We start from the raw sequence: 52571 nt of genomic DNA, 5'->3' as shown, positions 1-52571 counted from the left end.
TCCTAATACAGGATATTTACCATCCCCAAACACACTCGCGTGATAACCTCTATATATCCTTGTTCGGGGCTCTATATTTCCGATTATCCCCATCGGCATGTATTTACAATGCAAGCGATTGGTAAAAAACTAGTTTAGGACACCACAAAAATATGAAGAGCAGTGTACTATGAAATGTAAATATCAGCTCGCGACGGAGCTTGGTTCTGTGAATTGTAAATATCAGCTCGCGACGGAGCTTGGTGCACGTGCACAGCGGCAGAGTACGTATTCCTCGTGCATCAAGCAACGCAGTATAAATACAGAGTACAAAGACGGCCTCTGCTCCATTATTTTAAAGGAATGGAGAGTTACTCAGAAATTTACCTCTACGTATGTCTCTTTTGTACAAAGTTAAAACAATGGCGCACCAATTAGAAGTAAGTAGATTCACAGAAACACACACAGGTCAACACGTGAACAGCGTTCAGTGGACAAGATACAACAGAGCGGTGGATCATCGACCGTGAGTAAGTCTCTCTTAGACTTGCACAAGCCCTGATGCAATAATTATTAGTTCAATCATAATTTCTAGATTATGTAAATAATAAGAACAAGTTGTCCCAATAAGAGACAGTACTGTCCACATATCTAGACTTGACTATTAGGAGGATAGAATGACTACACATCCATGGACTTATATTTCAGTACAGCGAAGGAGCAAGGCTATGCAAGCCTCTCTCTGTGCAGGCACATGGAGCTGGGAGATCACATTAATAGGCTTGGGATATATACCTGCATTAAGTGTAGTAGACGGTGGTGTTTACTGTCGTCGCGGTACTCATTTGACCCTCGCTGACCTGCCAAACCCTGTTAGACGACCTGGGTCATCCTGACCTAGGACTCGTTATGTAAACAGTGTTATCGTTTGATTGGAGGTTATACACTGCCAAGCAAATACAGTTATGTATATTGTAAAAGCTTACACTTATACTTCAAAAGCATGTCGTTACTGTTTGGAAGAATATTACCAAGAGCTGTGGTTTTCTGTAGATTTATTAATTTCAGCATGAGAATACACGATGTTGTAACGTTGATATGTACAAGAGACACACAGGGGAAGGACGCCATGATGTCACCTTGTCCGTGACGTCTCACACTTTTGCCGGAGCCTTCATAGTCACCTGCAACACCAACAACATATTACACACGGGGACGGCCAGGGGTTTGGTGTGGTGGGCGAGGGCTAGTGGGTAAAGCGTTCGCCCGTCACGTCGGACTCCCGTGTTCAGTTCCCCATCTGGGTACACTGTGGTGGATGCTTGTAGTGGTCCCAGCAGAGGTATTACTGGAATACTGACAAAACTCACTCACTGATACTTTAACATTACTTAATTAAGCTCCGGGGTAGAATAGGTCTTCAGCAACCCATGCTTGCCGTAAAAGGTGACTATGCTTGTCGTAAAAGGCGACTAACGGGATCGGTAGGTCAGGCTCGCTGACTTGGTTGATGCATGTCATCGATCTCAATTGCGTGGATCGATGCTCATTATATCAATCACTGGATTGTCTGGTCCAGACTCGATTATTTACAGACCGCCGTCATATAGCTGGAATATTGCTGAGTGCGGCGATAAACAACAAACCAACCAACTTAATTAAGCTCCGGAAATTACATGCATTCATAAGTATTCCATCTTGTTTCCATGGGAACAAAAACAAATCATGAAAAAAATGACCATATGCCCTTTACTAACTGCCAGAAGAAATTTGAGCATTTTTGGAAAAGATTTGGAAACGTGACGGACAGTCGAGTGAGGATTGTGTCCTGGACAAGAAAGGCAAGACCAAAAACACAATTAATATGTGTTGTTTAACCCTAATAGACCCCTGTTGTCATTGAGAAGAAGGTTTAAAAAAATACACTACACTCAAGCCACACATAAGCATGGGCATTGTGTATTTGATAGGCACTGAGAAGTTACAAGAACATAATGACATGCCACTTTTATGGATAAAAACTTATTAATTGTAAATATAGAACGTCAATGAAAGGGAATACTAGTAACCAGTCTTGATTATCCATCTTCCCGGGGAAAGGGCGTTAACTGGCTGTCCCTCCTACTGACCAATCAGAGTCCACCTCTCACATCATTTGCATTTGCCATGTTTATGAACCGAATGCCGATTTCGATCCGCGATTTTGATTGGACTATGTATCGACTCGTAAGTCCAGCCAAATTATACTACTCAAAAGAAGTTAAGGATCACCCGATTCTTCTTATATTGGTAATGTTAATCTGTCATGGCATGAGAGATTAACTATTGTAAAATGAATCAGGTGATCCTTAACTTCTTTTGAGTAGTATAGTTTGGCTGGACTATACTGAAGTGAAACGTCGTTTCAAGCAATACTGAAGTTGTTATCCAAAAGTGGCATGTCATCCTGTAGGACAGCGAAACAGTGGACGGGTGTACCCGTGCTACAACAGGACATTCAGAGTGGAACAAGCGCTATATATATCATGAACTGACTTGTGTGACATGTCTCACCGTTTTCACTTCTGTGTACTCGTTGATGGCACTCTCTCCCCTGAAACATGTAAACAATACTCAGTTTTCAGACAAACATGCTCATATGTCAGTAGTACATGTTGGCTTCAAAGCCGTATATTCACAGCGTCTTATCGTGGTGTCTTGAGCGACTTTGGTAAAACTACGAGCGAGGATATTGTGCTGGCAAACCAAGAACCAGAGTCGAGACGAAACTGGGATTTGAAACCATCGACCAATTGATCATGTCAAGGGGCGCAACTCTTCAAAGCCTCTGCTCTGTTGGTGTCGGACATACATCAAGACTGAACGCCTTCGTATTGTGAGCAACAATGAATTATATAAATATAAGATTAAGTGGAAATGCGCTTGGCGTAATTCCTAAAACATAAGCCATCGAAGATGAAGCAGTCTGTTATGGTAATATTATTATCAGTGATATTACTTCTATAATACGTTTGCTTTGCAGTTGCTATCTCAAGGAGAAGACATATCTTATGGAAGGTTAAATCTCAAAATGTGAAAGACTGCCAAAGAAGGAAGGTATTGGATGGACATTGAAGGTCGACTCAGATGCACATCCGTGTTCAGCAACAGAGCCACACTGAAATATCATTACATGTAATCCGTGTTAATGAATGACCTATTCTCCTTCCTATATGCACGTAATAATGTGTGTGGATGGTATTTTTATGCTTTCTCCCATAAATCTACCCACGTGTATTTGATCCCCTGGGACGCAATATAGATTACCTACGTTATGCGTATACAATAGTGTTTACGATGCGAACTAACAAGAGCAGTCTTCCACCTTTCCGCGAAGCGAGGATAGATACTGTGTGTAAAAAACTTAGCAAAGAAGGGACTGTAAGGTTCAGACTATCTTCCCTAGCAAGGGAGTTAACTGACTGTAAAGTCCAGTTTCTACCCTTGTCGAGCAAGGCTTGAATGTCTGGGCTCGATCGTAGCGCCACCAATGGCTTTTAGGAGGTAAGTCCCTCTGTGTCCCTATTGACCAATAAGATTCCACCTCTCATATAACTTGCTTTTGCTTCAAACGACATGGCGGCGCCCATGGCCAGTCAAGACGATCTTATTGATAATCAAAATCTATTTTGTGATAAAACGGGTCTTCCTGCGCGAAGCGCATCAAATCACATGGGCACCTTGATTAAAAACGGAAAATATCCGTTGATTCCGTGTTTGCGGTACATATGCTTTGCTAAGATGGGGTTAGGCGCGTTGTTGTGACGTGAAGATGGGGTTAGGCGTGTTGTTGTGACGTGGAGATGGGGTTAGGCGTGTTGTTGTGACGTGGAGATGGGGTTAGGCGTGTTGTTGTGTACTTACAGCTCTCTGCCGATGCCCGACTGTTTCACGCCCCCAAACGAAGTCTGTGGTGTCAGCCAGTTGTAGCAGTTTACCCTGGAGGAAACGAGCTGGTGGTTAATTCATGTACCACGCTACTACAGATAGTCCGGATGTATCGAACTACGCTGATCCTACGTTGATTATGCATACTTGCAACCCAGTCGGATATATCGAACTCCTGTGGTCCTCTACAACACTTGATAATGCACATGCACGGATATAACAAACTCAAATGGTATAATAAACCGAATAGTAAATCATAATGTACCTAAACAACTCAAGTCTTGATATGGCGAACCCACTGTTTCTTACATAATAACACAATAAGGTTTATATACCATGTTGTTTTGTTTGTTTGTTTGTTTGTTTGTTTGTTTAACGCCACACTCAGCAATATTCCAGTTATGTGAGGGCGGTCTGTAAATAATCGAGTCTGGATTATCGAGTGATTGATATCACTGATCCACGCAATTGCGATACGATGACGTGCATCATCTAAGTCTGTGACCACCCGATCCCGTTAGTTGCCTCTTACGACAAGCATTGGTTGCTGGAAACCTGTTCTAACCCAGATCTTCACGGGTCTGACGCTTTCATAACGGCTTATTGCACACTTCAACGAGCACCGAAGTTTGGCTATTTAAAGGGCAGCTAGGTTCTGGAAAATGTTATTCGAGTTACTGTCTAGACCTACCCTGAGAGCAGGGCCTGCACGACTGACTCGCTTTGTACAGAGGAGCCACGTACACAAGAATGATTACATAATGACATGTCGTAGTCGTGATTACAGTTGTGTGTGAGTGACTTTAAACGCCGCTTTGAACAATATTCCAGTTATATCACGTCGTGTCAGCCTCATGTGGGAGGAAAGTCCGAAGTGATTCAAGTCTTAGACGTTAACATTTTGGTGAAACCCGTGTCAGCACGGGGAAGAAGCTGACAGACTGATGCCACCCGCCCGCATCCCGAGCTTACTACGACTATTACCCGAGTTTTGTACGATGTTCGTGCGATGTCATTACGACATCATACCGATGTGTTCACGATATCGACTAGTTTCGTACGTGTTGAGTACGAGTCAGTTACGAGCTTAGTACGACCTTAACGCGACCTCTACGAGTTTATCACGATGTCAACACGACTTAACCGCAACCAGTATAGGACCGAATTTTGGCGCGTTTTATTGGTATTCGCAGCATAAACAACACACAGTGCTTATCGCAGCAACATGGCACATCAGTAGCTGACTGTTGATTTCCAGTACAGGCGGTATGTGGTTGGGGTGGTTGCGGCCACCATCTTGGTTGTCCGCAGACGTAAGCCAAGGGAAGAGGAGGACGACGCCGGGGTCAAGTCCAGCGCAAGGTTTGGGTGAGGACTTGGCTTCTCCGAAACCCTGCTGCAGGAGCTTGCACGAGAGGACAGGACAGGGTTCCAGAACTTCCTGTGGATGGACCCGGAGTTGTTCCTGGAGTCGGGTCGAGGTCGGGTCGGTCTAGGGATAGAGAGGCAGGTGACCTTCATCAGGGAACCACACGGACCAGCTCTACGCCTGCCATCTCTCTCCGCTTCCTGGCGACTGGTAACTTCTACAAGACCCTCGAGTACGGGTTCAGCTCTTTGTCCTGTTCGGGGATGAAGGGGGTGCCCGGGAACTTCTTGGGAGTCCGGACGATGGATTGGGGGCTTATTATGCGGGTCTGCCTCCCCATGTTCCCCCTGAGGGTCTGGGGCTGGTCCTCCGCCTGATCCTGGCTCTGTGTGGGTGTTATAGGTGATCTCTCCAAAAGGGGACTGATTGACTGTGGCTGGTCCTCCGCCTGATCCTGGCTCTGTGTGGGTGTTATAGGTGATCTCTCCAAAAGGGGACTGATTGACTGTGGCTGGTCCTCCGCCTGATCCTGGCTCTGTGTGGGTGTTGAAGGTGATCTCTCCAAAATGGGACTGATTGACTGTGGCTGGTCCTCCGCCTGATTCTGGCTCTGTGTGGGTGTTGTAGGTGATTTCTGCAAAAGGGGACTGATTGACTGTGGCTGGTCCTCCGCCTGATCCTGGCTCTGTGTAGGTGTTGTAGGTGATCTCTCCAAAATGGGACTGATTGACTGGGGCTGGTCCTTTGCCTGATCCTGGCTCTGTGTGGGTGTTGTGACGTGACGTGACCTTCACCTTCTTGGGACTCCTCCTCAGTCACTGTCTTGGCTCAGACCCATTTCAGCTTCCTTCGAGTTGGGGTAGTGATATTAAAACATTGAAAACATTGACACTTGCTGCAAACTGATGTTAAAATCTGAAACACGCTGGACTCTTCTGAAACACGCCGGAAACTGATTGCTGGCGAGGGACGCGACCCGAATTTATACTCGTGATGATCTTGCGTCCCCAGCGCGCCCCGCGTGACGCGATGAGCTCGTATTTAACAGGTGATGATCGTTGTAAGCTCGTGGTTCATTGCAGTAATTTCTGGCATTATGATGTATCAATGATTACAAAAGGCATTACAATTATTACAAATAGTATTAAGAAGTGTTAACGATTTAGCCTACCATACTGTTCCGGCCTTGACCCTGCTGGTGAAGAGCATGACCTTGTCGATGTCAGAGGTGAATATGGCGGCAGCAATGCCGTAATCGGAAGAATTGGCTCTCCTGATTACTTCATCCAGAGTTTTGAATTTGATTATGCATTGTACCGGTCCAAATATCTATCAAAACATACAATCAATGATTGTGAAAATAACCACATGATTATCAGCTAAATCAGGGATCTTTCATTGCTCAAGATGGATTGATGTGATCAAAAGGTACTACATGATGTTGGACTAACCGAAATATTTGATAAACCATACATGCGATGCAGAAATTGGCTACACTCAAAGGTCGAACACATACGTAAGGATCAGTTTATTCAAAAGTGGACGGTAAGTGTGGAGTTGAGTCCAAAGGATTTATATTACAAACACTAGAAGCAAACATCAAAGTTTTAAAATTATCTGTTACTCCCTAAAAGCAAGTACATGCCGATATTATAATTTCATACTTCAAATCATTACTTGCCCTTGAGACTGGTCGATAGCAGAATATACCAAGAGAAAAGAATTGACAACTCGGTAGTATATACTGAACCGCAAAAGAAACGTCACCCCAAGTAACATTGCATGAACAGTTGTCATTTAAATATCTGGGTAACTTTTGTCAAAGTTTCTAACATTTAACATTATCTTGTCCGGACAAAATGAAATTTCATGATAAAAAATCAAAGCAGATGACAAACAGATCGACCAAACGCATCACGGCAACGGCCATGGTAACCCGATGCACGTGAGTTCCGTGCAAATTGAAATGCACATGCCTTCCCCTATTTCTTACCCTGTAAAATCAACCCAGATCGGATAATATTCATTCGCTATTGAATTGCTATCACATGCCAAGATTGACAAGAAATCAGCGACACCAAGCCCTTGGATGATTGCAAGCTGGACAAACCGCCCGGCAAGTAGCTAATGCGTTTCAAGTCCACGTAAGGACCACATACATGCCCCAGCAATGGTACCAGACCACCAACACTACAGATGACGGACCACGTAATGAAAGACCAAGGATCACCACCCGACGTCAGGATCGTCAGACTGTGCGACAACATCTTCAAGATCGCTTTGTTACTGCTGCGGAAACTGCTCGACACACCATGGGGACACACCAGCGACACATTAGTGCGGACACTGTGCGTCGACGATTGACGAGCAGACACCTCCACTGTCACAGGCCACACCGAGGACCCATTCTGACACCACATCATCGCCGGGACCGTCTTCAGTGGGCAACACAGCACCAACATTGGCGCCACCAGCAGTGGAGAAGAGTCCCCTTCTCGGACGAGAGCCGTTACTGTATCTCAACAGCAGATGGCAGAGAGAGAGTCTGGCGATGCCGCATGGAACGTTATTCGGATGCTTGTGTCGTTGAGAGAGACTCGTGGGGTGGTCCGAGCATCATGGTGTGGGGCGGAGTTGGTCTTGCACAGAGGGTCGGCCCTGTGGTCTTCCAGAACATCAGGCAATGGTGTGACAGCAGTTCGGTACGTTGATCAAGTCTTGAGACCATACGCCATACCTCATTTGGCACGTCGTCGCAACCACGAGTTTCAGCATGATAACGCCCGTGCCCACACTTCGAGAGCGACAAGAGACTTCCTACAGCAGAATGGCATCAGAACCATGGAGTGGCCTGCCCTCAGTCCCGATTTAAATCCCATTGAGCACCTGTGGGACGAGATTCAAAGACGGCTGAATGACGTCAGACCAAGGCCGACAACTGCAGCTGAACTGCGTCAGGCGTTCCTCAGAGTGTGGGCTCAAGTGCCTATGGCCTTCATCAACTGCCTCATCTATTCCACGGTAGTCATCAATGCACATTGGGGACACACGAGAAACTGACTTGTGATACCATTTTCTCAGAGACTAGTGTTGTGTTTCACTTTAAGAAATTTGACACATTAATTACAACCTTGAAGATCAGTTTTGCCAAGTTTCATCTTTTTAATATGTCTCAAAGTATGTTTACAGTGTTTGGACAAGTAAGGTTTCTCATATATCTATCCACGGTGACGTTTCTTTTGCGGTTCAGTATATAAGTTTCGCTATCACGGCGCCAATACGGAACTCCGCATATTTAAAAAAATACTTCTTGTGGCCAAATACTTTAAAATTATGTAGTACTGTATCACCCAAAAGGCTTAAAGATATAAGAAACTTGTCAAGATTTATTGTATGTCAATTTAAGTTAAGAAGTGAGAGAGTGGGTTTGGTTTTACGCCGTTTTTAGCAATATTCCAGCAATATCACGGCGGGGGACACCAGTTAGGTAAAGAAAGAACCGCTGACCTTGTCAATCGTCATGCTGATATTTTTGTATTTTCATAAATATAGTCACCGCCAAGAGAAACGCGAATACTTTACATGTTGATTAATATATGAAGACTTACTCATATTCAAGAGATATTAGTTTGTTCGATGCACAAACAAACATACTGTTATGTTGTGTGAACCGACGCTCATGGAACACACACGTGAAGTCATAGATCCATGACACGAGATGCATTTGTCTTGTGCAGGATTAGCGTTTAAAGACACTCTGTGGTAACACTTGAATGATTGTTAGATTTGCCATTAACTGGTACACATTGGAAACATCTCTTCTTAACGTACATACGAGTACTTCTCTGTATGTTTATGGTACGCGTTTCTTTTTTTTGGTGAGTATATATCTGTAAATGTTCATGCTCACCGGCGGTGGTTTCTTGAGAATAAAGTAAAATTGATTACACACCTCTTCCCTGCCAATGCGCATGTCCTCTGTGACGTCAGAGAAGACGGTAGGTTTGATGAAGTAGCCGATGTCCCCGTGCCGCTGCCCTCCACACCGAAGCGTGGCGCCGTCCTCCACGCCGGACTCTATCATAGCCAAAATCTTCTTAAACTGGGCGTGGTCCAACTGTGACAATAGTGAGTGAGTATGGTATTACGCCGCTTTTAGCAATATCACGTTGGGTTTTTAACGTGTATAAATAACATTACTTACAATGCAAGAGAAATGCCAATCTTTGGTGTTCAATGCATGTACGAATAATATCATTCTCATCTATTGATATTTGAAAAGTTATGGTGCAGATGAGGTCTTCATGTATTTAGAGCAATCTCTGCCAGTGTTACAAGTGTACACAGCAAACGTCTTGTTTAGGCCGACTGACGTAGTTTGACGTCGTCATGAGGCGTATTGTGATCAAGAGAAAGTCACGTAAATTTCTTATTCTGTTTTAACATACTGGACTTCGCTTCTTCGGTTGGTGGGGATGGTGACATAGATGGGGCTGATATAGATGGAAATGGTGACATAGATGGGAAAGGTGACATAGATGGGGATGGCGACATAGATGGGGAGGGTGATATAGATGGGGATGGTGACATAGATGGGGATGGTGACATAGATGGAAATGGTGACAGATGGAAATGGTGACAGATGGGGATGGTGGCATAGATGGGGATGGCGACATAGATGGGGATGGTGACATAGATGGGGATGGTGACATAGATGGGGATGGTGACATAGATGGGGCTGATAGAGATGGAAATGGTGACATAGATGGGGATGGTGGCATAGATGGGGATGGTGACATAGATGGGGATGGTGGCATAGATGGGGATGGTGGCATAGATGGGGATGGTGACATAGATGGGGATGGTGACATAGATGGGGATAGTGACATAGATGGGGATGGTGGCATAGATGGGGATGGTGGCATAGATGGGGATGGTGACATAGATGGGGATGGTGGCATAGATGGGGATGGTGACATAGATGGGGATGGTGGCATAGATGGGGATGGTGACATAGATGGTGACATAGATGGGGATGGTGACATAGATGGGGATGGTGACATAGATGGGGATGGTGGCATAGATGGGGATGGTGACATAGATAGTGACGGTGACATAGATGGGGATGGTGACATACATGGGGATGGTGACATAGATGGGGATGTGACATTGATGGTGATGGTGACAGATGGGGATGGTGACATAGATGGGGATGGTGACAGATGGAGATGGTGACAGATGGTGACATAGATGAGGATGGTGACGGTGACATAGATTGGGATCGTGACATTGATGGACCTGTGGTCAAGATTCTGTGGTCGTGTCTTTGAGGTCTCCACCTCTCCCCCGCCTACCTGTGGTCCAGATTCTGTGGCCGCGTCCATCGGGTCTCCGACTATCCTTAAGTTGGCTCTATCCACACTCCGCTGCACGAACGTGTCATAGATGTCCTCGTGTACGTACGTCCTTGACCCTGCCATGCAACACTGGCCGGCGTTGAAGAACAACGCGTGATGGCATTTCTCAATGGAGTAGTCCACTGTTGAAACAGAAGTGACAACACTGCTTAACTTTCTGTTCCTGACCAAGTTCCAATCAAATACGGTTGGTTGGGGATTCTAGCTGGTCATATCTGAACATGTGTCTACTCAATATCTGAATATTTTATGGGTATTCTAGCTTAACACCTGACAACACATAATCCCAATGTTCTAGCTAAACACGTGTCTATTCACTATCCTAGTCTTGTGACTAAACATCCCGATTCCCGACATGGGCACAATGTGTGAAGCCCATTTCTGGAGTTCCCCCGCCGTGATATTGCTGGAACATTGCTAAACGCGGCGTAAAACCATACTCACTCACTCACTCACTCACTTAACATCTGTCTACTCACTATCCGCGTCTTCAAACACTACTATTGGGCTCTTGCCTCCAAGCTCCAGATTCAGGCGCTTCAGGTTCGAGTCGGCAGCCATCTTCATCACTTGACGGCCAATCTGATCGTGTAAAAGTCTTCATTTTGCTCTTATGCGACGGCTACACATATCTACATCACCAACAAGCACAGGGAGGGTCAATGATCAATCTGACCGAGTTAAAGCTAACTAAAGTTGACTTTATTATTAAAATGGCGTAATCTTTTTACGTGTTATTAGTGTTTGTGACTGATTAATAATTGAGATGGTACAAATAATGATTAATTTTTTTTTAAACTGTATTCAGCTGACGAATATATACTACTCAAAATTTGATAAGGATCACTAGGTGATATGTGTGTAAGTTACCACAAACATAACAAAAGACATGACTCTGACTCAGAAACGTGTTTAATCATGTTATGAATGAAAATTCATGAACGGCATGAACTTGTATCAATATGGAATGTTTGAAATCTGCAAACACCAAAAGGCATTTCATTAAAAAATGTTAACAGCAAACAAGAGAAAGAATTACACAGTTATGAGGGATAGTCCATCATTACACTTAGTCGATGAAGTGTCAATATCGAGTATGACCTCCCCTTGCATCAATGACGGCCTGACAACGTCGAGATATGCTGTCAATAAGCACCCGGATGTTCCCAATGGGAAGGTTGTTCCACTCTTCCACGAGGGCATGTCCGAGCTCTGCCAAAGTCGTGGGTTGTGCTCTACGGCGTGAAAGGGCAACCTGCAGCATGTTCCAGACATGCTCAATCGGGTTCAAGTCCGGCGGGCGCGCTGGCCAATCCATGCGGACAATTGTCTCCTGCTCAAGGTACTGCTCAACCACCCTGGCGCGATGAGGACGGGCGTTATCATCCATCAGGATGAACAAAGGGCCAACAGCACCAGCGTAGGGTCTGACGTACACATCGAGGATCTCATCCCGGTACCTCACCCCCGTCATTGTTCCTCTCTCCAGGACATGAAGATCTGTCCTTCCATCCCTGTTGATTCCACCCCAGACCATGATGGAACCACCACCATAACTGTCATGTTCACTGATGTTGGCATCATGGAAACGTTCACGTTGTCGTCGCCACACCCGCTGCCTCCTGTCTGTAAAGTCCAAACAATACCTGGGCTCATCGGTTAACAGAACTGGAACCCAATCGTTCCGTGTCCAAGTGACATGATCTTCAGCCCATTCCAATCGCTCCCGCCGGTGTCGAACAGTCAGGGAGATTCGGACACATGCCCTTCTCGAGTAGAGACCTGCATTGTGAAGACGATTCCGTATCGTCTGAGTGGACACATTCACCCCCGAGACGTTCAGGAGGTCGTTACGTAGGCTGGTTGCTGTCCAGAATGGATGACGTCGTGCCTGAAGAGCCACAAAATGATCTTGGCGTTGGGTTGTCGACCTCTGACGACCACCCCCATGTTGGTGTGCTGCTGTACCAAAATTTTGCTGTCGGAACCAGGCCCCGCTTACAACGCTCTGGCTGACGTTTAGTGCATTGGCAACGTCACGTTGTGAATAGCCAGCATTAAGCATTCCAATACATCTGCCCAGTTGTTCTGTCGTCAGGCGACGCCTTACACGTTGAGGGGGCATTGTGTAGATAAACGTAGTGTAAACACTCAATTGAGTTTAAAGTTTCAGAATGAATCAGACACCGTTGCCTGATTGGAAATCGTGCAGTGGTAGAAAAGGCATGAACTGTGATGTGAAACGCATTTCCCATGGCATGAAATGCACGTGCACGTGTGTTGGAGACGTTTTTGATTTTACTTGAACACAATATTGCCAGTTATGCAGTTATTTTGCTTTTTTATTAAGAAAAATATCTACGATCCTTATCAAATTTTGAGTAGTATATATTCGTAGATATATATATATATATGGGACTTCGTATAGAGGTTAGATATTCAGCTTCAAACCCATATATTTGTTTTCTTTAAAACTATGAACCTGAATTAAAGTTAACGAAAATCAATTTGCAACAATGATTTTTTTGTGAAAAGCAATTTCTCTTTTTTCAACAGTTTGATGTATAATTATTTATTTCAAGAATGACATTTATTGTCGGGGTCAATTTCCTTTTGGAATGGTCGGCCCTGATGACAATTCGCTCTCACGATCTCGGTGTATCTAGGGCCTATCGGGGTCAGTCTCGACAGAACGGGTTTGAAGCGTCGTGGTTGTTACTGGGCAGTGTGTGCTCCATCTTCTCACCTCAACAGACCCCGTGAAGCACACCTTGTCGACGTCGGGGTGGGAGGCGATGGCAGCGCCCGCGGTGGGGCCCAACCCAGGAACGACGTTGACGACGCCAGGCGGGAACCCGGCCTAGAGGGCAAAGGTCAAACCTTTGTATGGAATTTAATCAATCAAACGTCCATGGATTTTGTTAACTGATGTATACAAAGGGGCGGTATTTCTTGTCGGCCCTCGGTGTGTATTATTTCATGCGACTCGTGAGTAAGTGTTTATCAAATTATTAATAGGAAACGTGTACCGTTAAAGGGTCCTTGTTATATACTACTCAAAAGAAGTTAAAGAAAACCTGATGTTTTGATATCACCGAAGCTAATATGTCTTGGCTAGTGGGTATTGCAACACACATACTTCCATTTGTGCGTGTATATTTATCCAACGTTTACAGCGATCAACTTGTTTTACAAATCGTTTATATGATGAAATAAGGTACTTTGTACCATTGGTAAGGGGAGTTCCGTCTTCCCAGTCGAGACAGGTTTCCTGTCGGTCAGCTATAGAACTTACTTGGCTCCCAGTTCACTAAACACACAATGGATGTACACAAGATTGAACAGTTTCCGGTACGTCTTCCACCACGACATGTCGGCCCCGAGTTTCACAATATCTGTGTAGGTTGCACTGGAAGCTCTTATTTGGTGGTGTATGCAACGTTCGTCACACTGAAGTCAATTAATGCAGTGACCTACTGTCTTATAGCGGAAACAATGCAGTGTCCTACTGTCAAATAACGGGAACAATGCACTGCCCTTCTTCATATAACGGGAACAATGCAGTGTCCTACTGTTGTATAACGGTAACGATGCAGTGTCCTACCGTCTTATAATGGGAACAATACAGTGTCCTACTGCTGTATAACGGTAACGATGCAGTGCCCTACCGTCTTATAACGGGAACAATGCAGTGTCCTACTGTTGTATAACGGTAACGTTGCAGTGCCCTACTGTCTTATAACGGGAACAATGCAGTGTCCTACTGTCAAATAACGGTAACGATGCACTGCCCTACTGTCTTATAACGGGAACAATGCAGTGTCCTACTGTTGTATAACGGTAACGATGCAGTGTCAAACTGTCTTACAATGGGAACAATGCAGTGTCCTACTGTCAAATAACGGAAACAATGCACTGTCCTACTTCATATAACGGGAAAAATGCAGTGTTCTACTGTCTTATAACGGAAACAATGATGTGTCCTACTGTCTTATCACGGGAAAACTGAAGTGCCCTACTGTCTTATCACGGGAAAACTGAAGTGCCCTACTGTCTTATCATGGGAAAACTGAAGTGCCCTACTGTCTTATCACGGGAAAACTGAAGTGCCCTACTGTCTTATAGCGGGAACAATGCAGTGTCCAACTGTCTTATAATAGGAACAATACACTGTCCTACTGTGATATAAAGGGAACAATGCTGTGCCCTACTGTCAAATATCGGGAATAGTGCAGTATCCTACTGTTGTATAACGGTAACAATACAGTGCCTTACTGTCTTCTCACGGGAAAACTATAGTGCCCTTCTGTCATATAACGGGAACTATGCAGTGTCCTTCTGTGGTATAACGGGAACAATGCAGTGCCCTCCTGTCTTATAACGGGAACAATGCAGTGTCCTACTGTCCTATAATACCCTTTACCTCCTTGATGAGGTCTGCTATGTAGAGCGCTGACAGGGGCGTCTGTTCCGCTGGCTTCAGCACCACCGTGTTCCCACACGCCAGCGCGGGGGCGATCTTGTATATCATCATCGGTATAGGGAAGTTCCACTGAAAACACGTCACTTCTAATTAAACTGAAACATTCTTTCAAGTCAATTATCAATTTATCTGCATTTGATGATATAATGTTTCATTGTCTTCGTGACCATCACGTTCCCATCTGTTACTACATATGTTGTCTACAAGTAAGGAGCAATAGTAATGAGTTATAGTGTTATAACTCGAAATCATATAACTCATATATGTATGACTGAGTATCAAACAATGAAACGTAAAGTTAAAACAATTAGTCAAACAATAACAGTGTACAAGTATATACTGTTTTGACGTTATGACTTCTACAGCTATGCACAATATTTCATTTACCAATGTATACACAGTCCACGGTATTTATTGTCTTCATGCCATTTAGTCCGTCCTCAGTAATATATACAGATAATTTACCGGTATGATTTGTCCAACGACTCCAATAGGTTCATGCCGTGTGTAACAGAAGTATTCCCCATCTGAAAGATGCAGATTACACACATTGTGATTAAACACCATACACGTATGGGCCCAATTTCACAAAGCGATCTTGGTGCTAAGCCTGTCGTAAGTTTATGTTAAAGTGCGGGGTGGTCGTTGGACTAACATCTAGTCTCTGAAATTAACATATTTTACGGATAAAAAAACAGCTGTTAAATTATAGTTATAAAATAAATTTATAATAAAAATGAGCCGAGAAACTTTCTTCATTTGCCTGACACTACAGTAATCTAGACTTGCCAACTATAATAGACTTGCATGGGTTATATTAGATATATTTGTTTCGGGGTCTGTATGAGAGACTGATGTGATGGTCTCTGTGCTAAGATCGCTTTGTGAAGCGGACCCAGGATTATGACATTGCAAGTTTAGCCATGCGGAAGATAAATGAAGGTGTGTGTGTGTGTGTGTGGGGGGGGGGGGGGGGGGGGGGGTCAGCGTGTCATAGGTAATGGCGAATCATTGTTTATATTTTTACTGCGACATGAATACAACAATATATTTTGTGAACCAAAGACAGAAGCACCCTGGATCATATATCAGGGCCCATATACACGTATTAACCTTTACAGCATGACAGCGGAATGCAAACACTTCATGTTAAATGCACATTAAATGCACATGGGTGCATACTTAAGCAATAAGCCACTCGTCAATTATTCTTTAGATAAGATATCAACAATATGTACAGCCTCTTTAAGGGTGTTCATAAAATATACAAGCTTTAAAAGTATTTACTCAAATTTTAATAATGATGCCTCCATGAATAGAATCCGACCTCGGAAATGTCGGACAAGTTCATTTTACGAACAGGTGGGTTAAGGTTGGTATTTCACGCACAATCGCACAATCCTCACGTCAATTATCTGTATCTTTTCTCCTCATACCGATTGTCACATCTCTCCCACTTTTGGATGCGCTTGTACGGCCACTGCGTTTATCAGGGTAGCCCAGCTCCATCTATGGGGAGCAACTTACTGGACACTTCCCACTCAAAAAAACGCCGTCCAATATATGACGTCAGCAAGTTGCGAGAGCATATTGGAATCTTCAGAAATGACGTCATGATAGAACGATGTTTCATCGTGACATAAACAACGCTTCGCTCGTCATTGTTCTTTGCGATTTATAGCGTATCTTATATATATTTGTGAATAGATGTATTGTTGCAACACTGATGTGCATTTTACAGTATATCTACTCTGGTAGCAGAACCCAACGGTCTCAAACAGACAAGGTATTGTCTGCCTGTCTGCATGTCCTGTTGGAAGGGGAACAAGAGGTCCTACCTATCGGTATCGTCTTCCCAGTAATCTTGTCTGCAAACCCTGCAAAATACCGTAGTACCCGCACACTGCTCAAGACGTCGACGTAGAAGGCGTCACGGTATGGCTTGCCACAGGTAATGACCTCCAAGCTCTGACACGGGTATCAAACAATAAAAACAATAAGTCAAACAATGAAACCGTTAATACAATAAGTCAAACAATGAAAACGTTAATACAATAAGTCAAACAATGAAACCGTTAATACAATAAGTCAAACAATGAAAACGTTAATACAATAAGTCAAACAATGAAAACGTTAATACAATAAGTCAAACAATGAAAACGTTAATACAATAAGTCAAACAATGAAAACGTTAATACAATTAATCCAACAATTACTGTGTACAGTTACGTTTTTGACGTCATGACTTTTACAGCAATACACAAATCTTTCTTTCTCCGTGAATGTGACACTTCATAATATAACTGAGAAAAATGTTCAAAGCGGCGTTAATTGATGAGACTTCACGAGATTCCGATTGACCCGATTTCGCAATCGGTTGCGTTAAACCAAACTCGCTCTTGATACTAAAACAGTCAATGGTTCATTTCAAGTAAAAGAACTTTAATATTGATCCTTGAAGATCCGGGATAGAAAAGGTCTTCAGCAACCCATGCTTGCCGTAAAAGGCGACTATGCTTGTCGTAAGAGGCGACTAACGGGATCATGTGGTCAGGCTTGCTGACTTGGTTGATTCATGTCATCGTGCCCCAATAGCGTGGATCGATGTTCATGATATTAATCACTGGATTGTCTGGTCCAGACTCGATTATTTACAGACCGCCGTCATATAGCTGGAATATTGCTGAGTGCGGCGTTTAACAACAAACAAACATAGTACTCTTTTCAAGTTACGACAGTTTATCATCATTTTCTTTTCTTACGGCAATATAGGCAGTGTCCCGCTCCATAAGTTCAGCTAGTTTATCAAGAAGACGCCCCCTCTTGCTGGCGTCCATGCTCTGCCAGGGGGAGTCGAAGTCCAACGCCCTTGCAGCTGCAGCGACGGCTTTGTCAACATCGGCCTATCAAACATCGACTGGTACATGTATCATAATTTCAAACGCACATCGAAAAAAAACCTTAGTTGCAATAACGACCATGTCAACAGTGGCTTATGGAATATCGACAAGGATTATGTGTGCATATGTCGTGATTAATTTACAGACTGCGGTTACGTCCCGGGTATTAAGTCGTATTTTGAAGAAATGTGATATATACGTGCTCAGTTGGGCACCAATGTAGTGGCCACAACATTTCCGAGTTTCGCGATGAGGGATTCGAACCTCTAAAGACGTATATAAAAATATGTACACCCGTAGAACCATGAATGTTCTGATCTGAGGTCGGATGCCTTCTCCACGTGACCAAACTGGCTACCTTAAGGTAAGGATGTCGTCTGTGGGATGACTCCACGTCGTCATACACATGTTCAACGCTTATAAATAAGAGACACAGAAAAAGAAGATCACCTTGTCTCCCGCCTGGATGTCGGCGATCTTTACCTCCGTGGCCGGGTTAGTGACCGAGAACACCTTGCCGCTTGTAGAGTTGACAAATTCATTGTTGATGAATATCTGGAAAGAACAGATATAACAGGTGGCATCCATCACTTTCCTCCACGTTGTCGATCCTTATTGTGAAGTCTTTGTATACTTATTTCACATCACAGCAGATATTGTGTATGCTTAATAATGTAGCATAAAGTAGTAATAACTGAAGCTAAATACGGTGGAGGCACTCACGTGGAGTGATGGCAGTCTTGAAAACGTGAATCGGGTCTAATTTGCACATGTTGTAAATTTTACGACTGCTTCCGACAATACCAGTTTATTTGAGTGAGTGAAAGCGTAAAATAGGTTTAACGTGGAACAGGGTGTGGTTCTGTGACGATAACACAGCACGGGTATATTGCTGACAAATCAAGTCAAACCTCGCGAATGCGGGCTTCGCGCATATGATAGATTCAAATTAATGCTGGCCCGACTGGTTGCCGACTCTTGGAACCAAAGACCAGTGGGCCACGCGGGTTCTGAGACCTGGGGCTTGATCACTGAGACTAGAGCAGTGGGCCACGCGGGTCCTGAGACCTGGGGCTGGATCACTGAGACTAGACCAGTGGGTCATGCGGGTCCTGAGACCTGGGGCTGGATCACTAACTCTAGACCAGTGGGCCACGCGGGTCCTGAGACCTGGGGCTGGATCACTAACTCTAGACCAGTGGGCCGCACGGGTCCTGAGACCTGGGGCTGGATCACTAACTCTAGACCAGTGGGCCGCGCGGGTCCTGAGACCTGCGGCTGGATACCTGAGACTAGACCAGTGGGCCACTCAGATCTGGGGCCGGATCATTGAGACAAGACCAGTGGGCCACGCGGGTCAGGGGCCGGTTCAATGGAGCCTAGACCAGTGGGACAATCACCCCCGGGAGCTAATCATGGCCCCAGACAGCAGGCCAAACATAACCTGACGATGTCTCAAACCACACGGTCATGGTCTAGGGAGGCTAGCTGTTACAAACTCTCATTTATTACTTGATCGTGAAAAGATCACCCGTTCATAAAACACACACATTTTGTAATACCAAATCGCGTGCTTATGTACTGCGGGAACAAGTTTCACGAGCAAATATTGAAAACTCTCAACATCCCTGGGCTTATTCAACGATATCACGTATAGAGAAGAGAAATCACTGAGAGGGACTGTTGCTAGGCTGACGTCACATGGTATTGTTTCGACGGTGGATCTTGCAACACAATTCTACAAATTACGTCATAGGGCATTGTGAAATTCTGAAAAACTATAAGCGGCAGGTAATAATGAAAATACTAAACTCGCTCCCGTGTAATACCAATCTTATGGAACGAGTGAATACTTCTGGTATCTTTTCGCGAGTCAGATACCCGAACTTTACACGGGAGCGAGTTTCTCAGTAATTTTCTTATTCTATGTATCAAATCCGAACCTTGCGACAGATCATGTTACCTGTATTGTTAATACATGCATGTGGGTTTATAGTGACATTTCCGTCGTCATCACGAGTCATCACAGCTACAGGGGGCAGGGGTCAGGCGGCCGACAACCCGATTTATGTGACATAACGGTAGGATGCCAATAAATCTTCACTTTGTGTCAAAATGCTGCATAATAATTTGCTCCATCCTAGTGCGATTTTTCAAATTAAGATAAGACAGTCAGTGTCAACCCTAATTCCCTGCCGAAATTACACATCAGCGTGTAACTCGGTAGGCCACAGTAGCGTCGTGTGTTGGGTGATGACGTGGTAAGGACGTTTCATTTCGGGTGGACCTGCGTTTACGTAAATACATATGGTATGTACATTACTGATCATTTAATGCAAGTTTGACATAGCCTCGGAGACTGGGTTTGACATAGCCTTGAAGATTGGGTTTGACATAGCCTTGGAGATTGGGTATGGGTTTGACATAGCTTTGGAGATTGGGTTTGACATAGCCTTGGATATTGGGTTTATCGTAGCCTAGGAAATTGGGTTTGACATAGCCTTGGGGATAGGGTTTGGCATAGCCTTGGAGATTGGGTTTGACATAGCCTTTGAGATTGGGTTTGATATAGCCTTGAAGATTGGGTTTGACATAGCCTTGGAGATTGGGTTTGACATAGCCCTGGAGATTGGGTTTGACATAGCCTTGGAGATTGGGTTTGACATAGCCTTGGAGATTGGGTTTGATATAGCCTTGAAGATGGGGTTTGACATAGCCTCTGAGATTGGGTGTGACATAGCCTTGGAGATTGGGTTCGACGTAGCCTTGGAGACTGGGTTTGACATAGCCATGGAGATTGGGTTTGACATAGTCTTGGAGATTGGGTTTGATATAGCCTTGAAGATTGGGTTTGGCATAGCCTTGGAGATTGGGTTTGACATAGCCTTGGAGATTGGGTTTGACATAGCCTTGGAGATTGGGTTTGATATAGCCTTGAAGATTGGGTTTGACATAGCCTTGGAGATTGGGTTTGACATAGCCCTGGAGATTGGGTTTGACATAGCCTTGGAGATTGGGTTTGACATAGCCTTGGAGATTGGGTTTGATATAGCCTTGAAGATGGGGTTTGACATAGCCTCTGAGATTGGGTGTGACATAGCCTTGGAGATTGGGTTCGACGTAGCCTTGGAGACTGGGTTTGACATAGCCATGGAGATTGGGTTTGACATAGTCTTGGAGATTGGGTTTGATATAGCCTTGAAGATTGGGTTTGGCATAGCCTTGGAGATTGGGTTTGACATAGCCTTGGAGATTGGGTTTGACATAGCCTTGGAGATTGGGTTTGATATAGCCTTGAAGATTGGGTTTGACATAGCCTTGGAGATTGGGTTTGATATAGCCTTGAAGATTGGGTTTGATATAGCCTTGGAGATTGGGTTTGACATAGCCCTGGAGATTGGGTTTGACATAGCCTTGGAGATTGGGTTTGACATAGCCTTGGAGATTGGGTTTGATATAGCCTTGAAGATGGGGTTTGACATAGCCTCTGAGATTGGGTGTGACATAGCCTTGGAGATTGGGTTCGACGTAGCCTTGGAGACTGGGTTTGACATAGCCATGGAGATTGGGTTTGACATAGTCTTGGAGATTGGGTTTGATATAGCCTTGAAGATTGGGTTTGACATAGCCTTGGAGATTGGGTATGGGTTTGACATAGCTTTGGAGATTGGGTTTGACATAGCCTTGGACATTGGGTGTGACATAGCCTTGGAGATGGGGTTTGACATAGCCTTGGAGATTGGGTTTGACATAGCCTTGGAGATTGGGTTTGACATAGCCTTGGAGATTGGGTTCGACGTAGCCTTGGAGATTGGGTTTGACATAGCCTTGGGTATAGGAGTTCAACGTGGTCTCGGAGATAAGAGCTGGCTGCGTGTGGTGGCTCCCCGCCGACTGAGTCTTGCTACTGTTTTCAGTCACTGACTTGTCGGAGTCCGGTACGGTTGTTTACAGGCTTCCTTGATATAACCGTTGACTGCAGCAGCCATCATGGTTATAAAACGACAAAACCCTTTCCATATCCAATAGAGATATCTGCATAAAGCCGAGTCGATTGTTCAATTCCGACTTTTGCATGCGCATGTGTTTATGAATCACTATTAAATAGTACCGATACCAGGTGTTCGAGTAGAGGTGAGCGTATCCTGTCCCGCTGTGATACCCATCACAAACACAAGCAAAGGCAAGTCAATTGTTCATCTGAGAAAACATGGGAACATATGGTACAAGTCAAAATAGCATCGGACATCATTTTTGTCACTGATGCGTCAAATTTGGAAATGTCCTCAACATGTCTACCATAATTTTTTTGGAAAGCTTTACTGAGGCATTGAATGGTGTCACCTTGATCAAACAGATTACAGCAAGACTCGTAGGACTCTCTTTGAAATCTTGGTAGAAAGAGCATTCTCGATTGTAACTCAAAAGTTGTGAAATGTAAACACCAAAGGCTGGGGCTGCTGGAACATTGCTCCACATGAAGGGAAAGTTGACTATTGGAAAGCTGAAGTCATCCCTCTTGTCATACAGTCATGTTGAGAGTGTTGTGTTACTCTGAATCTTTATACATAGATCTCAATATGAAACAGATAAGACGGTCTCACTGGTCTATTCTATTTGTAGTTCAGGTGGGTAGTTCACTGGAAGGGAATTGGCTATATGATTGTTAATGAACGATATCAGATCAGCGAAACTCAAGGTCCCGATATCTGATGTGTAACTAACATGTATGACTATCTGTTCAACTGCCTTCCATCACCGGTTGATGCTGATAAATGTCAGTTCACTGCGGTATAAATGCCAAGTACAGTATATATACATACAAGGGATTTATATGGCACGGTAGTACAAAAGCAATATGTAAATCATAAGGTCTGCCATGTAATTTGCACATTGGGTGACAGGTTTTCAGTAGTTGAAAACTGGCATCAATTATTTAAGAATTAACATGTTTTACATAATCATTCGGAAATATCTATGCCGAAAAATAAGTTGGAAATGAAACATAAAATGAATCTCATCTAGCTCACTGCATTACCTGACTCGGTATAGTTCATTGTATTAAGAAAGAAGATGGGTCATGTATACATTCGCCGTTATAATAATATATATACAACTCTTCCACAACACAAGAGATTCAAATCGATTCTGTTATCAATAGAAAAGTCCGTGCCGTAACAGGAAGGCAAATGTCTGAATTCAACGTCTATCGTAAAAACACCGGCTCTATGCAACCCGCCTGAAAGAGATGCGTCCTGTAAAGGGTGTGACCCTAACAGCCTACCATAGGCAGCAAAGACAGATCAAGGTTTTGCTTCCGATTCACATATGGCCGAAAACGTTGTTGGCGACGTAGCGGCGAGCTGTATTCTTGGGCAACAATTCTTGACCATGATATCGGTATGGGGGCGGTAGGGTGATGAAGGGGATGGGGGTGGGGGGGGGGGGTGATGATGACGTAGGGCGGTAGGGTGATGACGTGGGACGGTAGGGTGATGACGTGGGACGGTAGGGTGATGACCCGGGTCGGTAGGGTGATGACCCGGAACGGTAGAGTGATGACGTGGGGCGGCAGGGTGATGACGTGGGGCGGTAGGGTGATGACCTAGGGCGGTAGGGTGATGACCCGGGGCTGTAGGGTGATGACGTGGGGCGGTAGGGTGATGATGTGGGGCGGTAGGGTGTTGACGTGGGACGGTAGGGTGATGTTGTGGGGCGGTAGGGTGTTGACGTGGGACGGTAGGGTGATGACCCGGGGCGGTAGGGTGATGACGTGGGGCGGTAGGGTGATGACCCGGGGTGGTAGGGTGATGACGTGGGACGGTAGGATGATGACGTGGGATGGTAGGGTGATGACCCTGGTCTGTAGGGTGATGACCCGGGACGGTGGGGTGATGACGTGGGGCGGTAGGGTGTTGACGTGGGACGGTAGGGTGATGACCCGGGGCGGTAGGGTGATGACGGGGGGGGCGGTAGGGTGATGACCCGGGGCGGAAAGGTGATGACCCGGGGCGGTAGGGTGATGACGGAGGGCGGTAGGGTGATGACGGGGGGCGGTAGGGTGATGACCCGGGGCGGTAGGGTGATGACGGAGGGCGGTAGGGTGATGACCCGGGGCGGTAGGGTGATGACGGAGGGCGGTAGGGTGATGACCCGGGGCGGAAGGGTGATGACCCGGGGCGGAAGGGTGATGACGGGGGCGGTAGGGTGATGACGGGGGTGGTAGGGTGATGACGGGGGCGGTAGGGTGATGACGGGGGGTGATGACGTGGGGCGGAAGGGTGATGACCCGTCGCGGTAGGGTGATGACGGGGTTGGTAGGGTGATGACGGGGGCGGTAGGGTGATGACGGGGGTTGGTAGGGTGATGACGGAGGGCGGAAGGGTGATGACGGGGGCCGGTAGGGTGATGACGGGGGCCGGTAGGGTGATGACGGGGGCGGTAGGGTGATGACGGGGGTTGGTAGGGTGATGACGGAGGGCGGAAGGGTGATGACGGGGGCGGTAGGGTGATGACGGGGGGTGATGACGTGGGGCGGAAGGGTGATGACCCGTCGCGGTAGGGTGATGACGGGGGTGGTAGGGTGATGACGGGGGCGGTAGGGTGATGACGGGGGTTGGTAGGGTGATGACGGAGGGCGGAAGGGTGATGACGGGGGCGGTAGGGTGATGACGGGGGGTGATGACGTGGGGCGGAAGGGTGATGACCCGTCGCGGTAGGGTGATGACGGGGGTGGTAGGGTGATGACGGGGGCGGTAGGGTGATGACGGGGGCGGTAGGGTGATGACGGGGGTTGGTAGGGTGATGACGGAGGGCGGAAGGGTGATGACGGGGGCCGGTAGGGTGATGACGTGGGCCGGTAGCAAACAACAGGCGAACGGATTTGGTTATCGGGAATGGACCGATCCAGCGATATGTTGAAGAAATTCTGCGTCCTGTCTTTGTAACATATTTATATTATCGGCAGAGATTTTGAACTGCAAGATGATAATACCAGACGACATCGTGCCCAGGTCGTCAATAATCACGTCCGACGAGGAGGCATTGGACTGAACCACTTCATCTGACAAGAGCATCTGCGGGATGTTCTCGGGCGGAGATTGGACGCCAGTGTCACAGCAGCCGCCCATCTTGGGGTAGCTCCTCAGGCGGAATAGCGGGCAATACCACACAGACAGACAGAATATTTTATATTCGTCTCAACCCAGGTACAGATAAAAACAACATATACAACAATATATAACTGAGCCAGCCCTTAAGGGATTATGAGAGACGTAATTATGTACATATAATATTTAGTATAAAATATAATACACACTATAAGCATCCATACTATCTATACACACGTACTCCTAAAGTATAAAACATACTTGCAGGTTTGGGCACAAGCTTTCATAATATTTGGGCAAGACATGAATATTTTAGGTTTTTCTTTGTCAGGGGCTGTAATAAAACCAGGATAAAACTGACAACATTAAATGTCTTGCAAAGTGGACACTGGAGTAACACATGCATCCCAGAATCCGGGCAGTTTAAACAGGTTCCTTCATCAACCGGTTTGTTGCAGTTGGTTGGTTGGTTGATTTGTTGTTTAACGCCGCACTCAGCAATATTCCAGCTATATGACGGCGGTCTGTAAATAATCGAGTCTAGACCAGACAATCCAGTGATTGATATCATGAGCATCGATCCACGCATTTGAGATCGATGACATGCATCAACCAAGTCAGCGAGTCTGACCACCCGATCCCGTTAGTCTCCTTTGTTGCAGCACCGTCCCATTTCTATATAGAGATATCTATACCAAGAGCAACCATACGCAAGTTTATCAACAGTATGCCAACAAGGTGTCAGGCATGTATCGGTGGATACAAATGATCTACTCGCCGAAATGAATTTTACCAACATCGTCATGACACATTCACTATCATTTCATCTGTTCCCTTAGTTTTTAACTAAGGTAGTGAAGCACCTACCTTTGTAAATTTGACCTGCGGGTTCCGTATGGCTTCCGTGAAGGGTAGCGGCAGAGCCATCTTACACTTTGAGCGTCGCATGCTACTCTCACTACTGGCTACTCCAGGCTGCTCAGTTCACTCCGTCAGTTTCACTCCCTCATTTGCATGAATTAGCATATCAAAGTACTCCCCGAAAAGCTACCGCTATATAACTGTACTTTTCACGTCAAGGGGACATAAACGTCTTCAGCTGTTGCGAATTGAATTTCCTCTCACGTGATAAGTTATAGAAAAGAGATGAATTTCGGTCACTCAGGATATTTGCTCGGGTTTGCCTTATGTGTTACGGGTTTGAGAAAAGTACATGGGGACATGGGGATGAGTAATTGTTGGAAAGATGTTTCTTACCCAACTATAACTTTATTTTTGTCTCACATATGAATAATGACATTATATAAATATGAAAATATTAGTTAAAACATTCCTCATTATTACTCTAAACATGTTTATGATATTCGACAAAGAAGATAAACGGTAGTCACTGGTTTATCTGCCCTAGAGCGCTTGCGCTCCTTGCCTACTGCCACTAGTGGAGAAGGGCAGGGTACCAGTCTAGCTCTATCCGACCTTCTTAATACAGCATCTCGCGGCGTGAAACGTTGACCCAGTTTCCGTGAAGCGATCTGCCTGTCGAGGGGGTGGGGCGCGCATTTACGGAAACAAAACATACAAATCATGTGCGTGGAATGTTGATGCTATACTTTTCCAACAATAAGAGATACTTCAAAATCGTCTTTATGTAGTTAATTGATGCATCGGACCGTTTCTGGTCATTAGCTGACATTATTAAACCATTCATGTGTAATCCGATGTCCTTTTTTCCTCGAAGGTCTAATTTTCTGATTTTCACGGTGTATACAAAAGAAGAACTGTACTCCGGAGATCGTAAATAACAACATAATATAAAATATGTTCTGAATATGCTTATTCATGAACAACGACGACATCTCAATTTAAATGTAATACGGCTATTCCACATTCTACATACCACACTTTTGATTGTTTGGATGCTCAGGTTGACTGGATATATTTGGAATAGTTATATTCCGTATTTTGAATTAACCCAATTCCACCTGTTTTTTAATTAGTGTGCCGCACATAGCCACATGTGAAACTTTTGGTAGCAAAGTCAAAGCAAAATCGGAGTAGTGTGTCGGCGAATTTGCATCAAGGCTGTTGTATTTTTCAACCGCTTAATGGAATTCAATGTACAGCCGTAGCTCTGGTCGCTATCATATATTTTGTGTCCCATGGCTCAAATCTATTTGCGTCTGTACCGTGTTCCACTGACCTCAATAATCGGTTGGATGAAGGCACAACTCTCTACCGTCATAGTTAACACCGACAAACCAATCAGTCACCATCATATGAACTCAAACCGGCCATTGTTACAAGTAAACCACATTCCACAACAGTTATTGACAATGGATAAAAAAACAGTACATAGTAAAAGACCAAGTATCTCAACTCATCATGATCACAATTACTATTCTTTGAAAGAAAGAAATACAAAAAAGAAACTGACCCAAAAACGTAAAACAAGAGACGAGGAATCTCCGTTATTGATTAGTCCCGGTATTGAAATGTTCTCCAACTACGTGATAATATTTTGAGTATGTGCATCTGTGGTTGTGACAAAAAAAAGACCTTATCTAGTATGACTTTTTTGCCATATGGAGCCCTTAGTATTTTCATTTAAATTATTATAACCAAATGCCTCATTTTGCCAAGTGTAAAAAGAAGGTGATATTTGAGTATGTGCATCTGCCAATGTTGTTGGCAGTTTTGATACTATTTCCACATGTTTACATTTGTGCCAGAAATTGCTTCCATTTCCTTCGATCTACTTTTTAAATAAAGACCCAGGTTAGAATAGATCTTCAGCGACCCATGCTTGCCGTAAGAGGCGACGAATAGGATTGAGTAGTTAGGCTCGCCGATTTGGTCCATGCATAACATCATATTCCAATTGCGTAGTTCGATGCTCTTGGTGTCATCCACTGGATTATCTGCTCCAGACTCGATTATTTACAGACCGCCGTCATATGGCTGGAATACTGCTGAGTGTGGCGTTAAACAAGAAACTGTATTTAATTAGACCTACCCCATGCAAATGTATCAACAGTATTGCCCTATACTCAAAATATATTTTTTTAAATTTCCACAACAGCGTTGTGTTATTTGTGGTTCATATAATCATGCTCCTTCATGCCTTTCGGTAACATCATAATTATGCGTTTGTGAGGCATCGCATATGGCGGGGAACTTTGATGCTCTGCATCAATGTTTTCTTGTCACTTTTGGAACAATGCAAATAATTGATGTGTCAGGGTACAGTAGTGGTCCATGGGTAGTTGTCAGAAACGTACTCACAACGTTGTGGGTTTCAATTATAATAATATCTGCTTCATTATAAAATAATATATCAACAATATAGCTATTACATTGAAAAGTTAACATCATTAACAAATATTGATAACTTTACCACTGTAGATATATTAATGTCAACAGTACATGTATACCACTATGATTGTGTCAACATAATACCCAATGTTCCTTGAAAACAATGACAAATGTTTCAGGAAGTCGTTTTTGTGAAAACATAATACTAGTTTTGTTTTCATACTATGTTTGTTTTCTACTTTTATTTTACATGAATATATAAACTGAATTGTGCCATATTCTTAATCCTGATTCTGAAGGTACCACATGCAAATTTCAATTTGTTTTATCTTATGGATTCCACATGTGCGCTTAATGACATCAGTAGGTAGGTATGCTACAAACATTCTTTGCGCCGTGTGGATCCTCTGCGTCACTGTTATCTTGTTTAAGTTGAAACAGGATCACTCGGGGTACATGGGGTTTTATGCGTACCGAGTTAGGTTTTATACCACGATCCGGAGTATAAAACCTAACGGGGGACGCATTAAACCTCATCTCACCGACATGTTTTAATGACATTGTAAAAGAATTAAAACAAATTCAAAATTGACAGAAGACAGATGTTCGATTGAGCAGTGGCTAACTTGTGCCATGTCACGTGAGTTTCATTGACTCGGAAAATGCATGCGGCTTTTTGTTTCGAAGTGGGGTATAAGGGATATATTCTGCCTCTCAGAAATCCACGTGCAACCTGTTTTGCTCGTGGCGGGGTATAAGGGATTTATTCTCCCGCTGAGAATTTCATTTCCCTACCATTCGGGATACACAGCATTTTAAACAAGATCACGTCGACCAATCAGATCTCAATATTTTTTTAGTTATGATAATGTTTCTTATGACTTTCTTGAAGGGGTTTTGGGGTAGGGTACGAACTTATTTTTTTATTATATTTATTTAGTAGGTTTTAAATCTATTAAAAGTACATCTTGTTCTAAAGTAAATGCCCCATTTGGTCACGTCCACTGCGGAAACTATGTCAAGGTTAACTTGGCCAGTGTGCCCCGCTTATCGGACACGCTGTGAAACAAGAAACTTGTCATCGTAACTCAGAAGATTTACACGTGACCTGAACTTCCCGCTGCAGAGGATTATGACACAAATTGTCCTATATTTTGCCCTAACTCCTTATTTGCAGTTATAAGCAACCGTTTAATTTAAACAACACTGCTACTATTACATCACGGCCATAAATTCTGCATCTAGGTTGTCATCACACAATAAAACCTTCAGATTTTCAACAGACGTCGTGTTCACTGTCAACTAGCCATCACACTAGTGCAAGCAGCGGTATCCGGACCTCTCGCGCATGCGAAAGCGTTGGATACTTCACTTCAAACAACCTAGTCGACAAAATATTAGGGAGGTAGGTCGGATTACTGATGGTGGTATTAACACATAACTATTGGTTGATATTTCTTGTCGGGGGCATGGGTGGCCCAGTCGTCTAAGGCGCTGCAATTCGCCACATGTGCAGTGTTGCGTCCCTTGGGCACGCCAGAAACCTATGACTGTGGGTTCGAATCCCGGTTCGCCCCGATTATGTTTCTAGGTTTGTCAGCACCATACCCGTGCTCGTGGGTTTCACCAAAGTGGTAAACGTCTAAGACCTGCATCACTTTGGGCTTTCCTCCCACATTAAGCTGACAAGATGTGATATGACTGGAATACTATTAAAAGCAGCATTCAACTCAACTCACTCACTCTTGTGAATAACCTGCCTTTATCAAATGCATGGGGTTCAATACCGAACTGACATATGCTGGGATCTTGTTGAATGTTTATATATGGTGACATATGTTATTGTTTTATATTTGTTTCAGTAATTTAACTTCAGTTGGTACCCCTTTTCTCAATGCTTTTAAGATTTGTGTTAAATAGTATTCGGGATTCAGAGGTAAGCAATGAATTCGTGATTTAAGGGAGTAGGTGGTTGGCACCCTCATTCACGGCACTTTATTATATTAGTGCAAGAACACAATTATATGGAATACACTTTATTATTCAGTGTCATTCTCCCGGACGTTCCCGGACGTTCCCAGACGTTGCCCGGACGTTCCCGGACGTTGCCCGGACGCTCCTGGATGCTTTCGCGTAGGACATTTTTTAGTTGTTTAAACATTTGGCGAACAGATCCAGAGAAGTTGTGTTCCACGTGGACGTTTACTATCACCAGCCATCCTCTTGGCTGGATGGACGTGTGCGGATGTTGTGGGAGACGGATGTGGGATTTGAAGACGTCTTGAGCATGTAGTTCTGCATCTTCCCAAAGGAAGGGCGTTAGCCTAATAGATTCCACCTTGGGGATTTTCGTGGAGTTCTCAAATCTTTCAAAAGAAAATCGCACCTGTCTGTATGGTTGGATCGATCTGAAACCTCCAATATCTCGTTATGACTTGGGATAAAACGCATCGGGTGGACAGATAATTCCGTTAAGTTGGAAATCTGGTAGTTTTGTGGGTTCAATCCCATCCGGGATTCGAACCCAAACTCCTAGAGTGATGCACCAAATCGCAAGCACACAAAGTCAGCGATCTAACCCACTCTGCCTCGGTAGCTGAGTTAGTTTGCTGGCATAGTGTGCTCGCGATTAGGTGTCACTCTGGCAGTATGGGCTCGAATACCGGATGGGTCTCAACCAAAAAGAAGAAAGTACTAGAGTCTGTTCTTTAAGCCCCCGTCACACTTATTTGGAATCAGCAGGAATCAAGCAGAACCAACCGGAATGAAGAGTTTTCAAATTTCGTGCCACATTCGAGAGGGAATTTCAAATTTACCAAGCTTTGTAAGAATGCCGTTCGAATACTTAAAATGCGCTTCGAACCCGCCTCGAATGATTTTTGTACATTCCGGTGTATTAGCTCTCGAATGCAGCTCGCATGTAGTTGGAACACAGTAGGAATATTTAGAATGCTATTAGAATGCAGTCAGAATATTTAGAATGCACTTCGAATATCATACGAGTGCGGTTCGATTGCTGCCCGAATACCGCCCGAAGTCCGGTTGGAAGGTGCCTCGAATCCTGTACGAATTCACGTCGAATGAAGTCAGAACGCTCCCGGAATGGCCGCCGAATATGGTTCGAACGTCCAAGAATTCAAACAGAATGCAGCTCGAATACTTAGAATGAACTTCGAATGTACTTAGAATGTAACACGAATAGATTCCGGCAGCAATCGAGATGCATTCAAGGTGCATTCCGGCTCATTTGAGGCGCATTCTGGCAGGATTTGAAGTGGCTTTGCGTTTCGATTCTCCCTCGAATGCGATCAGAATGTTTCGAATGCTGTTGGAATGCCGTAAGAATATTTATAATGCAGTCAGAGTGCAGTTAGAATACACTTCGAATGCCGTTCGATATTTGTCCACTTCGAATGCACCTCGAAAGTTTTGAGCATGAGAAAAACATTCAGGCCATAAGAATGGGTCCGAATATTTGGAATGCACTCAGAATGCAGTCAGAAGTTTTAGAATGCACTTCGAATATCCAGGAATAAACAATAAAAATTCATTCCGACTGCATTCCGGGTCATTCCGCCTCTAGTGTGACTAGGGTTTTACTGAGAATTGGCAGTGTGTACTCACTGGCGCAACAAGCCGCTGTCTTGAACTGGTTCGATTTCCGACCTGTCGCGTGAACCAATGACCCCAGCTGTGACAGGAGTAGCCACACAAGTTGAATGTGATGAAATCTGTTGTATAATCACTAGAGAATCGTAACTTCGGCTGTAGACTCCAGTTCGAAGTTTTGTACTGATTCCAGCTGGAATTCCGTAGTAGGGAACCCATATTTCTTGTTGAGAACTAGCAGTCGAACAACCAAGCTCATGTCATGTTTAGCCAAATCAACCGTCTCGTGACATAGCACCATGAGATTCCATTGCACGTGTGGCCCACTTACACGAAATCACACGTAGGATAAAACACTTCACTTCGGGGTTTTCTGAGATTTTATAATTCCCCTCGGTTTAATCCCTCGGATTCTTAAATATCATAAAAACTCGAAGGGAAGTGTTTCATCTAACCTGGAATCTGAAAGCACATTTGTCAACGATGTTATGTTTCAACATAATTTTCATAAATATCATAAACCTATGCTTTTAATAGGCGACGAACGAGATCGGGTGGTCGGACTCGCTGGCTTGGTTAGAAATCAAGATATCCCTTTCTATAGGTCGACTTCATGATGTCAACCACTAGACTCCCTGGTCCGACCTCGATTATGTGCCGACCCCCGACATGGATGGATTTGCTTAGTGTCATCAATAATATAATTAATGAGGCGTGTAGCCCGTTGCGCAATAACAACACTCCTGGTTTGTTCAGAAACTGCTTCAGTTCGAACCTGGAAAGGAAATATTGTCTCAAAAGGATCGGGAGGTCAGGCTCGGTTACCTGGGTCATAGGTGCCATCACACGTTGTCATAGCTCTGGTTTGTCTGGCTAAGACGCCATTATTTACAATATGTCTAGAATAATGCAGACAACAGTGTTAATGCAGACAGCTGGCCTTGTTTTATCCCCATGGTGAGAGTCGTCGGGCAGCACGACAAGTACTATTTGTAACGTCTTTTAGTGAAACCGTCGGCGATCGAACTGTGGAACAAGTCATGGGCATATGGTATTTTTATCAGGTTTATGTTCAGAGCCCTGTAAGACGTCATCAAGGTGGAGCTCGTAGCATGGACTTCTACCCCTGAACTCAACACTCCAGGAGTGAGTCAGTACGGTTTTACACCGCTTTTAGCAATATTCCAGCAATATCATGGCGTGGGGACACCAGAAAGAAGCTTCACACATTGTACCCATGACTTCGGCGTGACGAGCGAACGCTTTAACCACTAGGCTACCCGACCGCCCAGACACTCCAGGAGCTGTTATTGTCCAGGCTCGGCCCGCAAAGATCCGAGTTAGATTTGACCTTAAGCAACCCATGCTTGTCGTAAGAGGCGACTAACGGGATCGGGTGGTCAGGCTCGGTTCCTTGGTTGACGCATGTCATATAGTATGTTTATTGCTGAGGGCGGCGTTATACAACAAACAAACCAAATCTGAATTTATTTGGAGACGCCATCACTCAGCCTGTCTGAACGAATACAATGTTTAGCAATTTGGCTGAATGACATTATATAGCATTGGCACGTTACTGTCAGCGACGTAATCATATTCTCATTTTAGTCTCTGTTGTTTCGTGGAATTCATCTCAACATGAATCTTGCGGCATCGTGCATGGATCGAATGTAGTTGCAAGCACCGTTGTCTCAGTTGACAATGGCGGTATTTCCTGCAACTGCATTACAATTGCTGACAAGAACATCGCGAGAGTTGGAAGCTGCTCAAAAACACAAGTAACATTTAATATTGAGTAATAATACATATATTTATGTACTGCTATCAGTCAGAATCAAGTTCTCTCAAAGGTAAACATTGCAGTAACTGCGTCTATCAAGAGTCTTGATTGCTTTGTATTATCAATATGGAACATGGAAACGTGTAGCCATTTTTCAGCCGTTGTTTAGGGTTACCCTACGTCAACGTTCAGTGACGCCAATGGACGTAGAAACAATACTTCATTTAGATCATCAGACCTTTAGATGTCGCGAAGGGAGAACAGCAGATCCTGGTGTTGATCCGGCAGACTTGTCACGTGCCATCGGACGTCATCAACAGCTCAAATCTTCGACGAGGTCTTCATTGTAACCTGCAACACGTCACCGTGACGGTAACACATACATTATGACAGGATGGTAGCGTTGGGAGTTAATTCATCTTTAATATCTATATCCTGGTCGTAATTGTTCCATGCGACTAGGTGTTCCTACATTCATGACCAACTCCTCCCTTTCCGAGACAAGCCGAATGTAGACTCGTGCCCCCTTCGAAGGTTTTATTATTTGCGTACGAGCACGAGAACAACTTCAAACAAGAACGATAACTCTTATTCTACCCGTGTCTGAAAGTAATTTGTATGTAGCCCTCACAACAGCGCTCGCATATTCCTGTTTTAAAAGTATTAAACCTCTCTGATTCTAATATATTCTTTTGTACAAAAGTATATTCGGCAAGTCATCCAACTCATTGCTCAGTTGTTAATCTTTTTTTGCAAATTTTTAATTTTTAAACGAGATATCAAAATTAGATGAAGAAAGCTGCCTACATAAAGGTGGTTTTTGGATTCTAATTAATTTCAACAATGAATTTATAAGTACACATATTTTATATAAATTAATTACAATAAAATATCATATCTAGCATATCTAGAGATATATAAAAGGTGTTTCTAAACATAAAGCAACACCATAGTGAAACCATGTTAATATTCAAACCCCGCGGGGATTCCCCTGTAGCCCATGCTTGTCGTAAGAGGCCACCTCCGGTAACTTGGTTGATTGTGTACCATCGTACCCCGCTCGCGTGGATCGTTGCTAACAATACAGTTACTGGTTTGCCTTGTGAAGTCTATGTTATGTACGAGCAGCCGTCATATAGGTTGAATTTTGTTTTGTGCGACGTTAAACAACAAGCTTAAACAAGCTTCTGTCATAGCGACTGATTTACGACATCCATTGTCTGAAGAACATTTGATTGCAAAGGCTCATTACCCTGGAGCCATGACATCTATATGCCTTGAAACACTTAAGTGCTGTTATTTATTAGATGCTAATCCTATTTGTTAATCCCCATTTTTGTGTACATCGACCGTCTGCCATCCTGAACAGGATGTGCCAGTATGTCACTGATGATTTACTGTTTACATTTATATTTATTACTTACTAAATGTCAGTTGACCTTGGCTATATAAGCCTTGGTCCAGAGAGATTGAGAGAAGGAGAGAAGGAGAAAAAAAGGTCTTACCCTTAGCCTAGCTAGGGTTAGGCTGGGTGCTCCGGGGCACCAAGACAACAAGCACTACCACTATGTGCTGACTTGGCACATAGTGTCATTTGTATGTATATATCTACATGTATAAAGTAAAACTGTATATACTGCAAGCCATCGTCTCCAAGTTGTCACTTCCTACTGAGAACCATATGTCGGCCCCTTGCATATATGCGAGTATGCAAATTATTCATTAATCAACGTCAGACCGACACGCGTTGTTACTTCTATATTCAAAGCTTAAGGTGTTATAAAAAAGAAAGAATTACAATCTTGTTATGTAATGTAAGAACGTGTTGCTGAGTACAATGTATGTGCGGGATATAACATAAATAGCTTTGATAAAGTTGGTATTTAACTGATTTAAATTGTGGGAGTATCATACCAGGCTCTTACAGGTTTAATAAACCAGACTATTTGTACGTCATTAGGGTCATATAAAACGTATTTATTTATATTTATTACAGCAATTTCATTAACAATTTCTTTTTACAATAGCTTCCTTTCATCAAGAGTTTTTTGTTATAAATTTGAATATACTTTCTTCGAATCTCCTATATCTTGGCATTAATGATTGATGGTATATAAACCATCACACAGTTGAGAATGTTTATTGAGGAATCGATTATTTTCAGAGGTGTGTGTGTATTGGGGTATCTCAGTGAACTAGACAAACCCCCAAATACATATTCATAGCAATAAAACCAATTTAAATATATACTACTCAAAAGAAGTTAAGGATCACCCGATTCTTTCATATTGGTAATGTTAATCTGTCATGGCATGAGAGATTAACAATTGTGATATGAAAGAATCATGTGATCCTAACTTCTTTTGAGTAGTATATTATAACTGTTCTAATTTTGATATTTATAATCCATATTTATACCCCCCTGAGCATGTATGTGGTGAACTTGGCGAAATCAACCTACCGTTTTCACTTCCGTGTATTCGTGAAGAGCATATTCACCCCTGAAATAAAAGGCAGAGATTCAGAAGCGTAACTTTAGTATGTGGAACTAGACCGCACCTCTATGATACACTGAGCTCTCTCATCAATGTGTGACACATGTATTGGTACGTTGAGACACGACATATCTGTGAACATGAGACTAATCACCCAGATTCTGTCTAGGTGATTCTCAGAAGTGACACCCTACAGCCTTCTGAACTCTCACCCTTTCTTTTCTTAATTCAATACTTAGGGACCGCCATTCGGGTGAGATTGTGTTTTAGGCTTTATACTAGTATTCATTCAGCAATTCAAAAGATGTAATCATTTTTGGGGGGTCACAAAGTATATTTTTCAGAACATTCAGCATTTCAGTGAAAGGTTATGTTTTTGTAAAACCCGAAGATTTGTTTTGGAATAGCCACAGTATCTCATGGATCATATCCTCGGTGACAGAGGACCATACATCCATTCCAATATGACATTAAGCCTGGATTCATCGATCGAACCGAACGTCTTTTAGCAGAACTTCCTTTCCTTGCGTTAGCAATCAGGAAACATCCTTTCCAACAAAACGTCCATTTGGGCAGTCATCTGAATCGATCAGAAAATATCGAGCGCTCCCCACTTGGTCGCGATGTTGAATTAGATCAATGTCGTACTGAGTTCGGTAGAGACGTCGTGGTTGGTTATATGACAATATCATGGGCGAGAGAAATTGTGTGCTAAGCTAGTGATTGAAGAGATTAAGCCGGTGACGTCACTTCCGAGACCAAGCAATCGTGCTGAATGACTCCAGGACCTGCTGAGAAACAGGTCTATGTTAATACAGTGATGCTGAGATACAGGTCTATGTTAACACAGTGATGCTGAGAAACAAGTCTATGTTAATACAGTGATGCTGAGAAACAGGTCTTTGTTAATACAGTGATGCTGAGATACAGGTCTATGTTAATAAAGTGATGCTGAGAAACAAGTCTATATTAACACAGTGATGCTGAGATACAGGTCTATGTTAATAAAGTGATGCTGAGATACAGGTCTATGTTAATACAGTGATGCTGAGATACAGGTCTATGTTAATACAGTGATGCTGAGATACAGGTCTATGTTAACACAGTGATGCTGAGATACAGGTCTATGTTAATACAGTGATGCTGAGATACAGATCTATGTTAATACAGTGATGCTGAGATACAGGTCTATGTTAACACAGTGATGCTGAGATACAGATCTATGTTAACACAGTGATGCTGAGATACAGATCTATGTTAATACAGAGATGCTGAGATACAGATGTATGTTAACACAGTGATGCTGAGATACAGATCTATGTTAACACAGTGATGCTGAGATACAAGTCTATGTTAATAGAGTGATGCTGAGATACAGGTCTATGTTAACACAGTGATGCTGAGATACAGGTCTATGTTAACACAGTGATGCTGAGATACAGGTCTATGTTAACACAGTGATGCTGGGATACAGGTCTATGTTAACACAGTGATGCTGAGATACAGGTCTATGTTAATACAGTGATGCTGAGATACAGGTCTATTTTAATACAGTGATGCTGAGATACAGGTCTATGTTAACACAGTGATGCTGAGATACAGGTCTATGTTAATACAGTGATGCTGAGATACAGGTCTATGTTAACACAGTGATGCTGAGATACAGGTCTATTTTAATACAGTGATGCTGAGATACAGGTCTATGTTAACACAGTGATGCTGAGATACAGGTCTATGTTAATACAGTGATGCTGAGATACAGGTCTATGTTAACACAGTGATGCTGAGATACAGGTCTATGTTAACACAGTGATGCTGAGATACAGGTCTATGTTAATACAGAGATGCTGAGATACAGATGTATGTTAACACAGTGATGCTGAGATACAGATCTATGTTAACACAGTGATGCTGAGATACAGGTCTATGTTAATACAGTGATGCTGAGATACAGATCTATGTTAACACAGTGATGCTGAGATACAGATCTATGTTAACACAGTGATGCTGAGATACAGGTCTATGTTAACACAGTGATGCTGGGATACAGGTCTATGTTAATACAGTGATGCTGAGATACAGGTCTATGTTAACACAGTGATGCTGGGATACAGGTCTATGTTAATACAGAGATGCTTAGATACAGGTCTATGTTAATAAAGTGATGCTGAGATACAGGTCTATGTTAACACAGTGATGCTGAGATACAGGTCTATGTTAACACAGTGATGCTGAGATACAGGTCTATGTTAATACAGTGATGCTGGGATACAGGTCTATGTTGATACAGTGATGATGAGATACAGGTCTATTTTAATACAGTGATGCTGAGATACAGGTCTATGTTAACACAGTGATGCTGAGATACAGGTCTATGTTAACACAGTGATGCTGGGATACAGGTCTATGTTAATACAGTGATGCTGGGATACAGGTCTATGTTGATACAGTGATGATGAGATACAGGTCTATTTTAATACAGTGATGCTGGGATACAGGTCTATGTTAATACAGTGATGCTGAGATACAGATCTATGTTAACACAGTGATGCTGGGATACAGGTCTATGTTAATACAGTGATGCTGAGATACAGGTCTATGTTAACACAGTGATGCTGGGATACAGGTCTATGTTAATACAGTGATGCTGAGATACAGATCTATGTTAACACAGTGATGCTGAGATACAGGTCTATGTTAACACAGTGATGCTGAGATACAGGTCTATGTTAATACAGTGATGCTGAGATACAGGTCTAAGTTAATACAGTGATGCTGAGATACAGGTCTATGTTAACACAGTGATGCTGAGATACAGGTCTATGTTAACACAGTGATGCTGAGATACAGGTCTATGTTAATACAGTGATGCTGAGATACAGGTCTATGTTAATACAGTGATGCTGAGATACAGGTCTATGTTAACACAGTGATGCTGAGATACAGGTCTATGTTAACACAGTGATGCTGAGATACAGATCTATGTTAAGACAGTGATGCTGGGATACAGGTCTATGTTAACACAGTGATGCTGAGATACAGGTCTATGTTAACACAGTGATGCTGGGATACAGGTCTATGTTAATACAGTGATGCTGAGATACAGGTCTATGTTAACACAGTGATGCTGAGATACAGGTCTATGTTAACACAGTGATGCTGAGATACAGGTCTATGTTAACACAGTGATGCTGAGATACAGGTCTATGTTAACACAGTGATGCTGGGATACAGGTCTATGTTGATACAGTGATGCTGAGATACAGGTCTATGTTAATACAGTGATGCTGAGATACAGGTCTATGTTAACACAGTGATGCTGAGATACAGGTCTATGTTAACACAGTGATGCTGAGATACAGGTCTATGTTAACACAGTGATGCTGGGATACAGGTCTATGTTGATACAGTGATGATGAGATACAGGTCTATGTTAATACAGTGACACTGGGAAGTCGGTGGACGTTAACTCACAGTTCTCTCCCGAATCCGGACTGCTTGAAGCCGCCAAACGGTGTCTGCGCTGTTAACCAGTTATAACAATTCACCCTATAAAGGAACCACAGAGTTGGTTATTGGCCGGTTTAATAGACATCACGACATACAAGGAATGGCCGTAGTTGTTTTCTTCTGATTCCGGACATTCTGAGAGACGAACAACGCAGAGTACTAGCATTTCACTGTCCACTACAGAACCTATGTGTTTCTAGTATTTTACTGACACTTCAAATGTTTTTAAATATACAGATTAAACGTATTTCCATATTTGGACTTTTAATTTTAATCATAAAAGATTCGCAAATACACAATGTCATTTAGAAAGTTGTCAAATGTAACAATCGGTGGATGAGTGGGTTAGATCGCAGACTTTGTGTGCAGGCGATTAGGTACCTTACTCTGGCAGTGTGGGTTCGAATCCCGGATGGGACTCATCGCAAAAAGTACTAGAATTTGTAACGTTACTAGGAAATTGTTATCTTAAATATATCATTAGTAACATTAAAGGATCGTATGTGGTATTTGACTTCAACTTGCACCATGGGACCGTCTACACAAATCCGAGAGGAAGAAGCAACAGACGGTGTATGTCAATGATATCTTTTGTCTAAAGTTACCAAACTTACCAGACTGTGCCGGCCTTGACCCTGCTGGTGAAGGCCATGACCTTGTCCATGTCCTTGGAGAAAATGGAGGCAGCGAGGCCGTACTGTGACTTGTTGGCTCTTTCTAACGCTTCCTCCATCGTCTTGAACTTGAGGATGCACTGGACCGGTCCGAATATCTAAGTGTAGTAGAACAATGTGAGGAATATCTAACGTTTCCTTGATGTCATTTAATTATCGATTTTTTTAGCAGAAAATATAACTCACCACCTGAAGTTAAGGAACGAATTTGCAATTAATTACAAATTTAACATTGTACTATACAATGTTTATGTCAAAACTTTTATAAAAATGCAAAGTAAAATTCAGAGAGAGACTTATTCGTTCCGTGTGTCCCATCGTGCCGACATTTAAACCAACCTCATCTTTGCCAATGCACATGTCCTCTGTGACGTCAGAGAAGACAGTTGGTTGGAGGAAGAACCCCTTGTTTCCATGGCGTTTGCCTCCACACTGCAGCTTGGCGCCTTCCTTCACCCCATTCTCGATCATCGATAGGATCTTATTAAACTGAGTCTCATCAATCTGAAAAAATATATTTATGACCGAGGGATGAGGGCATATTTTATATTTACTGTGACCAGGGTGGGCCAGTAGTATGGTTTTGTCCTTTGCCCGCGATTGTGAGTGCTAGGTCGATAGTCTCTCTCTCTGCCATTGCCGTGGTCGGATTCTATTCAGGGAGTCACCCTTATTAAAATCAAGGAAACTATTTTCAAAGCTTGCTAATTTTATGAACATCCTTAATGAGGCTGTACATAATGTTGATATCTCATTTATATAAGAAATAAACGACTCGTGGTCGTTGTTTATCATACAATAGAACACTGCAGACCCTCATGGTTTATTCTCCCCGCAGTAATATATTTAGGAAATAAACGACGACTGGATGTCCCATGATATTGAATATCATAATTAACTAAAAGTGTCTATGAAAATTGAAATTCGCAACAACATCAGAATCAGTGATTTCACTTTACCCTCCCTTTAAGACTCCCCCCCCCCCCCCCCCACCCCACCCCCCCCCCTCCCCAACACGTACACACACTTTTTCAACCCCCCTTCTCTCTCCCCCATCCCCACCCCCCTAGTTGGAGATGTATGCAGCGCCACACATAATATGCCAAACTTGCTGGAGGTGATGCTCCGGGAGTTGCATATGACGGGACATGAGTGTGCATGCCTCGACGGAATCACCTGTGGCCCGGATTCGGTGGAGTCGTCGAGGGGGTCTCCTACTTTCCTGGCCTTGGCTCTGGCCACACTCCGTTTGACGAACTCGTCGTAGATGTCCTCCTGGACGTACGTCCTTGACCCTGCTGCGCAGCACTGGCCCATGTTGAAGAAGAGCGCCATGTGGGACATCTCCACCGCATAGTCCACTGAAACATGGGCGTGGGGATCCAGTTGTTGGGAGCATGAGCGTCGATTAGAAGAGGTGCAGGATAACACTCTCTAAAGAGTGAGTGAGGGTGGGGTGGGCAGACAACACCCACCCAGAGAGACAGTAATGGGGGAGATACACGGAGAGAGAGGGTCGGCAACAGCGACGGGTGGTATTTGAACACACACAGGGACAGTAATTGGCGAACTACAGAGAGACACACGGTAATTGGGACAACAGAGAGAGATAGTGAGTGAGTGAGTGAGTGAGAGAGAGAGAGAGGGGGAGGGGACGGTGACAGTGGAACTACGGACAGTCACTGGACAATAAATCCAAGAAGTACAAATCGGTGCAGATATTAGTACTCACAGTCGGCATCGGCAAACACCACATTAGGACTCTTGCCTCCCAGCTCGAGTGAGACCCGCTTCAGGTTGGACTGGGCCGCCAATGTCATCACCACCCGCCCGATCTGCACACAACAAGCATGGCATGCAACACACACTCGCGGGAGAAAATATCACTACATATAATCACCCTCGTATTGCTTTCAAAAGCATATTTCACATTAGGAGAGTGAGTGAGTTGTGTTTTACACAATTCTGAAAAGTATTCCAGTGATGTCACAGCGTGGCGGCTTATTTATAGTTACAAGAAAGCCCGAGGTGACTTAATCGGTCACTTTGGTGAAACCCACGAGCGCGGTGTTGGCAATCTAGGATCACCCGAATGAATTAAGTCTTTATCCTCCATTGAAGTTGGAGGCTAATTTGTTTGTGTTGCTGTATGAGACGTGGACGTACCTCTGTCGACCCCGTGAAGGCCACCTTGTCGACGTCGGGGTGGGAGGCGATGGCAGCGCCGGCGGTGGGGCCGTACCCAGGAACCATGTTGACGACGCCTGGCGGGAACCCGGCCTGGTGACAGTTTCAAGCATATTGGTAATAAACATTGTCCTTCATACATAATTTATACCATAACATGAGGTAGACCTTTGTATTGTTTCTTTTCAATGTACGAATGCGTGCTTTGTACACTGTGAAATTGTAATTTGATTGTTGTTGTTTTTACGTTGTACCCTTAATTTCAGTGTACTAACACTGGTCGGGTTAAACAAAGATAGACAGGTGAGCTACGATACCTCTTTAACAAGAGACGCTATGTAGAGCGCTGAGAGAGGCGTCTGTTCCGCCGGCTTCACGACAATGGTGTTCCCACACGCCAGCGCAGGGGCAATCTTCCAGATCAACATCGGGACCGGGAAGTTCCACTGAAGGAAACAAATTGGTACCACAAATACTTAAAGTATCGTTAATACATTCGCGTGTAACATCTTAGCTGCTTAACGAAATCATTTATTTACTGTATACTGCATAAACAATCATCAATGACTTTCTCTCGTCAGTTCGGTTCTTCCCAGTGAAGATCCGATGAACAACAGATGAATAACAGATGATTTACATATGAACTACAGAGGAACAACAGATAAACAACAAGGGAACAACATGTGAACAACAGATGAACTTCAGAGGAACAACTGATGAACATATGAACAACAGAGGAACAACAGATGAACAACAGAGGAATAACAGATGAACAACAGATGAACAACAGAAGAACAATATTTGAACAACAGATGAACAACAGAGAAACAACATATGGACAACAGAGGAACAACATATGAACAACAGGAACATCAAATGAACTACAGATGAACAACATGTGAACAACAGATGAACAACAGATAAACAACAAAGGAACAACATGTGAACAACAGATGAACTTCAGAGGAACAACTGATGAACATAAGAACAACAGAGGAACAACAGATGAACAACAGAGGAATAACAGATGAACAACAGAAGAACAACAGAGGAACAACATATGAACAACAGAGGAACAACATATGAACAACAGAGGAACAACAGAGAAACAACACATGGACAAGAGAGGAACAACAGATGAACAACAGAAGAACAACAGAGGAACAACATATGAACAACAGAGGAACAAAATATGAACTACAAAGGAACAACAGATGAACTTCAGAGGAACAACTGATGAACATATGAACAACAGAGGAACAACTAATGAACAACAGAGGAACATCAAATAAACTACAGATGAACAACAGAGGAATAACAGATGAACAACAGAGGAACAACATATGAACAACAGAAGAACATCAGAGGAACAACAGAGAAACAACATATGGACAACAGAGGAACAACAGAGGAACAACTTATGAACAATAGAGGAACAACAGAGGAACAACAGAGGAACAACAGAAGAGCAACAGAGGAACAACATATGAACAACAGAGGAACAAAATATGAACAACAAAGGAACAACAGATGAACAACAGAGGAACATCAAAGGAACTATATATGAACAACAGAGGAACGACAGAGAAACAACATATGAACAACAGAGGAGCAACATATGAACAACAGAGGAACAACATATGAACAACAGAGGAGCAACATATAAACAACAGAAGAACAACAGAGAAACAACAGAAGAACAACAGAGAAACAACAGAGGAACAACATATGAACAACAGAGGAACAACATGTGAACAACAGAAGAACAACAGAGAAACAACAGAGAAACAACAGAAGAACAACAGAGGAACAACAGAGGAACAACAGAAGAACAACAGAGAAACAACAGAGGAACAACATATGAACAACAGAAGAACAACAGAGGAGCAACCAACCGGAATGATCTGTCCGCAGACTCCCACCGGTTCGTGTCGGGTGTAACAGAAGTACGCCCCATCTGGAACACAGAAGTAGAGGTCTTAAAATTGTGGCTTACACCAATGTCGGGCACTATTTGTACCCTTCTCTAAAGTCCAACACTTCTTTGTACACATCACTACGGCCCAACACTTCTTTGTACACATCACTACGACCCAACACTTGTTTGTACATATCACTACGGCCCAACACTTGTTTGTACACGTCTCTACGGCCCAATACTTTGTTTGTACATATCTCTACGACCCAATACTTGTTTGTACACATCTCTACGCCCCAACACTTGTTTGTACATATCACTACGGCCCAACACTTGTTTGTACACATCTCTACGCCCCAACACTTGTTTGTACACGTCTCTACGGCCCAATACTTTGTTTGTACATATCTCTACGACCCAATACTTGTTTGTACACATCTCTACGCCCCAACACTTGTTTGTACATATCACTACGGCCCAACACTTGTTTGTACACATCTCTACGCCCCAACACTTGTTTGTACATATCTCTACGCCCCAACACTTGTTTGTACACATCTCTACGGCCCAACACTTGTTTGTACACATCTCTACGGCCCAACACTTGTTTGTATACATCTCTACGACCCAACACTTGTTTGTACATATCACTACGCCCCAACACTTGTTTGTACATATCACTACGGCCCAACACTTGTTTGTACATATCACTACGGCCCAACACTTGTTTGTACACATCTCTACGGCCCAACACTTGTTTGTACACATCTCTACGGCCCAACACTTGTTTGTACACATCTCTACGGCCCAACACTTGTTTGTACATATCTCTACGACCCAATACTTGTTTGTACACATCTCTACGGCCCAATACTTGTTTGTACATATCTCTACGGCCCAATACTTGTTTGTACATATCTCTACGGCCCAATACTTGTTTGTACACATCTCTACGGCCCAGTACTTCTTTGTACACATCTCTACGACCCAACACTTGTTTGTACATATCTCTACGGCCCAACACTTGTTTGTATACATCTCTACGACCCAACACTTGTTTGTACATATCACTACGCCCCAACACTTGTTTGTACATATCACTACGGCCCAACACTTGTTTGTACATATCACTACGGCCCAACACTTGTTTGTACACATCTCTACGGCCCAACACTTGTTTGTACACATCTCTACGGCCCAACACTTGTTTGTACACATCTCTACGGCCCAACACTTGTTTGTACATATCACTACGCCCCAACACTTGTTTGTACATATCACTACGGCCCAACACTTGTTTGTACACATCTCTACGGCCCAACACTTGTTTGTACACGTCTCTACGGCCCAATACTTGTTTGTACATATCACTACGGCCCAATACTTGTTTGTACACATCTCTACGACCCAACACTTGTTTGTACACATCTCTACGCCCCAACACTTGTTTGTACATATCTCTACGACCCAACACTTGTTTGTACACATCTCTACGCCCCAACACTTGTTTGTACATATCTCTACGGCCCAACACTTGTTTGTACATATCTCTACGGCCCAACGCTTGTTTGTACATATCTCTACGGCCCAACACTTGTTTGTACACCTCTCTACGCCCCAACACTTGTTTGTACACATCTCTACGGCCCAATACTTGTTTGTACATATCTCTACGCCCCAACGCTTGTTTGTACACATCTCTACGGCCCAACACTTGTTTGTACACATCTCTACGGCCCAATACTTGTTTGTACATATCTATACGGCCCAATACTTGTTTGTACATATCTCTACGGCCCAATACTTGTTTGTACACATCTCTACGGCCCAACACTTGTTTGTACACATCTCTACGGCCCAACACTTGTTTGTACACATCTCCACGGCCGAACACTTGTTTGTACACATCTCTACGCCCCAACACTTGTTTGTACACATCTCTACGGCCCAACACTTGTTTGTACATATCTCTACGGCCCAACGCTTGTTTGTACATATCTCCACGGCCGAACACTTGTTTGTACACATCTCTACGCCCCAACACTTGTTTGTACACATCTCTACGCCCCAACACTTGTTTGTACATATCACTACGGCCCAATACTTGTTTGTACACATCTCTACGGCCCAACACTTGTTTGTACACATCTCTACGACCCAACACTTGTTTGTACATATCTCTACGACCCAATACTTGTTTGTACACATCTCTACGGCCCAACACTTGTTTGTACATATCACTACGGCCCAACACTTGTTTGTACACATCTCTACGACCCAACACTTGTTTGTACACATCTCTACGGCCCAACACTTGTTTATACACATCTCTACGGCCCAACACTTGTTTGTACACATCTCTACGGCCCAACACTTGTTTGTACACATCTCTACGACCCAACACTTGTTTGTACATATCTCTACGACCCAACACTTGTTTGTACACGTCTCTACGACCCAACACTTGTTTGTACACATCTCTACGGCCCAACACTTGTTTGTACACATCTCTACGGCCCAACACTTGTTTGTACACATCTCTACGACCCAACACTTGTTTGTACACATCTCTACGACCCAACACGTGTTTGTACACATCTCTACGGCCCAACACTTGTTTGTACATATCTCTACGACCCAACACTTGTTTGTACACATCTCTACGACCCAACACTTGTTTGTACACATCTCTACGGCCCAACACTTGTTTGTACATATCACTACGGCCCAATACTTGTTTGTACATATCTCTACGGCCCAATACTTGTTTGTACATATCTCTACGGCCCAATACTTGTTTGTACACATCTCTACGGCCCAACACTTGTTTGTACACATCTCTACGGCCCAACACTTGTTTGTACACATCTCTACGGCCCAACACTTGTTTGTACACATCTCCACGGCCGAACACTTGTTTGTACATATCTCCACTATAGTTTATTCAATCGTCAAAAGTTGTCAACTGAAACAGACAGATTTGTTCATAGTTAAAACTTTTCAGGATAATCCCTCGGGCATCTATCCCCATCCATGGGGTTGTTATGGTTCTCGACCGATATATTACTGCCAGGTTCTGATAATTACTAAAGGATGCATAATTCTAACACTTCACTCATATTATCATTCTTCTTGTATCACAAATGTTATTCAACGTCTACGACATACAAACGAAAAAAAATAGATTACAAAATACATTCAACTGATAACAAAACTTATGCTTTGAGTGAATGCGCTGATCGCTGCACCATGCTGTTATGCCATTCTAAAACATGGTAACCGAATCGATACACACCGTGTACAATTACCCAGCTGATTACACATGTCTAAACATGCGCATGTATATACAATTGTCATAGACAGATTATGGTATCATCAGCATTGTCAACAAGCGAGGTCCACTTGAGCGGCTGGTGGTTGTTGAACAGTTAGTGACAGATGTTGCCCAATGTAAATGGGAATCATGTCATTATTACAGATATACATTGGAATTTCCCTTATTTGCGAAATAAAGATAAATGTCTGAACGGCTGGTGGTTGTTGAACAGTTAGTGACAGATGTTGCACAATGTAAATGGCAATCATGTCATTATTACAGATATACATTGGAATTTCCCTTATTTGCTAAATAAAAATAAATGTCCATAACATCCACCTGAATTAAATGATTTTGAAAGTGTTATATGCTGAAATACAGTGAAAAGTCGTTAATGTGGACTGTGCCGTTTCAAGCGACATCGTCCACATAAACAGGTTTCCGGATAGGCGAGTCTGGGTATTTAATATCGTTCTTTGTATGCATGTAGATGTTACAATAATCATTTCCGGAATGTCGGTTTCCGGTTTAAAGGGGTTTCACTGAATGTGGATTGTGAAAATTCTCAAATTCACATTTTGACTTTAGATTTCATAACGAGCATAAAATAAGAACACTTTGATTTCCATTGTTGAAATATTCCGATAAATTGATCGTACGAGTTTAGGTCAATCAAACGCATTCTGCTTGTCGCTATGTGATTTCCCATCATATGGCTTGTAAAGGCAGTATGCGCACATCGATCGTACCTCAGCTACAGTCGCGGCGAGGGTCAATGAAAGGGCGAAACACAAGCGTGTTTTATCAACGTCGGGACGATCATAAACGCCATGCATCTACTAAACTGGTGCGTGAATATGGAATACATTCGTACGATGAAACAAATAATAAATTGAATTTGTAATATAAAGGGCAACATAGGTTTCTAACATATGTATATTCAATACCGTCGGCGCTTTATATCAGTGAACAGACATACATGTATATGAAGAAATCTTTCGTATGACTAAAGGTCATAAATTCAACAATCCTGCCTATGATTCACTGTTGCATGTTCACCTATTGGGATGGTTTTTCCACATATCTTGTCGGCCGTCCCCGCGTAGTAGCGCAGGATGTTGACGCAGCTCCCAGTGTCGACGAAGAAGGCGTCCTTGTAAGGTTTACCATTGTCCAAAACATCCAGGCTCTACAAAATAATTCAGACTCTACAAAACAATTCAGAATCTACAAAACATCCAGACTCTACAAAACATCCAGACTCTACAAAACAATTCAGACTCTACAAAACATCCAGACTCTACAAAACACCCAGACTCTACAAAACAATTCAGAGGACATATAGTATGTGAAAGTATGTGAAAGTCTTAGTTCATAGCCCGAACTAACAGAACACCTGGTGTCTATAGTTAATCTGTCATGTCCATGATTATGTTAACTTCAGTCACAAGAGAAAATCGGCTGTGCTTTAAGTTCTTTTGAGTTGTATATATACATTGACAACGCATGGATCATCCATGTATGGGTTATTCATTGCCCGTATGGCATTAGGGGTAGAGTCGGTGTCGGTGTTCGACTCACAGCTATGTAACCGATATCCCTCTCCAGCAAGTCAGCCAACTTGTTTAGAAGACGACCTCTCTGGCTGGCGTCCATCTTCTGCCAAACTGACCCGAACTCCATCGCTTTCCTTGCAGCGGCAACAGCTTTGTCTACGTCAGCCTACAAACAAACAATGCGAAGGGACCTGTGATATGTCCCCGGTATGTCCCCCTTAACAAACATACAACGTGGATCTTGTGGTGACAACGGTATATTTCCCTTAACAAACATACCACGTGGATCTTGTGGTGACAACGGTGCGTCTCCCTTAACAAACATACCACGTGGATCTTGTCCTGACAACGGTATGTCCCCCTTAACAAACATAGCACATGGGTCTTGTCCTGACAACGGTATGTCCCCTTAACAAACATACAACGTGGATCTTGTGGTGACAACGGTATATTTCCCTTAACAAACATACCACGTGGATCTTGGTGTGACAACAGTGCGTCTCCCTTAACAAACATACCACGTGGGTCTTGCTGTGACAACGGTATGTCCCCTTTAACAAACATAGCACGTTGATCTTGTGACAACGGTGCGTCTCCATTAACAAACATAGCACGTGGATCTTGTGGTGACAACGGTGCGTCTCCCTTAACAAACATAGCACGTGGATCTTGTGGTGGCAACGCTATGTCTCCCTTAACAAACATAGCACGTGGATCTTGTGGTGACAACGGTGCGTCTCCCTTAACAAACATACCACGTGGATCTTGTGGTGACAACGGTGCGTCTCCCTTAACAAACATACCACGTGGATCTTGTCCTGACAACGGTATGTCCCCCTTAACAAACATAGCACACGGGTCTTGTCCTGACAACGGTATGTCCCCTTAACAAACATACCACATGGGACTTGTCCTGACAACGGTATGTGCCCTTTAGCAAACATAGCCCGTGGATCTTGTAGTGACAACGGTGCGTCTCCCTTAATAAACTTAGCACGTGGGTCTCGTCCTGACAACGGTATGTCCCCTTTAACAAACCTAGCACATGGGTCTTGTCCTGACAACGGTATATTCTTGCCAATATATGATTGGATTAATGTGGGGATTCTCCTGTAAACCTGACAGAGGACATTTTCTTTAGATGTAGATCCACTGATGCTTGAGAGGAGGGGGTGTCGGATTCATATTGAGACGCATTTTGGGCTAGGGGCCAGTGGTCGCATTCTTTTGTGGACGTATTAATTTCACGATTTAAAGTACTTGATTCCCGCCTCAGGGTTCTTTTGTCGGGTAATTTTAAGATAGACAAGGGGAATCGGAGAATGATATAATAGTCATTCTGGGAATGTTCAGATCCTGTTTTGTGGCAGTTTAATGGCTTCATTTAATGATTTTAAATCAAGTTAAAAGCTATCATTTCAAATTGATCCAGTGTCAGAATCAGGCGAAGTTACCACTCACCTTGTCGCCCTCCTGCACGTCCACTATCTTCACCCCCGTCGACGGATTCAGAGTCGGGAACGTCTTCCCGCTGACGGAGTTGACAAATTCATTGTTGATAAAAATCTGTAAAAGAGGTATGTATTATAATGAAATATCTAGCCATAGATGTCTGTTTATCCCAATGACCAAGTGTGTATTAAACACGTTTATTGATACAACTCACTCAGGGTTAATAGACAAAAATTCAATATGAACTTGAGAGTCCCCTATAGACGCTAGGGAGGTGGATTAACTCACAAAAATATTTTTACATTAACCTTTTACCTCCTATACGTAACGTTTACCTCCTATACATAACGTTAATGCATGTCATCGATCCCAATTGCGCGGATCGATAATCTTGATATCAATCACTGGATTGTCTGGTTCAGACTCGATTATTTACAGACAGCAGTCATATAGCTGGAATATTGCTGAGTGCGGCGTTAAACAACAAACAAACAAAACATAACGTTAACCTCCTGTACATAACGTTAACCTCCTGTAAATAACGTTTGCCTCCTATACATAACGTTTACATCCTAAACATATGTATATAACGTTAACATCCTTCACATAACGTTAACATCGTATACATAACGTTTACCTCCTATACATAACTTTAACATCCTTTACATAGCATTAACACCCCATACATAACGTTAAACCACTGGGCGCCCGGGCCGCTATGAGACAACAGTCGTCGATACCGCGATAGTGAAGGACGACACCAGATAGCAACCCATAGCAAATACTGGCGAGTACTTGTATATCAAAATTAGCCCTCTATTAAGCCATGGAGTCTATGTAGTTCAAGCAAGTATCCACAGACTACCAAACAGGAACAACCGTAAAATGTCTGTATCCTAAGTTTGTCTGTGACAGTGGCAGTAACAACAAACATCCACAGCAGCACCGCCAACGTACAAGGGGAACCCATTACTGCACATTCCAGAACGCCGCTACTTTAGCGTCCATTCAGGTCGATAGGGCGATGTCAATCAGAACAAGTGCAAATCACTGCATGAGATGTAGTATTAGAAGAAGGCAGGTGTCTTACCTGTGTGCATTTCACTTCCGGGTTCTTGATCGGTGGAATAGGCGGGGTTGGGAGAGCCATGTTGAAGTTTGCTTCGACCTTTCTTTTGCAGCCGATCGAAGAGGATTCCCCTAAATATATGCTAGATCACGTGACAGCTGACGCTTTAAGCGCGGGTCACTCAATCAGAAAGAAAGACTGTACTCAGAGCCAGGCAGAGTTCACTAGTGTGTGTGTGTTGGGTGGGAGGGGGGGGGGGGAGAGAGGCAGCACCCTGGCAAAGCCTTATCTCCCAGCTGTGCTGTTTATGCAGTTATCGTTGTGTACACACTGCGCATATACTCACTCGTGATAATGCATGGCCGTGTTGCACTGTCTGTCTCCTTTAAGGCAGCCTCCGTGGTGTAGTGGATAGTCGATGTCGCTATGTAAATGCATAAATTTGTTTATAAAACATGAATTTGTTTATAAAGTTGAATCATCTGCGCACTAAGTACAATTTGATTTTG

At 43.4% G+C, this 52571-nt stretch overlaps 2 protein-coding genes across 2 annotated transcripts; both read right to left on the bottom strand.

Moving 5' to 3' along the window:
- Positions 1–1133: 1133 nt before the first annotated feature.
- LOC139458872 (retinal dehydrogenase 2-like) lies at positions 1134–26132 on the bottom strand. The gene is made up of 14 exons (XM_071240311.1): positions 26052–26132; positions 18526–18630; positions 17938–18078; positions 17014–17143; positions 15641–15702; positions 15116–15244; positions 13439–13552; positions 11172–11274; positions 10630–10814; positions 9228–9392; positions 6447–6604; positions 3883–3957; positions 2533–2572; positions 1134–1163 (listed from the first exon to the last, which is right to left on the bottom strand). The coding sequence occupies exons 1-14, from the start codon at positions 26130–26132 to the stop codon at positions 1134–1136; spliced, it is 1518 nt and encodes a 505-aa protein (XP_071096412.1).
- A 7808-nt stretch (positions 26133–33940) lies between these two features.
- Positions 33941–52247, bottom strand: LOC139458864 (retinal dehydrogenase 2-like). Its single transcript, XM_071240299.1, has 14 exons — positions 52084–52247; positions 51003–51107; positions 49567–49707; positions 49045–49174; positions 44647–44708; positions 43069–43197; positions 42731–42844; positions 42297–42399; positions 41741–41925; positions 40904–41068; positions 40505–40662; positions 39855–39929; positions 36347–36386; positions 33941–34236 (listed from the first exon to the last, which is right to left on the bottom strand). The coding sequence occupies exons 1-14, from the start codon at positions 52141–52143 to the stop codon at positions 34207–34209; spliced, it is 1497 nt and encodes a 498-aa protein (XP_071096400.1). The 5' UTR covers positions 52144–52247; the 3' UTR covers positions 33941–34206.
- Between the last annotated feature and the right edge of the window lie 324 nt (positions 52248–52571).

Source organism: Haliotis cracherodii, unplaced genomic scaffold, assembly GCF_022045235.1.
Source record: "Haliotis cracherodii isolate W230 unplaced genomic scaffold, xgHalCrac1.p SCAF_1, whole genome shotgun sequence".
In the NCBI taxonomy this organism is placed as follows: domain Eukaryota; kingdom Metazoa; phylum Mollusca; class Gastropoda; order Lepetellida; family Haliotidae; genus Haliotis; species Haliotis cracherodii.
This window is presented reverse-complemented; position numbering and strand designations above follow the sequence as displayed.

Coding starts and splice junctions, on each gene's coding strand:
- LOC139458872 (XM_071240311.1), bottom strand. CDS start 26,132: ATGCGACGCTCAAAGTGTAAGATGGCTCTGCCGCTACCCTTCACGGAA. Junction 13,553..15,115: donor TAGCAGACCTCATCAAGGAG/GTAAAGGGTATT, acceptor TTTGCCCTCTAG/GCCGGGTTCCCGCCTGGCGT. Junction 6,605..9,227: donor TGCGCATTGGCAGGGAAGAG/GTGTGTAATCAA, acceptor ATGTTTTGATAG/ATATTTGGACCGGTACAATG.
- LOC139458864 (XM_071240299.1), bottom strand. CDS start 52,143: ATGGCTCTCCCAACCCCGCCTATTCCACCGATCAAGAACCCGGAAGTG. Junction 43,198..44,646: donor TCTGCGGACAGATCATTCCG/GTTGGTTGCTCC, acceptor TGTTTCCTTCAG/TGGAACTTCCCGGTCCCGAT. Junction 41,069..41,740: donor CCACCGAATCCGGGCCACAG/GTGATTCCGTCG, acceptor ATATTTTTTCAG/ATTGATGAGACTCAGTTTAA.